Genomic DNA, 72089 nt, shown 5'->3' on the forward strand with positions numbered 1-72089 from the left:
TAATGGTACCTGATTGATACTGATGAAAAAATTCTCTTCTATTACATGGTATGGATGGTATTGTCTTAAAGTACAGAGAAAAAATATATTGTAGCTATTGAACTACTCCAACTTTAGCTCAAAATTATTTGAAGTACTTGAGTAGAACATATATGGTCAATTTGGTTCAGCTCAGTTTCACATGCTATTAATAAAAAATGAACACATAAAGCTATTTTGAGGACACAGTATTCACTACTTTCTTTCTGTTCAACCTGTGAATTTTGAATTCCACTTTGATTTGGATAGAATAATTGAGAATCATTCTTACAAGGTTGATTAAAATTAAAGTGTTTTATTATCTTACTATCTAATGTTACCTTAAAGCTTTATGTCCAGCAGCTTAGCATACTTCCTTCATAATGTTACCATAAAAGTAACTATTGTACCTAATTTTATATTCCATAATAAAAAAAATGACACAGAAGAATCAGTTATAGTCTAATCTCTTAATAAAAAAGGAAATGCTGAGAATTTTATCATGTTTTATTTTATGCATGGTAAGAGCAGGGCAGCTGATCGTAACATTTAGGATGAATAATAACTCCAGTTTGAATCCAGTACTCCTTTCATTTATATTATTTTTAGTAGCAATAAAATTAGAAATCAAAAACTAAAATTAAAAAAATTTCACACTTTCTACCATTTTCTTAAAGTTCAAATTTAATGTTCAGTAAATGTTGATATGTGTTTTATCATAGTATTGTGACATGATAAAGATGTATTTTGGATACATAAGAAAATAACATATGAAAATCTCCTAAAAAAGTCTATGTCCCTTTTTTTATATAAAGCTGTAATATCAAAGAGAATACAAATTTACACTATATCTTTGAGTAATTAACAGATACAAAGCATCTGTCTAAATTTGAAATCAGTTTTAAAATGTGGTCTTGATGACATTTTTAAAATATCAAACTAGAATGAATCATAGACTCTCAGTCAGAAGCTTGCTTATTCATAGAAAAGAAACAGTTTTTAAAAGATGTATATAACCACCGAGATTCTCCTAGGTGTTTATCTCTGTAGAGTATCGGGAGCTTAACACACATAAACTCTTCACTCTTACTTTGTAAGATTTTAAAAATGGATAAATGAAATAATATTAAGACAATCTAGATCAGGGCCCTTTTCACATTAAACTTTCAAAAATTTTGAGAATTTGTATTGGATGGTATTGGAAAAATGTCAGAGGAGTATTTCAGGGGCACACTAGAGCTGGCCTGCCTTGGCACCCGAGAGCTGACTGTTAGCTTCACTTCCCCATACCTGCAGTCAGTGACAATGGATGGGTAGCTTGAAATAACCATGGGATACTTACCCCAAGAATATCAGAAAACATTATAAATTGGGTCTTTTCCTTTTTCCCAAGAACCGGAGTATACAACTCTTTACCAAGAGACTACCAGTTTGCCCAAATACACATTAGCATTTAAAAAAATTTATTAATAAAAAAGCCCTAATTATTTGACTGCATAGCCGAACCAAACATGCATGCTAATCTTTTAAAGCGAGGTCCCAATTCATTAAGGTAATCATAGTTTTCATCCTGATCACAGACTGCTGACCCTAAAGAGCTCAGGGATCCAGCTAAGGACCCTGTCCCCTCAAAAGCATAGGTCTGGAGGGAGTCAAAAGGAGGGGCACAGGGATCAGTGTTAGCCTCTTCGAGCTTTTCTAGAATGAATTTCCTGAATACAGCACTATCTGGGCCAACCTGCAAAGACTGCCTGTACAGGCTCCGAATCTCTACCCTGCTGGCTCTCCGAGTCTTGCGTTCCCGCATGACTGTGCCACCCTGCAGCTCCACTATGTCAAATGCCTCTGTATCCTCCTCTCCGCCACCTTCATCATCATATCTGAATATATTCTCTCTGAAATCTTCACCTTTCTCAGGAAATAGAGTCTGTTTCCTTCGTTGTTTCAGACCTAGGTTCAAAAAAATAAACCCTGTCAAAGAGAGCATACAAGAACATTAATTAACACAAATATAATACAATATTATATATTATAAATACATATGCTTCATATTACCCATAATATTACTATTATATTATAAATATATAATATATAATAAATATCATATATTAGTATGTTATCATATATTTATACTAAACACATTATTAAATATTGTATGTTACAATATTTTATATTATATATTATACATAAAAATATAATGTACTATTTAATAAATATTATGTCATAATATATAATATGTCATAATATATTATATAAGATATTGTTAAATATTGTTATTTATAATAAACTATATAATTCTTGCTTCTGTTACAAGCTCAAGACAAGCTTCGATTTTCTGATTATAAGACAAAAAGATATATTTGCTATTGAAAATTTACTGAAGGGACTTGCAGAATGACAAGGAAGTATAACAATCTTTCTGGCTGATGGTTTAAAGTAGAAAAACATCATAAAAATATAGTGAATTGGGCTTCCCTGGTGGCGCAGTGGTTGAGAGTCCACCTGCCGGTGCAGGGGGCGCGGGTTCGTGCCCCGGTCCGGGAGGATCCCGCGTGCCGCGGAGCGGCTGGGCCCATGAGCCGTGGCCGCTAGGCCTGCGCGTCCGGAGCCTGTGCTCCGCGACGGGAGAGGTCGCGGCGGTGAGAGGCCCGTGTACCGCAAAGAAAAAAAAAAAAAAATATATATATATATATATATATATATATATATAGTGAATTGTTTATGATGATCAATTTAAGATTAAAAATTTTATATTTTTCTTATATATTGAAAACGGAACAAAGCAGAATCTATATACATCTGCCAATCTCAGTAACCAATGATCCATGTTAGTGGAAGTTAAGCACACAGAACTGATTTGTTTTTCGCCATTGAGACAAATTCTGTGGTATAATTATTTTCTAAGCTAATATTTATTGACTACAAAGTATGTACCAGTCATTTTTCTGAAAGCTTTACATTTATTCATTGATTAGTTATGATACCCGTATTTTATTATAATTCTCTATTAAAGATAAGGAAACTGAAGTGCAGAGAGATTAAGTCACATACCCAGAGTCACACAGCTAAGAAACAAAAAGCTGGCATTCAAAACCAGAAAGTTGGTTCAGAATCCGTGCTTTGTTATACCATATTAATTTCAGAAATTCCAAACCTATCAGGTTTCTGAATCATAACACTGGTATGTCCACATCGATCAATTATATAAGATAATTTTAGCATTGTGTAGAAATAGAACAATTTCAGAATGCTTTTTTAAATTTTAAAGAAAAGTGCGTGTGTATATGTGTGTGTTTGTGTGTGTTTCATGGATAGCCAATCCTTACACAATCTTGGATCTTATGTAGCTGTTCAGCATTTCATCTATAAGAATTGAAACAGGAAGTAATGTTATTAATATTATCACAAAGAGAAATACATTAGGCCATATTTTATATAAATTTTACATTTAAAGAAATTGAAATAGTGTTCTTGAAATAAGGCCATCGTGTTTGAATCCTGGCACTGTACTTTAATACAGCAGAGGTATATGGTTGAAATAGAAAGGGATCTAATAAATAATTTTTCAATCTATGAAAATTGAAGAGCGTATTCTTGAAACTTTCACAGGAAACTGCTGACTACTGGTTTACCCTGATTTCCCACCTTCTCAGTATTACTCGGGCCCTTGACTGTGAGGCTGCCCTTGGTATTTACTTGCAGGGTTTCGGAACTAGGTTTAGTTCTGTACCAGTGAGTAACTTAGTACTTGCATCCTGCAAACATTATACTGTTTTTACTACTTCTTGCTTCTGATATCTAGCTATGTAGCTCTAAATTCAGTTTTATGATCAAAGATCATTAAAAATAATTTTGAAAAACTGAAGCTAGGTAGAAATGAAGGGTAACTTTGAATGGTAAAAGAGGAAAGCTTTGAGACAGACGAGAAGAGTGAAGGCAAAGCAAATCCTGAAACATTTTGTATGTCCCTTTGAGCAGTGAGTTGGGGATTCCAGAACCCATGGCTGATACCATTGCTGTCAACACTCTGTAAAGTTGTGTTGGCTTTGATATGAAGCTATGAGGGAAAGCAAGAGAAGGGTTTAGATTATATATACTGGTATGTTAAAGAAAGGGAAAATGTTTTGCTAGATGCATGTAGTTTTGAAAGCCTGGCTAAAACATTTGGGGCCTCATTTGCCTCATCCGTAAAATGAGAATAACTTATCTCCTTGTGAAAACAACAGCAGCAACAAAAACAAACAAAAACAGGTGGAGCTATTTTACTATTTCTTTTGTGTTTAGCACTTTAAGTAAGACCCTCTCTTTTACATTTTTTCATCTTAACATTTACTTCCTCAATGCTCCTAGGCTTCAGTGAGCTGCAGTATCAGGTTGGATAGAGGTGTGTTACGGAATATTAGCACTTCATTTACTAGCTGCATGACCCTTTGTAAACCATATAACTCTTGGAATTTCACTTTCTTCATCTACACAATGAAGGTGATAATAGTCGCCACTTCTTAAGGTTATCTTCAGGATCAAACTGCAGAATTTCTGTAAAGCACTTAGGACAGTCTCCTGGAGTATAATAAGCACTCAATGGAATCTCACCACTATTATTACTAATTTTTATATTGCTACATATGTTACAATGTGTGTGTCCAAAACACTCTTAAAAGGATGGGCACAGGTATACTCATATACTCATAGAATTCAAGGATCAACTATTTTCAACCTGAAGTGCATATTCACTCTATTTTTCATTCACTCCACTTGATTTTAGAATTGTAACACATTAAGAAGGGCAATTAAATGCAGACACACACACAAGCCCACACATACCATTATAATGGAATTAACTCTTTTCTATATTTATCATGTTACTGTCAATAAATGAAGATATGCTCCGTTCACACAACTTACCACATATTATCATAATGCATATCAGAATAGCAATTATGACTTCTGTCCTGAATCCCATGGAAAGCATAAGATCCTTATTACTGCAGGTCTGTGTGCTACCAGTGTCATCACAGGCACAGACATGTATGGTAAGGGTGTTTGTGCTTGTAAGTGATGGGATTCCATTGTCAGCAATTAGAATGGATACGTAGAAGACAGGCTCTTCTTGAAGGCTGAAACCAGTTCTATTAGTCAAAATTACAGCTGTGTTATCTAAAACAAAAATCCATGTGCATGATTTTTTCAATAATACAAAAGAAATTCATACCAGTTAAATGTACTAGAGGCAGCAGTGTAGAGCTCAAATAAGTTCAAATAGGGAAGAGCAAATTTCTGATAAAAAAGACAAGAGATCAACTCAAAAAGTCATTATTGATTTCGACATTGCCTAAATCCCAATTTAAAAATTAGATAAAGTATATGAATCAGTTCCAAAATGTTTTTTGATAAATATATGAAATGTACATGTGGAACACAGAAAAGAAAACAGCATTTTAATTAGATATCAATAGTAAATAGGGGGTACTAGCATTAAATTTATAATGACAGTATCAGTTTCATTTGGGTTAAATACTCATGACAGTGCTTTTTCTACTAGAAACTCATTATTTTCACAAATACTATAAATACACAAGATTTTCAAGTCATCTCCCTATCACAGCAAGTGATCTCAAATAATGTATTTACTAATAAGACAAAAGAATTCATTTTACTTGGTGTAAAAGATTCTATTAGAATGTTTCATTTCACTTTGACATTATTAACCCATTTTCTACTTAAATTTCAGAGAATCGTTAAACCTTGGTAGTACTGATTAATTCACCTGACAGAAGATTCAAAAAATTAACAAAAATAAACAATATATACTTCAACACATTTGAAATTGCTTTTCCCTCAATCCCAAATTATTCTAAATAGTCTTTTCCAGGGCAGTTTATTGTGTCTCAGTACTAGTGTTTCCCCCCGACTTGACTTTGATTTTTTTTTTTTTTTTTTTTTTTCGGTACGTGGGCCTCTCACTGTTCTGGCCTCTCCCGTTGCAGAGCACAGGCTCCGGACGCGCAGGCTCAGTGGCCATGGCTCACGGGCCCAGCCGCTTCGCGGCACGTGGGATCTTCCCGGACCGGGGCACGAACCCGTGTCCCCTGCATCGGCAGGTGGACTCTCAACCACTGCGCCACCAGGGAAGCCCTTGACTTTGATTTTTGGTATTGGCATTCCCTGAAATATTTTCTGTGGCAATCAAACAAATTTTAGAAGACACAAACAAATAAATGGAAATATATAAATGGAAGAATTTGAAATAGGCAAATGCAAATAAATGGAAGTCTTTTGAAATGTATGCCTACTTATGACTTTTCCCAAATCACCTTTTAAAAACTAATTCTCCATCATGCTCTTGAAGTCTATAAAACACTTGTGATTTTATTCACTAGGCAGATTGAAGAGGTGAGAGAGCTTATATATTTTTGGTATGTATTTCATTAAATTCCTTGTAACTGCAAACATTAAACCAAATCAATTATTCTCTTTATGTTTCAATATATTTATTTTGTCCCACTAACTTATTTTATATTTACATAAACAAAACTAACCCACAGCTTATTTCTTATATTGATATTTGTATTTTTTTAAATCCTAAATCTATTTGAGTTTCCTTCACTGGGGAATTTGACAAAGGCAAAAGGAAAAGAACGTGTCTGCATTTATTCTCCCATAACAGATCTCCCCTTATATAGAGCTTAAACTCAGTTGCAAGGAAGGACAGCTGCAGGTGTTTGGTTATAGATGCTTGAGTAATGAATCCCACGGTGTTTCATATCTTTGAGATATGAAGCAAAATTAGAATAGAAATCCATGTAATGACAAAAAAATATTTTACTGAAGGGAAGGAAAAAAGAACAGAGTGGCTTTGTAAAAAGTTATTCCCCTTCTATATGGAAGGAAAAGGAATTCTGTCCCTCTGTACAAAATCCTTTAGAACATTTTGTTCTCAGGCTGATATAATCACTTTGTTTTGAAGGAAAAAGCATAGTCTTAAGCCAATTCCAAATACTTATAGCTCCTAATTAATGACTCCAAATATCTTTCAATCAATCAAGCTAACATGATTATATATCATTTTCTTCCCCAGACATGGGTTGAAGTTTGAGTTATGCGAAGACGTGAAAGGAACCACGGTGTCAGAACTGCAATTATATTTGCAAGGTCATTCAGACTTTACAGGGGCCTATAGCCAATGATGACTTGAAAAAGTGCTTCTAATTTAAAGAAATCCAGTGGGAAATGGGGAAATGATATTCCTAGGACACTACTTTGAGTTCTGTTTCCAATTTCCATTGCCACTCCTTGCTTTATTTCTCAACATTATCATATTTCAGGTATAGTATAAAAAGTAATGTTACAAATTTCCTTAAAATTAAACAAGATTCTCGAAGAAGAATGGATAGAAAGTTATTATGAGTGAATGGCATTACCTTGATTATCTATGATTGTAAAACTTGAGTTATTTTCTACCACAGATACATTAAAGTAAAAGTGGTGATCTTCTATGGATTCATCTCTATCCACTGCACTGATGGTCTGAATCACCTAGAAAAAGATAGGGATAAGTTTTTTATATTATTATTCAGAAAAATGATCATTATCATTATTATATTCTTATTATTATTAGCTTTTATTAAAATTGCTTTACCAAAATCTTTATGGATATTGCAGAGGATATCTCAAACTGGTGGAGAATATGAAAATATTTTTTCAGGTTAAAAATATGTTTACTTGGGGCTTCCCTGGTGGCGCAGTGATTGAGAGTCCGCCTGCCGATGCAGGGGACATGGGTTCGTGCCCCGGTCTGGGAAGACCCCACATGCCGTGGAGCGGCTAGGCCCGTGAGCCATGGCAGCTGAGCCTGCGCGTCAACGTGAGAGGCCACAGCAGTGAGAGGCCCGCATACAGAAAAAAAAAAAAAAAATATATATATATATATATATATGTTTACTTGCTCCTTTCAAAAGAACATTTTAATATTACATAATAAATGAACTCTTGTTAACAGAGGAGAAGATTTCCATAAGCTAAGTTCGTTAGAAAACATCCTCCCATCCTTCCTGCCTCGATTTCTCCCTTCCTTCCTTTTTTCCTTCTCCCTTTCTTATCTGAATACCAACCATCATGATTTGCTGAAGTTATATTTTTCCTGCTTATATTGACAGCATAGCTGTGGTAAGCTTATTGTCTTACTAGAGTATTTGCTAAAGTAATGAGCTTTTAAATTGATTTGAGGAAGTAACGCATTTAAAGCTTAGGGGCAATGTACATGATTTCCTTGACCCACAAAGATTATAGGAAAAGTGTTCCACGTCAAATAAATCCCTCTCTCTATCTCAGATCATAAAAAAGTGAAATAATGCAACTATGAACAAACGACAATTAGTTCTTTGCTTTCAAGACATGAAAGTGTCAGTCAAGTAGTTAATTATTGTCAAAAAAGAGATGTGCTGTCAAGATCAAATAATGAGATTGTGATTAATTCTGGAAATTAAAGTAAATTGACTATAGAAGTTATTGTTTTGAATTTTCTAGAATGAAAGTGCTTTTAACAATGTGTCAAACAAAAATATCCTTAGTTACAAGATGACAGACCCATAATTTATAATGTTACACTTCAAAGGGTATCTCCCCACATGCATAAAGAACCTTGTGAAACTAATGCAATTTGTACATTATTTCTCTACATTGATTTATCTTTTCCCTCATAACACGTTCTTAATTAAATCATAATCATGTAATGTTAATTAAATAATCTAATAAAAGAAAACATTTTTATTCAATTCATGCTTACAATAATAAATGTTCATCGTATGAGGATAATTATTTTATTCTGGGTTATTATAAGATTTTGTATAGCCAGGGCGAAGGGCAAGGACTTGGAAGTCTGATACTCTGAATTCTGCCTTTACCACTTAATTTTCTAAGCTTAAAAACTGGAGATACTTTTTTTTTTTAACTTTTTAATTTTTTTGTCCGCATTGCACGGCTTGCATGTGGGATCTTAGATCGCTAACCAGGGATCGAACCTGTGCCCCCTCCACTGGAAGCACAAATTCTTAACCACTGGACCGCCAGACAATTCACTTTGCTGTACACCTGAAACTAACACAACATTGTAAATCAACTATGCTCCAATAACATTTTTTTTTAAATGGAGATACTAATACTTAACTTTTAGGATTCATTTTTAGGGTTCAATGTCTTAGCTTGCCAAAGTGCTTGTCATATAAGCAGTACTCATTTTTACGTGTTTTCTTCGGGAAAACATCGTCTTGTTGGGATTTGCATAGGATGGTGTCCTGAATACTGTGAGTAATCTTGTTACATATATATTTGCTCAGTTAAGATGGATAGCAAATTGTAAAAAAATCACGTTTATCTTGTTGGCATATGCAGCCTTGATGTTTAGACAAGGAATAATTTATCTTACTACCTGACTTCCTGTTTTAGACACATGCCTCTGACTAAATGTTGAAAATGTTTTTCTTTCCTGTATGAAGGCTCAAGAACACTAGAGAGATTTTGACTTTGTATATATTTTAAAATACTTTAAAAACCAAACTACCAGGGTGAGCTGTGACAAAGCGAGAGAGAGGCATGGACATATATACACTACCAAACATAAGGTAGATAGCTAGTGGGAAGCAGCTGCATAGCACAGGGAGATCAGCTCGGTGCTTTGTGACCACCTGGAGGGGTAAGATAGGGAGGGTGGGAGGGAGGGAGACGCAAGAGGGAAGAGATATGGGAACATATGTATATGTATAACTGATTCACTTTCTTATAAAGCAGAATCTAACACACCATTGTAAAGCAATTATACTCCAATAAAGATGTCAAAAAAAAACCAAACTACCCTATATATATGTATAGGTAAATGGAATATGTACAGGTTTCTCCTGCCTTTTTCAATGAACATACCTCCACTTATAAATTGCTTTGTAAACTGGGTTTCCATATGTTTTATTGGGTTCCACCACTTTACAAAAATAGGAGCCCACTGACATAATAGAATCAGTCACATAGTGGGTATCATTAATTCTATTGAACCAACCTCGAACACGTATATTTTTCTTGAAAACGCAAATCTCTAAAAAGGGGTCAACATTAATATACCTTCAAGTCTTTTTTTTTTTTTTTTTGCGGTACACGGGCCTCTCACTGCTGTGGCCTCTCCCGTTGTGGAGCACAGGCTCCGGACACACAGGCTTAGCAGCCATGGCTCACGGGCCCAGCCACTCCGCGGCATGTGGGATCTTCCCGGACCAGGGCATGAACCCGTGTCCCCTGCATCGGCAGGCGGACTCTCAACCACTGCGCCATCAGGGAAGCCCTACCTTCAAGCCTTGAGTGAGGATATTGATTTTTTATTTTAATATAACAATGGAAAGTTTTTCATTTTAATTTTAAAATAAAATTCTAAGAAGAATCCCTATTTGTTGCATTGGTTAGATTTCTAAACTATATACTTATATCTACTTACCTGGAGCCTATCTCTGGCCTTATACATTTATGAGAGAAGCAAAGAAATCAAAATGCAAAGCTCATACAAAGAACAGCTGTGTTTGACAAATTCTGAAACTGTAGCTTTTTCATTTCTCTTTGCTCTCTGGGCAGAATTTTGTCCAATTTCCCTCTGACACAGTACATGTGATTTCCTGTCTATACTACTTTGAAGTCTACAATGGAAATATATTTTGTAAGCATACAGAACCTAACAATAACCACCTTTCACTGAGAACTTACCTATTGGCCGGGGTTTGTTCTATATATTACCATAGCTGACCTTTGCAACAATCTTGTGGAATAAACCTTATCATTGTCCCAACTTTATATTTTCTTATATTAAGCTTCAAGTCAGTTATATATCTTAGGTAGGTAAAATTGCAGGGTCAGAATTTGAATGTAAGCTGATGCAACAGCTGGTGTGAAATATGAGTAGTATATGTGCCCCCCAGAGCCCTTTTTTCAACTTTATTTAGATATAATTGACAAATAAAATTGTAAGATATTTAAAGATAATCAAGGAAGACATATAACTATTTTCCTTCTATTAATTACCTTTCATTACGGCTTTTTTTTTTAAAGAGGCACCCATGGACCAGCTTACTAAAATGTCATTCCCAGATTAAATAGCCTGATTTTAAATCAGTCCAATACTCATTTCTCCACAAACTATAGGTATGGCCTTTGTTAAACATGCAATTTTTTGAAAGCTAGTCAATAAGCAAGTGTTATATACTGTGATTTGGAGCAAACAACGCAATTGACTCTGTTTCCTTACCTCTAATGGCAGATATCAGTGAAATCTACTTCCAAGGTTAGTTGAGGAACACAGTTTTGAATTATTATGAACTATAAATTGAATTATAAACTATAAATCAATACACAGGTACTGAGTATCAATTGATGTAAATTATTAATTCCCTGAAATGTGCTTAATAAATAATTTCTCTCAATGCAAGCTATATTAATTAACCAAAAAGTGGGAGTTGCAGTAAATGAATATGTGGAAGGATTTTTAAAAATCTTGTCAAAATTGCTTATCTAGTTAAGACCGTCACTTCTTATAGTACTTCCAAATCAGATTCCAAATCAGATCTGTTTGGCAAAATAAATCTATGGAATTCAAAAAGGTTGTTGAACACCTGTTCAAAAGGTCAAAGTGCTAATTAATAAAATAATAGAGCCACAAGATAACTGAGTCTGTAGTCTGTTTTCTTTCTTTGTTTAGAATGTTTTTAGGGGACAAATGTTGAGATGCTCATGATATTCTAATATTTTGGTCCTAGACAGAGGCAGAGCTACTCTGTTTTAAAAAAATAAGTTTTCACAAAATTTTATTAGATGTATTTAAAAGCCATAGATATTGCAATGTTTTGCCATTAACTTGTAGAAATCTACCCATATTCTGTTACAAATTATACATTATTAGATTTTTATCTCAATATATTTATTTTTTATTTTCCTTTGACAAATTAAATTTTAATCATTCTTTATAAGTTCACATAACATCATATATAAATTTAAAATTAAATTATGAAAATATCTAATTAATATCCCAAATGTATCCATTTAACAAATATTTCATTGACACTTGGAACATGCCATGTCATCTCAGGTCTGGGTGTCCCATGGTGGCTGGGGTCAAGAGTGTCTCTCTCACCACTGTTTACATTCTAGTGGAATAGAGGTAGAAGCAGGACTGCAAACTTAGAGTGTTGAGTAAGGACCTAATACCTAAAGTACAGAATAAAAGCATATAATAAAACACCTAAAGTACATAATACTTAAACTTTTGGGGTCAGAGGACCTGGCATCTAAACTGAAATTAGATTTTACTTCAGAGTTGATTGGTGGCCACACAAACATTTATTTAAGGAGGGCATTTTACAGAGTTTGGACTTCACACCAATGGCCACTCACAAGTTTTAAACTGGGAAAGACAAAAGTATTTTTATTTAGAATCCCAAATTATTGGGGGAAGTTTTGCATTTTAAAAGGCTCATTCTATGGACATCCTTAGTGTGGGTATGAAAATAGAAGACCTAGTTAGCAAGCTTGGGAGCAACCGGTTGGTAAACAAAACTCCTGGATGTGCTATACAAAAAGACAGCAACAATCAGTGATAGGATGTAAGTTATTTTAAATGAGAAAGTACATATAAATTACTGAAGTGTTTGCATAAACTGAAGATGGTACAACATGCTTCCAGATGGAGATACAGTTTCCCAGGTCCCCGATTTTCTCTAAGGGTAGGTCGATGTCACCAAAGTAAGGTCTTTTTATCATTTCTAAGAAGGCACACAATATATTCTTCTGAACATTGCCGCAAAACTTAAAACTGACTGTCATAGAAGCGGTTTACGTGCCTACAGGCTTACCTAACGATAACTAATGAACAACCGTAGTATATCTCTGCATGTCGGCTGTGAGATCGGGTAATTCAACATTTGATTTTACAGGAACGTCCCTCAGCAGAACTAAGGTTCACTGCGCAAGTGTTGCTGGCCCTTGTGAGCTTAGTAAGAGTGGGGATAGGGTACGATGACAGATGACAGAAAAATTTAGGAGATGGAATCAACTGAACTTAATGATTGATTGGATATAAAGAATAAAAGCCTAGAAAGAATTAACGATAATATCCATTTGTCTTTCTTGCACGACTTGGTGAACTGTAGTAATTTTGCTGGGGACACTGTAAAAAAAAGGCGGGCTTGGGAACAAATCTGGTGTGACCATAGGACACCCGAGTAAGTATTTTATCTAATTAGTTGGACCTATAGCTTAAAATACAAGAGAAAGAACTGGCATAAAGATCTAGAAGTCACTTGAATATGAACTGTATTTAAGACATATTTGTGGAGGATAGCAGGAAGAGTGAGTCTGAAAAAAATGAAAAGTATAGGACACAAGAGAGAAAGGAAGATGAAGAGAAACCAGGGATCACACTGTGAGATCACAGAAATTTAGTCAAAAGAATACTTTTACATGGAGACAATGTAAATGTCTTTACATTAGACAGTGTATTGGTATGAAAGAATCTAAAAATCACTGCTATTACACTTTACTTCTGGAAAAGAGATTTGGTATAAGTCAAGATAATGGGAATCATTAATTTGAAAAATAACTATTTACACTAAACAGAAAAGACAAATTGCCCTAACGTCAGCTCATTTATTATATTCACATTTTGCAAACCAATGAAAAGTTTTCTCCTTCCTCTCCTCTCCATTCTGGCCATTTACACACTAAGAAGAGAAATAAAACTTGTTTACCCACATAGGTCGTTAAGGAAATGTCTGATTTCCTCCAGAATACAGTGCAGCTATTCTGGTATTTTGATTTTCTATAATGAATGTTATTATCTACCCAAAGCAGATAGATATAGGAGACCTTTTAACTTGTCATCTTGTCCAGCTGTTTGAGCCCGTGGGAAATGGGATGGGAGTGATTTTCATAGGATGAGAAAACATATAAAATATATCCCTTTTGATTTTTAATTCATTACATGTGAAAATCACAATATTCTGTATATATTATGTCAAATAAACATTAAAATTAATTTCATCAGTTTCTCTTTGACATACTAAAAACTTTAATTGTGATAAGAGCACTTGACATGAGATCGACCCTCTTAACACATTTTTAAGTATCGCTAACTACAGAGACAATGTCGCATGCAGATTTCTAGAGCTCATTCACCCAGCTTAATGGAAACCTTATGCCTGTTGGATAGCAACCTCTCCTCTTTTAAAAATATTTTTAAATGTGCCTTTAAGAAAATTTAAAATTCTGTCATGTTTATTTGTCAGTATTTTACTAGATAATCTTATCTTCTCAAATAAATTTTCTTCTTTCCAGTAACTCTGTTTTGTATGTATTTTATATATTATTGTGTGGACCTAAGCTTCAGAACACTATGCATTGATAGTGTGGAAAGCAGGAATTCCTTTCTCATTACTGTTTTAAATTATGCTACCATGTGTGTTTCAGTATTAAGTGAGATTTTGACTATTGATTTGAGTACACTATTTCATTCTTACTATTTATATTATGTCTGCATTTTGACTCATTTTATTTGTAATCCAAAATTTAAGTTTTTCTCAAAGGACTTCTTAGCATCAAATGAAAAGTTTACACATATTTTTACATTACGTGTATACTATATCACTATATCTAAGGAAAATATTAATAGGTTTTAAAATATTGTTTTGTTATTCTCCTAAAAATACTGAATATGTTTTCTCTTATGGATTGGGCTTTTGGTGACATATTTAAGAACTCTTTGCCTAGCCATAGAAGAGAATTTCTTCTCCTCTGCTTCTAAAAGTTTTGTTGCTTTAGGTTGACATTTAAATATATGATACATTTTGAAATAATCTTTGTATAAGGTGTGAGGTTAAGGTAGAGTTTTCCATTTCCTCCCTATGAATACCCATTTGCAACAGTAAAATTTGTTGAAAAGACTTGAGAATTTAAATGTATTTGTGTATCTTCTCCCCAATACTGCTCATATCATCCAGATTTTCAAATTATTAGAACACACAAATATCATATTATAAAACAGGGATTTAATTTTTACTCCTATTTATCTAATTATTCTTTCTTTTTCTTGATTTGCATTCTCAAAGGTATCATTTCATTGTCTTTCAAACAATAGTTTTGAAATAAAATAATTTGGTAAACAAATATTAACTTAAAGAAAGAAAAATGATAAATGCAATTTATTGAATTATTACTCCAGAGATTTAAAAAAAGCTTAATGTTTCAAACCAATCAAAATAAATCAAGAATCTGACCAAAAAAACTCCAAAAAAAAAAAACCAACATCAATAATATGTTTATATTGGTTTTTGTAACTTTCAATTTTTATTTTATAAGTAATGGTTTCCTTTAAGCATTGAATGAGAGACATTGACCTGCTTCCACCCTCATCTGCATACACAGTGACAGTGTTGTTTCTATGCACTATCCAGTGTGCACAGACGACTCATAGCTCATCAGAATCTCTTTAGAAGGTATGGGCCCCATGTTAAGAACTTGTAATGGATGACACTACTCTTAAATGTTTGCTGCTGTTAGTATTTACAAAATTACTTTGAATAAAGTTCAATTCTACCAATTTTCTCATATAATAGTATTTTTAAAGTATTTTATCTTTACTAACCCTTTTGTAGAGCAAAAGTTGTATCATTCTTTTTCATATGAGGAGACCAGTATTCAGCATGGTTAGATTATCACTGAAATCAGTTAGTGTGGATGAGTTTAGTCAAGTTCTCTTGCTATCACGCCAGGCGATCTTTCTATTATTGCTGCTTAACTGTCGTTATTGATGTTTCATTCCCACAGGAGGGGAAACATATTTGAATTACATAACTGATTTTTAGACAATAAAAAATATCAATCAGTCCATACCATGCCCCAAATTAACACTAGAAAACAAACGTTCATTGCAATCCTCTCTAAAGGACCACTTTGTCTCTCAAAAACATGAAACAAAACAAGACACAACAAATAAAAAACAAAGGACAACAGGTAGAGAATAAAGGGAAGAAAAATTATTTTGCTATCCTTTTCATTTTTTCTCAAATGCTAAGAGAAGCAAATCCATCAAACTTACACAAATACACACAGTTATCATTGGAAAGCAGTGTACATGTATTGCTTAAGACTAAATTAAAAGTGTAGTAGAGGGCTTCCCTGGTGGTGCAGTGGTTGGGAGTCCGCCGGCCGGTGCGGGGAACGTGGGTTCGTGCCCCAGTCCGGGAGGATCCCACATGCCGCGGAGCGGCTGGGCCCGTGGGCCATGGCCTCTGGGCCTGCGTGTCCGGAGCCTGTGCTCCGCAACAGGAGAGGCCGCAGCGGTGGGAGGCCCGTGTACCGAAAAAAAAAAAAAAATGTAGTAGACAATGCCACTCAAAAAAGAGAAAAAAAACCTAGAGAAGCCTGAGTTAATAAATACTTCTTTTTTTGACTCTGTGGTCACTTTGATGCCAAGAATGATAATTAGCTGGAAAGAAAATGGCTTGTTGTTTCGTTTTCTGACGTTCTAGCACAGTTAAGCAATCTTCAGTATCTCAAAATAAATTCATTAACAAATTGCCAATGTTTGTAAAACAATCAAATCCCGATTTGAGATAATCAAGAAAATATTGTATATATAATAGAACATGGTTTTAAGAAATAGATATATTGGTTGAAATTTGTTTGGAAAATTTTTAATAATTTTAAAATGCGATACTTTTGCCCTTCCTACCTATTCATAGATCTGCACTACAAAAAACGAACCAGCAAAGCTCATGGAAAATCTCATGAATTCTTATACACATAGTCACATTATAAGCTTTAAAAAACAAGTTTCACAATTCAAAGCATTTTTCCCTAATTGTTTTTGAACCCAAGTTTTAAAAATTTGATAATCTTGATGTCAAAATAAAGATAAGGGAAAATGTTGCTTTTACAGGATGACACTGATTGTTCTGGAATGTAATTGTTTCAAATTGTGCTACTTCAAGACTCATTAGTCTGGTTGTTCTAATAATCTAAGAGCTAATTAGAAAGAATGCTTTTCTTTTATTGGTTTTAAGGTGATTTATTAGCTAATTGGTATTCCAAAACATCTTTCATTTTGTTTGTTTTTCCTAAATTAAGTAAAATTATCTATATGCTTAAATTATATTTTATACTCATTTTTATATACTCACTTGGTATTTCTATAGTCATAAGTAATTTACAAATATGTTTTCTATAAATCAATTTATTAAAAATGTTCACTTCCTATGAATATTAGTAGTAGATTCTATTATAAAAGACTCTACAGTAAAATGTGGTTTTGATAAAAATGAAAAATAGATTAATTTATAGTAATACATATTATAGAAAATGATTTGGATAAACTTCAATAGGACCACTATATTCTAGAGAAAACATTCACATTGACAAATCATTAACATGTCATCTGTTTTGGATACAAAGTACCTGGATATTTATTTATTGACAAATTTATTCATAGTATTTCCAAAAGACAGTTACTACAGCAGTATCAAGGAACCAGCTTTTAATAATAAGATTTCTTAACAATCAGCATGCCCTCTTATATGTTAATAACAGAAGCACTTTTTTTTTCAGTTTTTGCAAATAATTATTTTCCCTCTATCTTTTGCCTTTAGTTTTAATTAAAATTTATTGATATACCAAAAATGTATAGGATTTGTGAATATATTTACTTGTAATGGAAAACATTTACTAAATTTGACACTGTTTTCAATCATTTTATTTTTTAAATAGAATTTGCTTCTTCATCCTTTGTCTTTTAAGTTTCTGAGAGTGTGTGTTATGTAAAATTGATTTTTTATCTTTTGGGTATCATCACCTTATAATATTTTTCATATTAATTCTATTACATTTAAGAATAGAGAGTCTTGTACTAGTCCTAGGATTCAAGTCTCTATTAGACATTTAGATGAAGTATTTTGGTCAAAAAGCCCACGTTATTTGCCATAGCTGTATACATATATATTGTACACACATTTATGGCAGAACTATCCTAACTAGTGCTGAAATATAAGTGGGATTATCTTTTGCAATTTGAGAAAAAAATATTTACCTCTAAATATTTATAAATGTTCTAATTAAAGAGGACCTCTGAAAATTATCATACGTATCTTTCTCTAAAATATATTAATTGTACATAACTGAAGAAAATAAAGAAACTTGCAAAGAAATAACAAAATGAGATGGAGTTTTCCTTACAGTGGTCTTCAATACTATTAAAAATATGAGAGAGAGAGAAGAAGAGAGCTAAGATAGTAGGGTAAGAGAAAGAGAGAGCAGGGTTTTCCTTGGTTTACATGGACAGATATCCCAATTTTATTTAGATATTGCATCTACATTTTCTATAATTCTCCACTAAAAATATCACAGAATCTTGGAAAAATAACTGATTTGAGATCTTGAACAGGAAATATAAAATGATCCTATGTATCAGTCTATTTCCAATTGAGAGAGACAGTAATTTAAATGAAGGAAGTTTACTATAAAGAATTATTAAGCTATAATAGGGGAGTAACTATAAAGATGTAATGAGAACTCCAAAGGGTACTCTGGGGTTCAGTGAGATCACCTAAGGACAGAAAAATGTGGAAGGGAGACAAGCTTCAGATGTCCTTGGAGGAGGTGTGGTTGCGGCATCTTGCACGCAGGGCAAAGGAATTTACTGGGCTAGAACCAGTCCACATTCTCCAGGCAAACATGGATAATCCTCCAGGGTACAAGTGGGCTGGTGGTTGGAAATGTAGAGGGAATTGGGAGACCACTGCAGGTGCAAGGCCTGGAGCACACAGTGACGACACTGGCAGGGCTGTAAGACCTCCTCTGGCCTGGGCTGGAGTCCTACGGTTGCCAAGGGAATGTACATTTGGGACTTTGGGAACCATACTTGTGGCTAGGCAAAGCAATACATGTATTTCCACACATCCAGTTAGCTGGTCAACCGTTCAGCATGAGAAAGGGAAAAGCAAAAATGCTACACACATAGAACCAGGAAGAGGAGCCCTTTTCCTCCTGCAATGTGCATTCAGTGCCCTTTATTGACAAGACTCAACCTTGCACTCACAATAAAAGATGCTCTAATGGGCCAATCCATTATCATAGTTTAACAGTGCCAGTTCTTTTTAAGCAGGTAGTGAAGGATGAATGTGCAGCTAGGAAGCAATAAATTGGTAAGTGGCAGAGCCTAGAACATATTGCTGTACCAAAAACGATGAAAGCAATCAAAGACTAATAGGTTGTGTCTAAAGTACACAGAAACAGATACAAATTCTCAAGATAAATTTTTCTTAACATTGCCCATTTATAAATCTGTGATATAGATTGCTTACATTCTTTTCTTTTGTTTTTACTTGAGTGTATGTATGTGTACCCATGCAAACGCACATGTATTTATTTTTTAAACTAGCATGGCTCTGGGTTTTTTGAACATCAAAGAGGACTTTTCTTTGTGTGTGTGGTGTGGGGAAGGAGAGTGTGTGGGAGAAAAAAGAGTGAACTTCACTTTGGGATTCTTAGTATAAACAAATTCACACCAAGTCTATTGTCCTTGGCACAAAGTCTCCCGTCAGATTTTACTATTAAGAAGTTTTATGTTTCTTACTCCAATATTTTCTAAATTACATATTCTCTATATTTTATTCTTAGCAATTAACTTTGGGGAACCTCAGGCTGAGAGGTGTATTGCAAAAGGTTCCTCTTTCTCATTACATTCCCTTTCTCAACTGCAATCAAAAGGTGAGATTCTTTCCTCTCTGCTTTCACCACCCAAATTTCCTGTTTGCCATCTGGGGAAGTATATGCTGTTTCTTCATCTTCTCTCGGCTTAAGCCAGAATTTACACTATGTGACATGTATAGTTCTCATTTTATGTTTTGATGGTGCAGCCACTTCCTTATTTTATTGATTATTTATTCTTTATTTTTAATAAAAAAAATTCCCTCTGAAAAATTTTAAACAGAATGCTCTTAACAATATTTCACTTATCAGCACCATTTGGTTTTGTTGTCAAGATTATGATAAACAAGTAACTTTTACTACCCTTTGTAATGTTTTTATGAAACTTATTTATATAGATATAAAACTTAAACTAATTATGGTTTCTACATAAAAACCATTCAGTTACACAAGATATGCTTTACTATCTTTTAAAGCAAATATTTTCTGAGAGCTTAATCCATTAAGTTTTAACGTTCACACATTACTATCAAACTTTTAGGAATGAGTAAGAAATTAACAGCACTTTTGAAAGTTTGTGTTGGTACACTGGGAGGTATGTATTAATATTTGGTGCTTTGTTTTAGTTGTACTTGAAGGAAGCCTACCCAGTAAATTTCAGACCAGAAATATGAGTGTAAGTTAGTCTGATTCCACATGTAACATCTAAGAAAACATGGGGGAAACCGTGACAATCCAGGAGCCATGATAGCCCTAATGCCCATATTATTTTTTCTTTTTCCATGTTATTAAAATAAGGTCATTGCCATGTGCTAGGAAGAAAGTACGTATGGTAATGTTGCACATATTGGCAGAACTCAAATTGTCTGTCCATTGAACTGATTTCAATTCATAAATCATAGTGTATGTAGCAGTGCCAGTGGGAATTTTTGGAGTCCATTTGAATTTGAGTGGAAGAACATTATAGGTACCCATGCTATGTACCATTCTTTCAGGTACATATAGACCTGGGAAAAACTCCTAGGTTTGACAGTGACATCTATGAGCCCTCTAAGAACTATTTGATGATTTCTGGCCTTCCTCCTTAAAGGAAACTGATTGTAATATAGGGCTGATCAATGTGACTTATTCTGAATTTGAGCAGTACACATTCCGGGAAGGAGGTGAGGATCAGCTGTATTGACCTTATTTTAATTTTTGTCCTTAAACTTGTAAATGTAATTACTTATGAGTACAGAAAGAGAAAAACGTTTTTCCTATTTCTCTTTGGATTGAGCAAGTAATCTAAGGATAGCTAGTCTTTATGATTAGAAGGGCATAGTTAAAATGAGCATCATTCTTGGAGATTGACACAAATAATTCCTGCTTAACCACTTATAAGCTATATGATGCTGAAAGAGTTACCTAAATTTTTGAAGCATAATATACACATCTCTAAAATTATAAAAATATAGAATTTCATAGATCTTCAATGTTGGTTTACATGTAAACTCTTAGCAAGTCACAAGAGAACTCTATGCCACTCCATCCAATGGACATTTTTCTTCCACAGCAGAGTTTAACTCTCAGTATAGTTTTAGAGTTCATTGAACCAAAAATTAGTATTTGTGTTACTTTTTGAGCAGTTTTACTTATTTCTAAACATTGGTATTTCATTTTTTTAATTCTTAGAAGTGTCCAAATAATAAAGAAATATCAATTTATCTTTAAATAAATAAATTAACCCTATCTTCAATTACTGAATGGTCACACTGGATACTTTTATAGATCTAGGATACATTATAAGAACTTAGTGATATGATTCTTTTTATGCCTATTTCATCATCCTACAAATTTCACCATTACTCATAAAGTTTTCCCAATGTGCTTTTCAAAACTTATATAAAACTTGTATGATGAATGGTCTAGAAGGTTGATGCAACAATAAAATAAATTTTCCCATTGCACCCTTCTCTTCTTTGTAAATGTATTGCTCAAAGTATTGCATCATCTTTCAAAAAAGATATAAAAGCAATGATACACTAACTTTTTAGTCTGATATTGTTCTTCATTAAAAACAGTAGAAAATTCAAATTTAAAATTTTACATCCATAATGACAAAGAAAATAAAATTGCCAGAGGAAGATATTTCACAGTTCTTAGGTGAATTAGAAGATGAATACCAAAAGCAGAAGCCAGCACTATAGACTCAAGAAGATGGTGAAACTGATCATGTAAACAAAGCTTTAGACTGTGAGTCCTCAGATGAAGACAGAACACATGAATATTTTCAAAATCAAGAATCAATGAGTGAACAATATGATTCTAAGGATGAAGTAATCATCCTTTTAGTCATTCAATAGGAAGGACTTCCTTACAGAATATTTTTTAATGAGAATCTGGGCTGTTCTGTTTTGCTAAAATTAAATGTGACAGTGTTTTTTCATCTATATAAAAATTTTGCAGCAAAATCTATTTGATTTATCCTGAAAATTGGTGAAGACAGAATGTATCCAAATGCACCTGGAAGGAAAAGGATGCAATAGAATATTTCTTTTTAAGTAGATTGATTATGCTATTTGCTTTTTATAAATCTAAAGATTAAATGCTCTGCAATCATGGAACAAAGAAGATAGCCATTCTCCAGCAAAAATATGAGCTGTAAAAGATTTTTTAAAACTTCTCAAAGTATTATATATTGACAAATATGTATTTGCCATGTTTGCATTTTATTAACATTTGATCAGGAGGGTCATAACATTCCCCTCAGCTTGACTCAGTTTCAGACAAATTTCTTCCTGACTAGAGACTCCTAATGTACATTTTCTTAGAACAATTACACTAGAAAACTTCTAATCACAAAATCTTTCTCTGTCCCTTTGGAATAGAGATAAATCTTCTCCCAGCCTTTTCTCACTTTATAATGCCAGATGGTCTTTCTCAAGGACCTGGAAACCATTCCTCTGAAATGTAATCATCAAGAAAGACAGGGCCCCTATCTCCCGGTCTCTATGGGAGATCGGGAGCCTAACTTCTGCAAGAGTCAATCAGCAAACGTAGATGGTCTAATCACATTGACCAACCTCTCTGCTGACGTGCCCTCCAGGACGTTTTCACTAGCTCACACCAGTGTTTAAAAACTCTCCTGCTTTTGGTTTCAATAGATTTAAGTTCTCTCTCCCCTACTGCAATAGTCTCAACCTTTTGTAATAATCTTGAATAACATCTTCCTTGGCATCCTTAACAAGCGTCCGGTGCAATTTTGGTTTGCCACATTTTAATAAAGTTGTTTGGCACTGTCTCTTTATATAGCTGTGAATTGTTTATAAAATACATTTTTTTAAGTAAATGACCAAATGGTGAACTGTGAGAGCTGTTTTTTCCCCTGAAATAGTGGGAATGGAGGCTATTGATACTTCTTCCTTCAAAAACTATCACCTCTATGAATGTCCACATCAAAAATCTTTTTGTTTCCTTTTTACCTCACTGGTCACACCTACTTAGTATCTTTTGCAGGCTTCTCTTCCTTTAGCAAATCCTTAAATATTGCTGTTCCCAAAGGCTCTGCCCTATGTTCTTTCATATTCTCACTTTATATTTTCTTCCTGGGTGACATCATATACTTTCTTACCTACAAATATTCTAGTAAGTCCCAAATTGTTGAATTCGAATGGACCTTTTCTTTTCTGCTTTTACCTGACTGTAAGCAGTAAATAAAAAAGGTAATAACTCCCTCCCCCTTGGAACACTTTCTTTATTTGGTTTCTAGGCTCCCATACTCTCCTGGTTTGCTCCTTACAACTCCCAGTACTTACTACGGAGTATCTGGGTCTCAGTCTTTAGACTTAGTCTTTTCTCTGTCTACCCTCTCTCCTTAAGGGATCTTAACAAACTAAAAGTTTTAAATATCACATATAGGCTAATAAATTCAAATGTATATCTACAGAGAATTGTAGAGAAAAATACCGTATCATTGTTTCAAGAAACATAGTCTTCATGCTCTGTTCATATATTCAGCTAATTATTATTATCAAGAATATCAAAATAAACTTGCTCATTTATCACAAATATCTTATAATCTAGAAAACATGCAAAACTAGAGACAACTTGTTTGACAAATGTATAAGATCTATTCAAACTAGGTATAGATAGGGAGCAAAAACATGGTGGTGAAATGCGTGGATTCTGATGCCAGCACTTGTTATAAAATATCTGTTTTTTCTTAGGAAGTAACTTCTCTGGGCCTCAGTTTCTTCACCTGGAAAATGAGGCATGTAATATATTTTCCTCATATATTTCTTGAGAATTAAATGGGTTAATGCTATAGTGTTTGCTAGAATCATGTGTGGGACATTGTCAACATTATTTATTTGTTTAAAATTGGTTAGACTACTTATGGTAAATTTGAGTTCAGTTTGCAATATAGTTAAAATTTAAACAGAATTAGATAAAGACATTTCAGAAAGGAGACTTGATATGAACAAAACTACAAATTAGAAAGTGTTATCTATGCTTAAAAAAACAAGCAGTTCAGAGTATGAACAAGATTTTTTTTTTAAATCAAGGTAGATCAAATTGTGACCAAATCAAAGACAGTGATAAATATGAGGCCAGGGAGTTTTGCATTTTTATGTGCTAGTTTTGGAAAAACCACTGAAGTTTTTTTTAACACTGAAGTCAGAAAACTGTGCTGTAGGAAATTTCAACTGCTCTGCCTTCTGCTATTATTTCCTCTGTACCTAATGTCCAAAGATTCTTATGATCATGCTTTCACTGTCAGTGAGCAATGAGTAGAAAAAACAAACACTCATTTCTCAAAAAAGGTGATTATTCTGCTATATTATAAATGTACTGACTTCTGAGTTCTTGCCTAAGAGTCAGGGTCTGTGAAAAGAATGAAAGGTCCACTGAGTCAGTAAATACATGAATGGATTCTAATGCAATAGTGAAGGGAGCTAGCTCCTACTAGGAATGTATATCTCCATCTTGCCACATGATGCAAAAGTTGCAAAAGGTTTTTATAAACATTTTAAATTATGATTGTTATTATAAATGACAATTGAGGAGTTAGGATAAAAGTTCCAGTGTAGTCATTGGACATAGGTAGCATTATTCTAGAAGCATTTATCACCATGAGCTAGAGCTCTGGTCTAAGTCTTTTACTGTGTAAATCATGTTGCATTCCCAAATCTTCTGCCCAACTCAGCCTGGTCAAGACCGCTGAACATGCAATGTTGTTGGGTAAGTGGACTTACCACCAAGGACATTTACAGAAAGAAATGTATAGCGTATGAAGTAAATTAAGCCTATTTTTTTTTAAGTTTGAGTCTACATTGTCCCATCAATGGGGTACTCTGAATATATTCATATTTACGTAAAGTATGTAAAACAACAAACCACACTAGTTTTATACTTTAAATTTGACATATATAACTATAAAATATAGTACTACTTATAATAATTGTAAAAATATAATTTACCTGACATATGTAAATATGTATAGGTTAGAAAATTGTAAGATAAATTGATTATTCCCCAAATTATGTGACTTTTAAGGCAACTGAGTTACTACATTTAAAGTATCATTTATTAGATTTACATGAATTATTTACGTGATTTTTTAAAAAATTGCCTATTTGTTGATGTGTCCAGGTAACCAGGTATGTTTGAAATGCTTGAGAAATTTAGATATATCAAATTTTTAAGCATAGATCTATTTGTAACACCAAGTTTAAAGAGATGTCTAAGCACAGTGTCTATAGAAGCGATGGGTCCCAGTTCACTTGCATTCTGTTTTTGAATCTTTCTATCCTATGTTGTATGTTCACAGGTTTCTAAATCAGTTTGCTTTTGGATCTAGAGGACAGTGTGCTGCATTGTGGAGAGTCTCTGAAAGTTTTATGTTAACCTTTCACTTTATCAAAAACTTTATCAAAAACCCTGGGTACAAATCCATTTAAAATAGATATTTTAAGTTTAAATTCATTTGTATATTTATAATCATTTTTTATTATTTTTAAAAATATTTAGGAAATACTTATAGGCAAGATTTGAAAATTTGAATAAAACGTATTCTAGCATAAACTTAGCTGAATAAATTTCACAAGACATTTTAAGACCCATGTAAAATCCAAATTGTCTTCAGCTAGCTTTATTGATAAATTCAAGCCTACTTAGAATAATTGATTTTATAGTATATATACTTATTCGGTATTTTGAAAACTAGTTTATAAGTTTTTAAAATGTTTTATGACATTTAATAGGATACCTAAAAAAATGTAAAGTTATTGTGTACTGGAACTGAGACACTCAAAGAAGAATCTAATTTAAACTCTACATTTTACAAATGAAAAAAGGTAAGCTCCACATGAGAAAATGTGTGAAAAAAATTGTGAAGTAATGATAATTTATTTCAAAATGAGTATGCTTTCATAAGTCTTTACATACTTAGTAATTCATTTGAAATTGAGCTTCATTTGTGTTGATGTCTGATATATTTTATATATCATTTTATCTTTATCTTCATGATGAATGGAAAAATAAAAGTTAATTAAAATTATTTATTCTATGGAATCACAAAAAATAATTTTTCTTTATTGAACTGACAAAGTACAAAGGATTTACTCTTGAATCCTGACTGTTAGCAGATTTTTCAAACATTTGAGGAATTTGGAAGTAGAAAATGTGAAGTTTATATATTTTTTTAAAAGAAAGAAATTTAAATTATACAGAATTTACAGCATTAAAGCATGAAATTAATATAGCTAAATAACGCTTATTTTTATCATTTCAAAGTGGGAGGAATACATAGCAAAAGTTATTCTATATAATACAAGGCGATGTTTCGACGTCGGCAATTTATTATGGATTCTTACCTGACCAGAGACTGCATTTTCACAAACGTAAGTCTCATAGTATTCGGAGAACTCAGGAGCATGATCATTGATATCGAGAACTTGCACATACACAGGGACTGCAGAACTCTGTTCTATACTGTCTGCAAATTGAATAAACGGAATGAAAATAAAGAATGCTAATGCTGTCTTTAGGGGAAAAATGGTCATGAAAACTGCATTAGAGGCTATGTGGTATATTTTTATTTTACTTGAATAAAAGCTGAGGACAGGATAGGTATATAATTCATCTATTTATTAACAATACAGCCTAGAAAAATGTTCTCAACACATTCAGCTCAACCAGTGTTAATCCAGTGCCTTGTATCTGCCATGGACTGTAGGAGCTATTGAGGAAAAGTAGTAAAAGTAAAGGAGATAGTCAGGTACATGAGCACCGTCCACTCTAGTTGTGATGATCTAAATTGTCTTCAGACATGGTCAAATGTACTAGGAGGTAAAAGTGCCTGCAGTTGAGATGTGTTGCTCTATCATAACTTTCACAAAGGCGCTTGCTCACCAGAAATGAGGAGAATGATAATTTAGTCCTTGTGTTAAATATGAAACACAGAGCCAGTGATGGTGGAAGGATTAAAAATAGTGGGATGTTAGCCCTTTCTAGAACCTAATCTGGCAATGGATAGTAAAAGTTAAACTACACATATCTTTGACCCAGTCATTAGTTTGGGAAACCTATGCTACAGTCCAAGGCACCAATATATAAGCGTCTGTAATTCAATTTATTTATTCCAGAATTGTTTGCATCCCAACCAAACTACTGGAAGTAACCCAAAAGGGATTGGGGAAATAAATTACCACCAAACTATGAAATTGTGTATGCTTATTAAAAATGAATGCATCAATGTAACACATGTAGTAATATCATGAACTTTAAAAATGTATTTTAATCTTGGTTCTCAATTTGAGAAAAATGCTTACCACTGTTTGTCTCAGTTGGTTTTCTGTAAAATGGAAATGATACTAGTAACAAGCTTATAGAGCTGTTATAAAGATTAAATGAATTAATACATATGAAACATTTAGAAGATCACTTATATAAATAAGCAATAAACACTAAATACTATTATTTTATTTGTCTACTAACTAGAAGTAATATACATGATGTTTTGTGAAGTGCTAAAAAACAATTTGCAGCATAAGGTATTGTATATTTGTATATCATTATTTTAAATCTTTCTTTTTTATTTTAAAAAGCCATGGGAAGGTACATACATTGAAGAGTGGGGAGAGGGAGTTTCTTTTGTTGGTCTCAGTGTTTTTATTTATAATCTTACATGCTCTTTCTTTTAAAATCACAAGCATTATATTTGCAATTGTAATTCATAAGGGCAAATACAAACTTAAAAAAAAAAAGAGGCTTAACTCTACCTGTTGAAAATTAGGGAAAAGTCTTTCCTTCCTTCCTCTTAGAGAAGAGGACACAATATTTATGTCTAAAAATACGAATAACACATTTTAAAGACTCTGCTTTTTAATAACTTAAATTGTAGTACTTCTCATTTAACAGAAGTTAATGATATAGTCTTACAAAAAATTCCCCTTATATATAAAATAAGATTACAGTGGCTAATTATTTACATAAATTCATTAAAACATGCTCTTTCAATAGTTGAAGGCTACTTTACATAGAAACACATTTTTCAAAGATGTCCAGTCCTCCTTTGAACTGATTTGAATTCTTTTCTCAGCAGTCTTGTAAGTAATGATATAAATAATTTGTTCTCAGAAATATGCAATGAATAAAAGTTTCTTGCTTTTAGACAAACATCTTTGTGTTTTCTGACACCAAAAGCCTTGGCGTTTCTTCTGTGCAGCAGGCATTTACTCCCCTGCAACATTTGCTCCCCATCATTTATCGTTTAGTTAAACAGAAAATTCAAAACCCAGACCCAGTCTTTCTGCAGTTTCCAAAGAGCTATTCAATGTATGACAAAAAGTATGCAAGAGATGCTTTGTACTCCACCGTCTCATCAGCCTACTGCTCAATAAGGTGAGTAGTAAGATATATGTTCAAAGACTTTCAAAGAACAAGCCAAGAAAGGAAACACGATTACTAAAATTCTATGCAAAATCAGTTTTGAAAGGATGCAATCTAAAATATTGAAAACTCACAAATTGAATCCTTTACTGTACTATATTAAAACCATTGACTAAGTAATAGGGAAGATTTTGATAATCCTTTCCATTGTGTTCTATCTATTCTTTTGAGCCTGAATGAATATGGTTGATCTAATTCTGATTGAGAATTCTGAAGACACAATCTAAGTGTTAAACTGGGATGATTTTATCTATGTTTTGCAACCTGAAAATGGAATCATCTGCTTCTCTGTGGAAAAAAACTGGTCACTACTGATTATTAAAGATGTGACTATCAGCACTGCTGACACAATGAGTTTAATTTGAACACATTTTACTGGGCAATATTTTATATATCCAGTTTGAAAAAACTTACAAAATTTATATTCAATTTTTAAAAATTGATTTAAAAATGCATTCATGAAAAATATGGTAAGAACATATAATTATATAATTAAAAGTTCTTAGAATTTCAAGGGATTTTTTGTTTATTTCTCGCGTTTTTCTGAATTTTCCATGATTTATTTCTTGCATTAAACATTATTTATTGCCATAATAAAAATGAAGATATTTAGTGGTAAGTATATAAATAAGATGTAGTAAGAATGTGCAGACATTTTGAATTTAAAATAATAAATTAAATACACATGTATGAATTGACATATAAAATACCATTTAATTCTAATTTCAGCAACACTTTAGCTTTTGTCTCTATGTTTAGAGATTACTGAATGGTTTAAAAAATATGGGGAACCAATATATGGTTCCCAAATGAGTACTTACATTTTTCTGTGGCTGTAACACTTAGGTTATACCAAGCACTAATCTCTCGATCAAGAGGGTTAGTTGTGAAGACTGTACCATTGTCATCAATACTGAACACTTTGCTTCTGGTAATAGAATACCTGCACACACAAAAATAACTCCTTAATTTAATTATTTTCCCCATATAATACTCTTTAAAGAGTGTATAACACTCTTTTTAAGCAATAAAATATTATCAGGTCCACACTCTACACAGCTAATGCAATGCTGAACAATTTTCAGAAAGATGCATTCTACATTTAAGATTCAACTCAATGGAGACAGAAACAAAAAACACCAAAAACCTAAAACAGTTCTAGATTTCAATTGACACGTGTGAAATCTAGACACATGTCACTCATTCTTATTCCCAGAAGAGAATTTTCATAAGTGAATGACTTGGTTAAAAAGAAATGGCAAATGTCTTTTGCAAAATGAAGAGAAGTACAAATAAACGGGGGTAAAAATGAAAGCTTGTGAACCTATTTTTTCCTTTGAAGCAATGTAAAACAAATTCTCAGTTTAGGCTGCTGAGTCTCCTTGTTACACCACATAGTTACTTTCTAAATCTGTGCATCATATTATAGTTACTTGATTGCTGACATATGAGAAATGTTTGTTTTTATTTAAGGAAATAATTAGATAATATCTAATAAAAATAAAGTATGTATTTATTACATATATTTATATACATATATATGTGTGTGTATACACATATAAACATATCTATATATATACATATATAAACATATATACATATATAAACATATCTCCTGAAAGTGAGGAAGTAAGGATAGTAGGTGTAATGTGCTATTATTAGATCATGCATGGAAAGAAGCCAGATAATAGAATTCTCTCATGCAAAAGCCCGGAAAATAATCTCAAATTCCACAATGAAAGAAGACTTTGAAGTACTCAGCATGTCTTATCTGCTTGCAAATGATCAATAATTAAAATTAAAGAAGAGTAATAACTAGGGTTCAGTGATGCCTTCTCATTGCATATATATTCCTAAAGATTTTGATAAGACATCAATGAGATTTATCATAATTATGTGGCAAAAGATGAGAATATTTTAATCTTGAATTGACAGTTCTCTAAAAATATCACACTAATTTGTAGGTTGGTGTTGAGGGGAAAATTAAAACAGAAACTACAAAGAATTAAGCTTTAAAAGAATTCGGTTTTAGCTCTACTCATTTTTAAACCTTTATAAGCAATTTGCTTACATATCCACAAGTGGTCACATTTCCTACTTAGATTTGTTGACAAAATGAAACAGTAGTTTAATATTTTGTAGTAAGGGTACAGAGTATCCTGTTTCTATAATACACCATTCCAAATAAAACCAACCAAAAGTTTGAGATTATTTCCTTATAAAAGTTTTAAAAAATTATGACCCTGAGTCATCAGTAACATTTAAAATAATAGTGAATACACACCATTTAAGAAAGGAAAGAAGTGTGTAATACATATTAGAAAGAGCTTGAACTAAAAGCTTAAAAAATAAAGTTTTAATCTTTGGTTTGCTTCACAGTTCCTTTTTTAAAGACTCTTCAATCCTCTAAAAATGCTGAGTGAATAGAATGTGGCTATGTAATGTTTTCTCATTGCTAAGAGCTCTTGACAGAATGATAGAAACAAAAGATTCTTCCATACATATAAGGATGTCTTTATATCAGGTTCTTAATCTTTGTACGCCTCTACTATTCCCACTTCCCAGAAGAAAAACTGAGGCACATAATAGCCAAGCCCATATACAAAGCCTAGAGATTCCCAAGTAGGTGCAACTCCACCAGATCTTTCAAGAATTTTAAAGTACTTTTATAATGCACAGGTGAAAGATGTTTAAAGACAGCCTCTTCCACTTGTGAAAGATGCCATGATACTATACATAGAGAATCCTAAAGATGTCACCAGAAAACTACTAGAGCTAGTCAATGAATTTGGTAAAGTTGCAGGATACAAAATTATTTGGTAAAGTTGCAGGATACAAAATTGGCATTCCTATACACTAATGATGAAAAATCTGAGAGAGAAATTAAGGAAACACTCCCATTTACTATTGTAACAAAAAGAATCAAATACCTAGGAATAAACCTACCTAGGGAGACAAAAGACCTGTATGCAGAAAACTATAAGACACTGATGAAAGAAATTAAAGAGGATACCAACAGATGGAGAGCTATATCATGTTCTTGGATTGGAAGAATCAATATTGTGAAAATGACTATACTACCCAGAGCAATCTACAGATTCAATGCTATCCCTATCAAATTATCAATGGCATTTTTTACAGAACTAGAACAAAAAATCTTAAAATCTGTATGTAGACACAAAAGACCCTGAAAAGCCAAAGCTGTATTGAGGGAAGAAAACGGAGCTGGAGGAATCAGACTCCCTGACTTCAGACTATACTACAAATCTACAGTAATCAAGACAATATGGTACTGGCACAAAAACAGGAACATAGATCAATAGAACAAGATAGAAAGCCAAGAGGTAAACCCACGCACCTATGGTCAACTAATCTATGACAAAGGAGGCAAGGATATACAGTGGAGAAAAGACAGTCTGTTCAGTAAGTGGTGCTGGGAAAACTGGACAGCTGGGAAAACTTTTACAGCTAGTAAAAGAATGAAATTGGAACAGTCACTAACACCATATATAAAAATAAACTCAAAATGGATTAGAGACCTAAATGTGAGATCAGGCACTATAAAACTCTTAGAGGAAAACATAGGAAGAACACTCTGACATAAATCACAGCAAGATCTTTTTTGATCCACCTCCTAGAGTAATGGAAATAAAAACAAAAATAAACAAATGGGACCTAAAGAAACTTCAAAGCTTTTGCACAGCAAAGGAAACCATAAATAAAACAAAAAGACAACCCTCAGAATTGGAGAAGATATTTGCAAATGAATCAACAGACAAAGGATTAATCTCCAAAATATATAAATAACTCATGCTGTTCAATATTAAAAAAACAAACAACCCATTCCATAAATGGGCAGAAGACCTAAATAGAAATTTCTCCAAAGAAGACATACAGATGGCCAAGAAGCACATGAAAAGCTGCTCAACATCACTAATTATTAGAGAAATGCAAATCAAAACTACAATGAGGTATCACCTCACACCAGTTAGAATGGGCATCATCAGAAAATCTACAAACAACAAATGCTGGAGAGGGTGTGGAGAAAAGGGAACCCTCTTGCATTGTTGGTGGGAATGTAAATTGATACAGCCAGTATGGAGAACAGTAAGGAGGTTCCTTAAAAAACTGAAAATAGAATTACCGTATGACCCAGCAATCCCACTACTGGGCATGTACCCAGAGAAAACCATAATTTAAAAAGACACATGCACCCCAATGTTCATTGCAGCACTATTTACAATAGCCAGGTCATGGAAGCAACCTAAATGCCCATCAACAGACGAATGGATAAAGAATATGTGGTACATATATACAATGGAATATTACTCAGCCATAAAAAGGAATGAAACTGGGTCATTTGTAGAGACGCGGATGGACCTAGAGACTGTCATACAGAGTGAAGTAAGTCAGAAAGAGAAAAACAAATATCGTATATTAACGCATGTATGTGGAACCTAGAAAAATGGTACAGATGAACCAGTTTGTAGGGCAGAAATTGAGACACAGATGTAGAGAACAAACATATGGACACCAAGGAGGGAAAGTGGCGGGCAGGTGGGTGTGGTGGTGTGATGAATTGGGAGATTGGGATTGACATGTATACACTGATGTGTATAAAATTGATGATTAATAAGAACCTGCTGTATAAAAAATAAATTAAATTAAATTAAAAAACAAAACCAAAAAAACACAACCTCTGTTAATATTTGGGTGTGCTCACTTATTTTTCTCATTTATTTTACATAATATTTTACTTGTAGTAAACATACGACTCTAATGATTTTTTATTATTATTATTTTTGATTTTGTATTATTTTTAAAGAATCATGCCATGTCTTTATGTTCATAAGCATCATTAGAAAGCATTCATCATTCATTGCCTTATTTACACCACTGAGATTAGATATTTAAATTGTTTCTACAATTTTATTATTATAAAGAATAATATAATGAAAGATTCAATCATGAAAGCATTTTTTAAAATTATGTATTCTTTAGTATTGTCAGAAAAACAAACAGGTTAATATACTCTTTAAAATCTAAACAATTAATTTACTGACTTGTATATACACACACATATATACTTATATTCATTATTAAAGTTCCTGCTAATAAATAGGAACTGTATCTACATATTAGAAGGCAGCATTTTATGATTAGGAATTACAGTGGAAAAGTGGGAGCATCGTCTCTCTCAGAAATTTAAAGAAGCTCTTCTTTGTGTCAGTAGCTCTTCCAAAGAGCAAAGCAGTACCCAGCACCTTAATAAATATATGGAAGTTTGTGTAAGTCCCTGGACTGTAAAGTATGGAAAATGGATGAGCAAGGGAAGGTGGTGGAAGGAAACATGTAAAAGGTTTTGCTTTTATTTTTAACCAGAACTATGATGCAAATACAAAAAAAAAAACAGAAAGAAAATATACTACCTGAATATAACAGACTAATTTAATAGATGGTAAATATTGTTTAATTGCAACACAGAAATTTATTTCTAATTGATTGGACTTACTTCACTTTTACTCCTTTAGCAGTACCCTATAAAAGCTTAGTTTATTTTTGAATATCATTTTAATTAAACAGTGTTTAGATGAACCACATTGTGATCAGCTTTGTTTCTGCTCTAATTTGGCATAATCAAGGGTTTCTTTTCCCTCACCTTCTTACCCCAATTAATAGAGAGTTGACTGTATCTAATTTTAGTTGGTGATTGCCTCTTTCTTGCACGTTTTCAAGTTCTTATTTCACTGCATCTTAACCAATAGTGAGGCTTCCTGTTTCAACTTGTTTAAACTGTTGCAAATTTTATAAGTACCTTAGAGAGAAATACAGATCTAGATATATCCTTGTTACATTAATATGAAATTTTATTTTCAAGCTAATCTGTGTTCCCTCATTTACTAATGCAAAGCTGGCCTTCCAGACATACCTGATAGGAGATTTCCTCTGATCTGGATCTGTGGCAGAGACGGTGCCTACAAATGATCCGTACGGGCTTCCTTCAAAGATTTCAAATAAGTAATACGGGAGGAGGAAAACAGGAGGTTCATCAACATCTTCCACCTGGATCTTGATGAAAGTGGTGGAAGCTTCAGTATGGTATTTCCTGAGCTGCTCATCAACTCGGCGGTTTTTAACTTTTGCTCTAATACGATAGTGGTTCTGGTGCTCAAAGTCTACTCTCTGCAAAGAAATGCAGTGTACACAGAAAACTGGTATCAGTGACCCGAGGAATTACTTAAGAAAAAAAAGTTTCTGTTGTTAAATTAAGTCTCAGTTGCTTTCCAGTTAGGTTTTACTATTTATGTTCTTGGATCCCTCTGATATTTTCATTAAGTAGTTGTGTAGCAAATCCCTATGTGTATTTTGTTATTTATGTCTATTATAAAATGTTTTGGGTTAATAATTATATTTTTTATCTAGGATTAAAAGTATACTTTTCTGAGTATAAATATGGAGTTGAGAATTAATTTCCTGTTATTTAAGATAATTTCAAAAAGTTTCCCCTGTGTATTAAAATCTTTTAAAAAAAACTACTCTACAATATAATTCAAAAGATCTCGGTAACAATTAACTCTCTCATCAATTATATTTGAAATATATAGATATAAAATATAAATAACTGAGCTTTTTTCTTTATGTTTTCAGAAGTATCTTGCATAAAACTGATAATTAGCTATTTGTATATTATTATTTGTAATTAATACTAAGATGTAGGTAATAATCATATATGTTAATATTCTAAAAAATGAAATATCTTAGAATTTTTTATAAAAGCACATATAATATATCTTTTCTTTTGCTCCCTAAACTAAATCACAGGGTCTTATTTTAATTACGTAACAAAGCAAAAACTAACTGGTTACACAAAATATATATGCATTTCTGATTTGATTTTGCATTATTATGCAAAACAAATAATTTTAATGCATCTACCTTTTTTAATATAATTATTCCTTCTTGGGTCTCATTATTAGTAATGACATCGAACGTTTTTGAATCATCTTCTATGCTGTAATCCATTTCTGCATTCTCTCCTATGTCATTATCATATGCCATGATTTTTCCAATCGACATCCCAACAGATGCAGATTCAGAGACAGTCAAGCGAAATAAACCTTTAAAAACAAAATTCAGGATATTTTGCACAGATAATTAACATAAAAAACTCCTAAATATAACACCCTCCCTTTATTATGGGCTGTCGGGAAAATCATACCCACCCTTTTCACCAATTACTTGTTCTAAATACCTCTCTCTGTTGCTCTCTCTCTCCCTTTATTATTTTGCAATCTGAACATTTCCCTCATATCTTTTTGAGTATCTATTATTTTCTCTTAAATATATCTTAGGAAGTCCTTTCACCAGTACATATAATTTCCAAATTTCTATTCATATGTATACCTTCTCAATATTCTTAGGTTTATTTTTATTGTATCCTTCCACCATGCCAAATTAAATTTAATTAAAAGAGTTTTTCAATTTCACTCAAGAATTCTCTGATACCTAAAATAACCAATAAATATTGAGTTGGCCAAAAGGTTCGTTTGGGTTTTTCCATAAGATGTTACAAAAAAGCCTGAACGAACTTTTTGGCCAACCCAATATAAGTATGAATTAAAGACGGTAGAGTCCAAAAACAAATAGTTGAGTTCTAAGGGTAACAGTTTGACTTTGAGAATCTGAGCCTGGATTGCATTAATTCCATTCCATTAGTGGAAATGGAAAAGAAAGATATGGAATATTATGCAACCATAAAAAAGAATGAAATAATGCCATTTGCAGCAACATGGATGAACCTAGAGATTATCATACTAACTGAAGTAACTCAGAAAGAGAAAGACAAATACCATAAGATATCACTTATATGTGGAATTTAAAATGTGACACAAATGAACTTACCTATGAAACAGAAACAGATTCAGAGACATAGAGAACAGACTTGTGGTTGTCAGGAGGATGGGGGTGGGGGAGGGATGGATTGGGAGTTTGAGGCTAGCTGATGCAAACTATTGTATATAGAATGGATAAACAACAATGTCCTACTGAATAGTACAGGGAACTATATTCAATATCCTCTGATAAACCATAAAGGAAAAGAATATCAAAAAGAATTATATATATGTATAACTCAATCACTTTTCTGTACAGTAGAAATTAACACAACATTGTAAATCGACTATGTCTCAATAAAATAAATTTTAAAAAGAGAGAGAAAGATGAAGTCAGATGACCCCATTGTTTTGGTCACAAGAAAATACTGGCAGTTATATTTGAAATACATAGATATAAATATAAATAAGGTTTTTTCTCTTTACTTTTCAAAAGTAACTTGCATAAAACTTACAAAGAACTAGTCATTCATATATCATTTGTAATTTATGCTAAAATGTACAAAATAATCACAGGTGTTAATATCCTAAAGAATAAATCTTTTTAGAATTAAAAAAAGGAGCATGTTCAGTATAATTTTTCTTTAAAGGGATTCTTGACTTCCTTAGTAGCATATAGCAGGTCATTCCACAGACTGCTTTGTGAGATTTTCCTTTTTTAAGTGGGAGAAATGTTACTTTAAAGTTGGTAATATTTTGCTGTTTTCAGGAAGTAATAGTGTAACTGTGCTACTGTGTCTCTTTCATTGTGGGAAAATTAAAAGAACCGTTCATTTGATTGTACAAATTAAAAATTGCCAACAAGTTAATCTGGAGGAAAGAGTGACACTACCCTAAATCTGAAAGCAGATGCTTTAAGCACTTTGCTAAATCAAGACTTAGTTTGTGCTATTTTCCATACTTTCAAAAATTATTTATTAGAATCCTTTTTACTTACTGTCTTTAAATATAGGCTTATTGTCATTAACATCAGAAAGTTTGATTAATACACTTGTTGTTCCCGACAGTGCTCCAGGCAGACCAATCATGTCTTTGGCTTGAATAATCACCCAATACTCATCTTGCAGTTCTCTATCCATTTTAGAAGATATTCTTATGACTCCTTTAAAGACATAATAAACTATAATTATTATTTCATTATTAACCATGGCATCTTCCTAGTTAATTTCTTAAGAATTCAAACATAAAATCATTCTTTTGACACATTTTGAACGACTACAATGTGCTAGATGCTGCCCTGGAGAAAAAAATACAACAATAATAAGTCAATCACCACTTCTGCCTGAAGTTTAGAGTGGCCATCACAATACTAATAGTAGTGGAATCTTAATAAAATACTATGTTAGGATAAACCACAGGGAGAGAAGAAGAATGTCTTATCTTTACCTCAACTTATTTTCTGCTTTCTTCTCTAACATAATATTAGGGCTCTACAATTAACTTTTCCCCTAAACTTAGAAGAAGTTAGTTTATTATGGATACATGTAAAACTATAATACCAAATTTATGAAAAATATTGTGCACCTGTGATGTTAAGTTTATTTTGAGTCATAATATATGAAGAAGAGCTGATTTTTGACTCACAGTTATTCATAATCCACCAACAGAGATATTCATATACATATTGGACCATGGAAATGTTGTAATAAGTGTTCACTTTCTATAAAATTATTTAGTAAAAAGTTAATCATCACTGAAAACAACCTAGGAAAAATTTAAGGTGGTGAATAGAAGGGTTGTAATCCTAAAGATTTGGGGAACACATAATACAAATATAAGAAAGAGAATGGCTAATCTTCAAATATGTCTGGGGAAAAAGTGTTAATTAAAAAATTGTGATACCTGTAAAAAAATAAAAGAAGGACAAATTGGACCACATTATGATGAGATTTTAATTGTGGACTGAAGTGTTTCACAACTATATTATATGAATCAGTATGGAAACCATGGAATATATGAAACACATGCTCCTAATATCTCCCTGTGTGTGACTCAACAGAGGATTGTGTTTTCTATTAGCAAAGGAGAATAGTATTAGAGTATTAGGTGTAGAGATTAGTCAGCGAGTGAGACGAACACAGAGGCCTTCACTTCCCATGTATGGAGGCTTCAATTAACTTTGCTGACTTTATTTTCAATCTGTCTTCTTACCTTCAGAATGGATAAAGGACATATATTCCTAGATCCTCTTACACACTCGAAAACTTACCACTTCTGTGCTTTGGCTTCCAATTGTCTTGCTGTCTTGCTGTCGGCTCTACTGCTCCTCCATTAATACAATTAATTGCTTTAGCTAATTTGCTCAATATGTTTAGCTAATTTGCTCAGCCCTCCAGTGAGGGCTGGAGGAACAGACAGTGATCAAAATGGTTGTGAAGATCCAGTGTCACCCAGCACACATCTACTACACAGCCCATTTTCTAGTCTCCTCCTCGGTGCTTTTTCACATTGGTGTCTAGTTAGTCTAAGAGCTTAAACACTCTCCTTTCTCAGGAATTTCCTATACATTCTTCCCATAACCTAGAATGCCTTCCATGCTCTCCTCACGTTGGTCACGTCACAGCTCAGCATTCTGGTTTCAGTGTATTCTGCCTTGGCCACACGATATGAAGGAGTTCTTTCTTCTATTGAACCTTGTTTATTTCACTTCATAATATTCACAAACTTAGTGCATGTATTTATTAATACACAAATGTTTAATATTTATTTGTAAGTTCCAAGAGAAAAGAGTCCCTGTTGCTTTCCTTTTTTTATTATTATTATTTGTTTCTGTTTTTTGCGGTACGCGGGCCTCTCACTGTTGTGGCCTCTCCCATTGCGGAGCACAGGCTCTGGACGCGCAGGCTCAGCGGCCATGGCCCACGGGCCCAGCCGCTCCGTGGCATGTGGGATCTTCTCGGACCGGAGCACGAACCCGTCTCCCCTGCATCGGCAGGCGGACTCTCAACCACTGCGCCACCAGGGAAGCCCTATTATTATTTTTTTAATGTTGCAATGGTGTCCTGCTGTAAACCTAGTATACTGTACAATGCTTGTTGCATATTCAACCCTTCTCAACCAAAATTGTGTAAGGGAATGTCTTAAGGCATCCATTGCATGTATTAAAATAACTTTAATCTGTACTTTCAGAATAATAGAAGCTAGGTATTATCCTGGGGAGACTTAAGAATATAGTCACTCAAATCATATTTTTCAGAATCTGATTCTCAAAAGAAACTTGACTGATAAAGGCTGACCTATTTAATACTTGCTAAATGAATGAATCAATAACAAATGCTTAAAGACCCAACACATGCTTTAATTTTTTAAAGCTTTTCATGTCATCAAGATGGAAATAATATTTGTCTCATTAACAATCACAGAATTTTATTGCTTTTGGAACTTGCCACATTCTTTGTTGGTTAGTCAGGTATTTTTTTTTTCTCATCTTTAGAGACTATAAATAAGCTCATTTATATGGGTTTAATCTTTGTAGTGACCAAAGCAATCAATATTTGTCCATCAATCAATGGCACATAATTCTTAACTGTTTAATAGATGTAAATAAATAAGAGGAATTTTTAAATTTATTTTATAAAGTATTCAATTGATTAACAGAAATTGGAGAAGGACAGAAAAAGCAAATGTTGTATTCATGTGAATCAAAAAGACATACAATACAGAACTTTTTTTTTAAGTTCCTACACCCAGCCATAAACTCAGCTTAATCTCATTCTGGCTGGGTGTACAGGTGGAACTCTGTGATTTTAATTTGCATTTCCATGATGACTAATGAGGTTGAGCAATTTTAATATGCTTGCAGGCTTTTTGTTTGTCGATTTTTTGCCAATTGTTTGTAAATGTCTTTTCCCCATATATTTAAATTGGGTTGTCTGTAGTTCTGTAATTAATTTGTAATAATCCTTAAGTATGTTTTATATCCCATACACAAATCATTTGTGGTATGGGTGAGAAAAATCCAATCTCCCAACCTTAGAAAAACCAGCTAAAAGATTAAAAATAATTAAATGCTTAACATTACAACCCATTTATTTATTGAAACATCACGTCTACTTTACAACATGTTTGTAGGCAGAGAACTTTTGCTCTGACTTTGCCTTAGAATCATGTTGAATTGCACTTCGTTTCTTCCAGGAATACCTGTTGTTGGTTCAATGGAGAAATATGGTTGGCCTTGTCGTAAGCTGTACAGGAGACGAGCATTATTGCCACTTGAAGGATCATCAGCATCACTTGCTGTCACCTGGATGACAAATGTTCCTGAAGAGAAAATATATAGTTACAAGAAATTAAGTCTATGGTCTTCTTGAAAAATGGATTCCAGTTCTGTAAGGTATTCTTTCTTTAGCAAGGAGGATGATGATATGCAATAAAAGACTAGTCCTCCCTGTTCTGAATTATAAAACAAGTATCTTTCTGTATAGACAAGAAAATAAAACCTTATACAAAATAACCCTAATTTCCATACACCATATAGAGTTTTAAATATGTGAATCCATGATCTAATGAAATATAACTATTAACCCGTTACAATACGTAATTAAGGATCATTTAAAGATGTGTTATTAGCAGAGGAATCAAAGGGAAATTAGAAACAGTTTTCTTCAAAAAACAATGTTGTGACCTGTACCTCAAAAAATTACAGAATATTAGTAAAATATTAATAAAGATTATTGAAATGATCTCGACATAGTGTGAAGATAAGCATAATTATTTGGCTTGCTTCATCCCCTTCTGTAAAATGCCTACTTTCTTTAAAGATTTTTTTTTAAGTGCAAAACAAAATCTACCAGATTGATAAGGTAAGTATTCTCATTAAAATTCAGTAACAATCAATAAAACTCATGGGAAATAAGTATTTGTATGTTTAAAATTAATGGTCAAATTAAAAATATTTCTTTAATGAGCTTTTAAATTATTTTTATGTAAACATGGAATCTAGCATTATGGGTCTTGCTGGAAATCCACATCTTTTGAAACACTATGTTCTATGTCAATAAGAATGGCAACACAAATGGCACTAAATCAAATAGGCTTGTGATTTTATATGAAATTAGCATTATGAAGTTTTTCATTACAATCTAATTTTATAAACTGACACATTCTAACATGAAGCCATTCTATGTTTCAGTAATAAAAATGTTGAAACTTTTACTGTGGTCCTCAATTGCATGTATTGATAGTATTTGCTGTTTTGTTTTAGAATTGTTATGTTAGTTATTTAACGCTTGTTTTATACTGTCCTCCACTCAACATGTAGACACTCATTAGTTTCAGGTGTTTTAAATACATTCCTGCCATTTGAGACAACATGGTTGGACCTTGAGGGCATTATGCTAAGTCAAAGGCAGAGTATGCAATGAATTATATGAGGAATCTTAAAAAAAAAAAAAAAAAAAAAAAGCAGAACTTACAGAGACAGTGGATTACTGGTTACCAGGGTCTTGGTTGTAGGGGAATTGGGATGTTTGTCAAAGGGTACAAACTTACAGTTAGAATATGAATAAGCTCTGGGGAGATTATGTACCTTATAGTGATTATAGTCAGCAATACTGTATTATATACTTCAAAGTTGCTAAGAGACTAGATCTGAAATGTTTTCACCACGGAAATGATAATCATGTGACATGATGGAAATGATAGCTAAGGCTATAGTGGTAACCACATTGCAATATATAAATGTATGAAATCAGCACATTGTATGCCTTAAACTTACACAATATTATCAATTATATCACAATAATACAAATACTAAATAAATGAATAGATAGATATATCCCTGTAGGAATCGTAAAGAATTATTCCAACAAAAGGCTTCTTAGAGACCATTTCTATCAGTTTGTAATAGGGAAGTCTTGTTCTTTTAACTATGCTTCTATGCACTCATCCATTTCCTTCCCCTACATTTCCTCATGATGTCTCCATTTCATTTATTTCTATCAGGGTTTCCTGTCTCTAGTTTGCAGAACTAGACCACCTGTATTTGGCTTCAGTAACAATAGTCAAAATCATTGTACTGTTAGTTGTTGACCAAGAGAAATTCTTAATTAAGACTTTAGATTTCTTAGTACCGTACAAATAAGAATCAGGAAGACCAAGAAAATGCACTGACTCATAGACCACCCATACTTCATTTCTAGAGACAAGAGCTATGGAGTTAGGTTGTTCTTCCCAGTTCAGTTTATTTTAAAGCCCATTTTAATCAACGCTTCATTTACTTCTAACCAAAACATACCTCTTCAATGTCCTAATATGTCATGACCTTTTTCTCTACTAAATGGAAAACTTAATGTAATATATTAATGTCACAAAAAATAATTTCTTTGCGTGTGGGGTAAGTCCAAAAAAGTCAAACTCAGAAAATTTAGTGGATAAAAATATGATATTATAAATATTCAGAATAACTCTCTCATGTGAATTTGTTAGGGAGTTCAGTTTCTAGGAAAATAATTATTGTTCTCCCATATAAGACTCACTGCACTTTTAAATTAAAAGTAGCAATCCTACAGAACTGGCATAATTCTACAATGTTTCAATGTTTCAAACAGTGCTTGATAATGAACCATTGATGACTAACCAGTGATTCACTTTTTATGTTTGTGAGTGAGTGAGTGTGTGTGTGCGTGCGTGTGTGTGTGAAATCATGTGTCTGTGAATCTTACTATAAACTTACCATGGAAAAAAGAAATGTAAAATAAATTAAGATGATACAAATATGCAGCAGAATTTCCAAAAGTTCATTGCATAAAGTCTTGCTTTATTTTTACGCATAATTTGTAAATGTCGCCTATTAAGTTCAGAAGGACTTTAGCAATGTTCAACTCTTACATCACTCTGATGATCTGATTTTATTTTCTTCAGTTGTTTCAGTCTTTCCTTTTTTCCTGTTTCAGTTTTATTGACATTACAATTCATTAAATACAGATTAAGCAACTTTAAACCCTCTAAATATTTTCTAAATGTTTTTTCTAAAAAAGTCAATAGAGAGAAGTAAGCCTGTATACTTTCCTAATCAGTAATTTAAATACTGTAGAAATCTTCAAAAAATAGTCAAACGTAAATAAATAGTAATAATAAATAAACATCAAAGCAATTAAGAAATACAAAAATATTTGATAATATTTTGTATATTTATGTTTTCCATGAGGACTTGTCATGTGTAAGAGGAATTGTGCATTCATTCGCAGTTAGGTATGCTATACTATAGTGCATACAAAGTTGAAAAAATCACTATGAGGCCAATAATGTGTCTTTCATGGAAATAATCAATAATTGTTTCACAGTACCCCCTTCCTTGTGTCACCAGTTAAATATAGGCAACAGACACTTAGTTGTTGCGTATCATCTTTAATGTGCATTACTGACTCGATCAATGTATGAAGCATGGTACATGTCACATATATAATCTAACCTGTTTAGTCTCTCTTTATTCATTTTACTGTGCTCTCACTAAAAGTGACAAAGTTGGGTTTATTACATTAATGGATCAAAAATTAAATTCTCTCTAAATTATATTAGAAATAAATGTATTTCTAAAGGATAAATGGTCTATATGTACATTAATGAAAGATATCTTATGCAGACTATTTTAACCTGAAATATATCATCAGAAGGATATTCTTCATACATATTTACATTATTTAATAGGTTTCTTAGCTTAATTTTGTTTTATCATATAGTGTACTGGGTTATAACTAGCCCTCTTTCAGATTTAACCATGTCTTAAAACAACTTTATTCACTGCCCACATGTCTCACACACTTTTTCTCACACACCATGAAAGAAACTGCAAGTAAAAAAAGTAGATGTCTACCAAATTAACTCTGGCTTGTTGTAATGCAGATACTAATAAAATTTTTAAAAAATTAAAAATCAGGGACAAATGCTTCTAGGACAAGATGCCAGAAAAAAGAAAAATAGGGTTTAGTAGGGCTGTCATAGGTAGAACTGGAAATCTGATCGCCCCACTTTAGAACACCGGTGACAATGCAAAATGATCACAATGATTATGTGTAAAGGGAAGGGCCAATAACCCAGAACGAATATGTGTATACTGAATCCTCTCACGCTTAACTCCTATTATTCCACCTTAAGACACCATCCTGTAATTAGAATTGAATAACTGATGGCAACTCCTAAAAATTTAAATTGACTAGATTCATGAAATTGAATTAGCACGGAATGTAGACCAGAGAGTGGGAAAAGCCTTCTCTTGGTGACTGAAGGATCCAAAGGTCATTGTGAGCCTCTGAGTTGAGTCAGCATAGCTTGATCACAGATGGCCTAACTATTTGGAAATGCAAAGAGCCAATGATGGACTCTTGCAGCCTGAAGATCTCTTAAATCAGTTGGTATGTACCCTGTTAAGTGAACAAAAGTTTAATTCTAAAAAATTATTGTCTCAGAATCAGATTTTAATAAAAGTAGTTTCTCAGTTTACTTGTTCCTATAATAAACTTCAACATAATATGTTGTAATATATCAATTCTGCATTCTATCCATTACATTGATAGTTGATATTGTTTGCCTATATTACCCTTGAGAGATTTTCTTCAAACATGCAAAATTTAAATCAGTTGTGTCTTTCTAGACAGCTTTCTAGAATCTTAAATCTAGTTTTTGCAAAGGACTTTATAAAAATAAATTTAAGACGATATTTGACTATGCCCACTTTATCAGACATATCATATTGCAAAAACTTATTTTACATAGGTGATGCAGCATGTAAACTTGTACCAAATGCTTGAGAAATAATAACGTTGATTTTATTCAACCTCAAAGCAGCTTCCACAGAGTTGGAGGATCTCTTCTTGTGCAACGTCTCTCCTCGTGTCTTTCTTTGCTTACATGACTGACCGATCTCATTGATTCTAATTCAGCAGTCAACTAAGTTCTAACACTTTGGTCACCCTGTATGTTTGCCTTTTCTCTACCTAAATTCTCTACTAAGGGGATCTCATCCTTTGTCATGCTCTCCATGCCAGCAATATGCCAATAACTCCAATACTGATATATGCAATTCTCCTCACCCTGCAATGGAATTTTTTTTTTCCCAGAACATGGCATGGCTGGCCCCTTTGTATCATTTCCTTCAAATGTCACCTCCTAAATGTCCCCATTTCCTCCAGTCAATTAATCATCATCATACTTTACCCATACTTAACACTTTAATAACATACAATGTCAAATATTACCTGGCTTATTTAAAAGAGTTATTTACTGTTCGTGTGCTATAACTATAAGTTCCATACTAGCTGTTACTTCATATATTTCCTTTACAACTGAATCCCCAGTCTTACAAAAAGTTCCTAGAACATGTGAGGCCCATAACATATGCTAGTTGAAGAAGAAGGAGGAAGAGGAGGAGAGAAAGGAGGAGGAGGAGAAGAATGGAAAGGGGAAAAAGAAATATCACTGCAGGACTTCCCTGTGGCTCAGTGGTTAAGAACCCGCCTGCCAATGCATGGGACACGGGTTCAAGCCCTGGTCCGGGAAGATCCCACATGCCGCGGAGCAACTAAGCACGTGTGCCACAACTACTGAGCCTGTGCTCTAGAACCCGCGAGCCACAACTACTGAGGCTGCGTGCCACAACTACTGAAGCCCATGCACCTAGAGCCTGTGCTCCGCAACAAGAGAAGCCACCGCAATGAGAAACCTGCACACCCCAATGAAGAACGGTCCCCGCTTGCCACAGCTAGAGAAAGCCTGCGCACAGCAAAGAAGACCCAGTGCAGCCAAAAATAAATAAATAAACAAATTTATTTTAAAAAAGAAGAAATATATCACTGCCTAGCTATCAAATAGGACAATATTAATGTGTCAATTATATCTAAGGACAGTTTGTCTTGATACATGCTACACAGCTAAATTTGTTTAGGCTGTTGTTAAAAACCTATGTTCTGAATACATGTAGAAATAGGTCTTTAAATTGTTACCTGGAATGTTAAAAAAAATGAAGAATCAGGAAAATATATAATGGAATATACATTTTTAGACTTCCTGGCTAATGAATCAAATGTTTAGGTGAGGCAGTTTTAAAGCACATTAGCATAATTTAAAAATGGCAATTATTAAATCACATTGAAGTTTATCATACTTAAGTAAATTTTGTGAATTAAATTTTACTATCTGTTGTATTATTAAACTTTTCTGACAAAGAATGAGTGGACAAATTTTGTATAACCATACCATGATTTTCCCCCTATTGGAAAGACATGTCTGATTTACATCTCATGGAAAGCATTCTCTTCTACAAGTATTATATTTAAAATATTTATTAAAGTGACATTGGGTTTGAAAAAGAACTTAAAAATGGATATGGCTAAACAGAGGTCTGCAACCATTTTGTTCTGTTTTTAGTTTTCATGTTCCGTTGTTTAGATGCATCTAGGATTCTAGTCTTATAAATTGGTTTCTCCTGTTTTTATGTGTGACTCTTTCAGGATGATCTTATGTATTTTTTGAGATACAAAAGGATAGTTTGTTTTGGAAACTAAATTATTTTATTGAAGAAACCAATAAGTGAACAAGCTAAAGAATTTTATGTATACTCAAATAAACGTTTCTTTCTATTGAAGACTGAAATTATATTTTAACAAGACAAATTACTTATTAATATATAGTATGATTATTTACAAGATTTTAATCATTAGTCTAATTTTTCAAATATTTTACTTAACACATTTGCAGAAGGAAGTACCCGTGTAGAACGGTAAATAATTCACTTCCAAAACATATGTTCGAAATTTTAAATCTGCTTTCATTGTTAATAGGTACATCTTTGACGTAAATTAATATGCAATACCTTCTGGAGACATCTCTGGTACAATGGCCTCATAAGGTTCATCTAGGAATTTTGGTTCATTGTCATTGATATCCGACACTCTGATGACAAACTCAGACTCAGGTTCCATAGCCCTTCCAGTAGTGGTGTCTATTACCTGGGCTCTTAGAGTGTAGAGGGACCGTTCCTCTCTATCAAGCTTCTGTACAGCATATATGTCACCTGTTCTTTCATCAATGACAAAAATACTTCCAGCTCCAGCTCCCAAAAGCTTGTACTGGAAAGAGTTGTTTCCATTGTCTAAATCAGATCTTAGCTGCAAGTGCAAAGAGAGATAATTTACTTTCCAAACATGTTAAGACAAATTTTAATCATTGCATCTTCATGTCTGTTAATTATTCCCTAAGTTAAAAATTCCATATAATTCCCATATTATATTAAGTGAGGTAAAATGTTAAGTTTAAGATTAAAATCTATCACCAGGCAGAGAAGTCTTTGAATTTTCAACGTAAAGCGCTATACAAATTTCATTACTCTAAACAGATGATTCTAATTAGAAACTATAATGATTGAAAAACAAAGCCCCTTTTATACATTATGCACAAAAAAGTTGGTTTGTGTTTACTCTATATGATTACATTTTTAGTCACTAAAACCATACTTTCAAATATTTATATTAGATGGGGGCCTAGAGACAGAGAGATAATGATCTAAAATAAATTTAAACAGTGATGTTCTATCTCTAGGCTAAAAACACATAGAAAACATGGAAATATTAGTGAGAAAATTAGGGAGCATGTTGAGAAGATGATAATAATCTCAATCATCCATAAAATCTACAAATTGCTTTATATTAGTTTTCTCAATTAATCCTCATGCATTCATTGTAAAATGCACATAATTGATATAATAAATTCTTTCAATAGAGAAGGAAAATGAGACTGAAAATTTTAAAAACTTTCACAGCGTCACATGGTTTTGGGGTAGAATTATGATTTACACCAAAAGGCCTGTTTGATCTCAGATCCTCCCCTGCAAACCAGTACCTAACATGGTCTTTTAGTCCTTGAGTTTTAGCCAAATTAACCCTAACTCTTCCTTTCCAACATAGGTCACTCAGTTATCAAATGTACTTCTTTTGTCCTCACTATTTTATTTATTTAAGAGCAAAGTAAATTTGTTCATTATTCATAGTGTGAATGGAATTTTGAATTTTATATATAAAAAAGATGTCATGATATAGGTAACACTGTATGATTTTTCATATCCAACTTATTTTTACATAAAGAAAGGAAGCATTAGAGAATAATCTCTTAATTATTGTGAATCCATGGTTTTCTTGATTCACCATTTATGAATATACCCTTCTGCAAAGTAAGAGCTTCTCTGAAAATTTACAAAGTTAGCCAAAAAATACAACCTTAATTTCATAATTTTTCTGATAGCTTGAAGTACAATATATTATTCTGGACTAATTAATAATTTTTTCTATGTGATTGTGGAGAATATCTAAAGATATCTAAAACAACTAATTTTAATAATGTGTTGAACATCACTGCTCTACAATGAAAGAACCAAATTGGAGATAATAAAAAGATAATAAAAAAGAGTTACAGCTTTTAAAATTTGAAAGTCCTTCATTACTCATAAAAGTGAAATCCCCATGCCCCAGTGATAAGAAATTGTGGAAAACAAATGTATTCTCCAATAAGTATACCAAATGAAAGCAATGCATAGCCCCTGGTTTCCAAATATTATTTCAATGTAGTTTGAAAATTTGAATGTTAGAATGAAGACAAGTCAAATTCAGTCATGAATAAATGTATTTCAAGTACATTCATGTTAATTTTCATAGATCAGTGACCTTGATCTTTTTAAGGACCCATATTTAATTAAAAAAAAATTGAACATCTTCCTCTTGTCACTAAATGCGTTAAGTTAAACACATTTCAATTTTGTGGATTCTAGTGTTATAAAATTTTCTGTATTTCCATTCAAAAATATTTTTTCAATTACATAGTTACTATCAATTTGGCAAATCAATATGACTAAATTTTTACCTAATTGTGCTTTCCAAATTTAATCTCTTTTAACAAACAGATCAAAAAGAAAGTTATTTTGGACACATCAACTACATTTTATTTTTACCAGCTCTATTATTATAAGCATGTACGTATTCATTATTACTCTATTTTAAACCAGTTACCTGCATGTGGTTTAAGCTTAATGAGGCTGTTTAGAGGAAACGAATCTGTTAGAATATTTTCATAAATATTTTTACAGAATGAAAAAGAAGCAAAATAAACCGCTATATGAAAGGAGGTAATGGGAGATATGTGCAGGGAGCAGAAAAACAAAACCCAGAAAATGTGAGTTATTCAGTGACTAGTCCCTGTTCTGACTGCATTGATGCACTTCCCTGTAGAGCCTTACCACTAACATTCGCCTGCCAATAGCAGCATGTCTCCTTATTCAGTGGTGGGAGAGCCTATGGGGGTCTGTGGAGTCCACTGTAAATATGGCTAGAGACTCAGGTAACTAGCAGACACTTAACAACGGACCTCACACTGTTCTGCCTGTGCTTTACCTGGAGTTATCTTAGAAAATAAAAAGGGATGAGAAATATTACTTATAGCAGGCAGGCACACGCGCGTGCGGGTGCATACGCGCGCGCGCAATTGAAATCTGTTTGCCTAAAACCCTAATCTAGGCCTTTGGATGAATGTACTCATATATTTGGCTGATGGGACAGATGAACCCATATGGAATCCAGACAACACACTAACACTGCAGCTCTCCTAAAAGGGCTAGAAAAAGAGAGTTAATACATTTTGAGTATTTCACACTTTGGGCCCAATTAAATTTTAGTGTCAGTTAATTAGTGGTTAAACTTATTTCAGTACATTCATCCAGAGAAAGAGCCTTACAGAGAAGGACATGATATTATAACTACCTCTGTTTGAAGAAAATCAAATAATAGCAAAACCCAAAAACATAAATAGGAAATGTTTTGTCTCATTAAGGAAATTTTCTTAAAATGTATTCTTATAAGAAAATGAAATAATTATTTGTTTTACGTCAACTTCACTAATCAAATGAAGTGTGTAGGCTCTTGAAGCTACATAACTGTAAAAGGACTTGGTATTAATCTGCTTCATTAAAAATTAATGAGGGGTAAATCAACACCTACTTAGCATAATGGAAAATCAAGCTAAATACCGTTGGTAAACATTACTGTTCTCCGTGTGGTGGCTTTGATCCATTACCAAAAATAACATCATCACATTTCCAGATGTTGATAAATGCTGCAATTTTGTATGAGGTTAAAGTGAAATTTAAAAACCAGAGCTTTCTCTCTTCTTCAAGTTTTTGCGACTATTTTAGGTGCTTGCAAATATAACAATCAATTATGCTGGTGTTTGAAGCTTTCTAATGGTTCCACTAAGAAAAACGGAGAATTCATCAAATACCAAAGCCTCCTCCACTCTTTCGATCAGATTTACAAGGTTATTTCCTGTAGCACTTTCAGAAAATCAGTACCTGGCCAATGTGATGTCTAGTCTTATTCATTTCTTCTGGTACAAAAAACTGGTTCCACATCCAGCCCCGCCTCACTCTCAAATGAGATCCCGCTGGGTGCTTAACTTCCTCTGTTTTAGAGTTTTCTGTTGCTATAAGGCAAGGCAATAGGAGAGGAATTCCCAACATAAAAGGCAGCAATAAGCAGCAATTCATTCTGATCTTGATTCCAACTGGTACTCTTCAGAGAAACAGTATGTTGCAAACAAAAATCTTATGTTCCCTTGTAAGATTTTTAACTCTTAGGTATCTTTCATATTCCTAGAGAACAAAAAACAAAACAAAATTCTCGACATTTAAAAAATAACATTTTCTCGCATAATTGTTAAAGACATGATACAACTTTTGCATCTGTAAAAATGGAACAGAAATACACACTCATCTTCCAGTTAAGCTACTTAATTATGTTTTGTAACTCAGCAATAATTTGAATGGCACAGTTACAAATTTCTGCTCATTGTAGTCATATATTTGCCTGACGGTTGAAAAGTTGCTCTAGCAATCTCCTTGATTGATAACTGACACTGAGATATTTTTAAAAATTTAACCTGCTTACTTCTTCCTTTCTATCTCAGTAAAATTCAAACTATCCAATTAAATCAACCATCAAGCCAGGGAAAAATGTGACATTTTTCCTCTTTTTCAATAGATACGCTTTGGCATCCAGTTTCCCATGTTATGGTATTTTACATAGCTAATTAAATAGACAAAATGGCAATTCAACTTAAAACCTGGGGGATTTAAACATTTACACCGATTTATACTGATGTTATAAAACATCATGTGAATAGAAATCCTGTTAAGATATTTTTATATTGCAAAAGATATGAAAGAAATGTTTTTCATCTTAACAAAGAAATAAAGCGATTTTAAAAAAAATAAATGAAAAATTACAGTGCTTGGGTAAAATGGCTGAATGTTTATAATACGTAAAATGGAGATGAAAGGTATCTTTTAGTATGTAAATATTAAGACAAAAAACTCAAGCTACTGACTTTTCCATTTAAAATTTTCCATTAACCTGATACTGATCATACCAGCTCTCCATGATATGATTGGTAATTCTCACTCTTATGTGAAACTGAATAACTTTGCAATTTCCACATCTATATAGAGCCTCCTTATAACCAAATTGGATTTGTTTGTTTGGGATTAATAAAGAAAAATAATTTTGTCCAATCTACAATGCCATAATCAGCAGAAAAGTCATAGAATCTCTTTCTGCTAGGAGTTTTTCATATGACCTTGTTTTGAATTTTCTCCACATATTTTTGATTGTCCCTGACAGGTTTTTTAGGTCTTTGGCTCGTTAGGAAGAGTTGTTAAAAACACCTAATTAAGAAGAACACATTGTCATAAACGGGGATCCTGTGGTCCCGCTGTAATTCTTTCAAGCAGATGTATTCTTTGTTATAAGTTTACTTAATGAAAGTCATGAAGAAATTCAGCTGAGGTGAAAATTAAAGATGAATTTCACCCTATGTTAAATATTTGAAATTCTTATGTCTGTTGCTTAGAAATAGCTAAAATATATATTTTGATAGCTAGTGAATAATGAAGACATTTGGAACAAGTACAGTTTTCTTTATGAGAAGATATTTTATATACATTTGTAAAACTATCACTAACAGTGATATGAATTATGCTTAAAATGTTGGGTAAATAACATCTATGTTAACTTTATATTATGGTATCTTCATACATCTAAACAGAGTATAATGAACACCTATATACCATTACTTAGGTTCAAAATTATCAAAACACGGTCAGTCTTGTTTAATCTGTATACATATCCACTTCCTGATATTAAAACAAATTTTAAATGTCATTATCATTTTAACCATTCATTACACACACACACACACACAAACACACTTGGGCACAAATGCTATATGACCTTTTTAAAGATCAAAATTGAATACTAAAAATTAAGAGTAAGTCTTCAATATAATCAAATATCCAACCAATACTCAAATTAAAATTCTTTAGACATCTTTGAGTCAGGATTCAGCTATGTCCACACAATGCAGTTTGTTGAGACATTCGTTAGGTCTCAGTTAATCCACAAGATTCATGACTCTAAATTTAATTTTTCTTTCCATTTATGTCTTGAACAAACAAGGTCATTGATCCTATAGAGTTTCCCACATTATGGACTTTTCTGACTGCATGCCCATAGTGTGGTTTAATATAGTTCTTTATTCCCTTTAAGTTAGTAGAGTCTTGATTAGATGCAATTTTAAATATTTGTCAACAATACTCATAGCTGATGCTGTATATTTCATATTCCATGATATCTGGAGGCACAAAATACTTAGTTTTGTCACATTTTGTTTCCTGTCCTGAAGTTGTTGTTCTTGTTCCTAAGATTCATTAAGAATTCATTCATTCATCACTGTCATTTGAATCATTTATTATGAATTTCCTAGTCACTCTTTCTTTTAAAGTTTTACCAGTTATTGATGACAATTGTCTAAATCAAATATTTCAGTGACCATGTGATGAAACACAGCAAAAAAAGAAAAACTCAAAAAATGAAACTCCTAGAACTGAATGATATAATATCTGAAATCCAAAATTGTTTTATCAAAAGATTGAACATTACAGAAGAAAATGTCATTGGCTTAAAGATTGCTTTATGGAAATGATTCAAATTAAAGTAGAAAGATAACATTGACAGTAGAAAAAATAATTTTTTAAAATAGAGAGAATTTCAATAATTATGGGACAATCTCAAATAGTATAACATATATATATAACTGGAACCCCAAAAAGAAAGAAGAGAAAATAATAGTGGCCAATGGTTTTTCAAACATGCAGAACAATATCCCACCCAAAAAGACACTCAACAAACACTAAGCAAGAATAAAACAAAACAAACAAAAATCATGTTATTGTAAAATTACTAAAAATAAAATATAAAGAGAAAATATTAAACACTAACCAGAGGAAAAAGGGAAATAATAAGAATATCCATTAAATGTTCATCAGAAATAATGTAAGACTGATGGCAATAGAATGACATGCATAAAGTTCTGAGACAAAAACTTTTAACATGTAATTACATATCCTTCAAAACAAGAGTAATATAAAGCAAATTAGAAGAATTAATCAATAGCACAATTGCACTATAAAAATATTAAGTAGAAACTCTTCAGAATGAAGGACATATGAACCAACATAAAGTAATGAAATTAGAAGGCAATATTAAATATATAGATAAATATAAAAGGCTTTTTTATTAATATTTTTAAAAAACTTTACTATTTATAAATTAATAACAATATTATGGGATATATAACATGCAGAATATAATGGCACAAATAATGGGATGTGGGAAATTAAACTATCTGGTGGTCAGCTTCTTACATTATAGATAAAGTGATATAGCAATTATTCAAGTAGACTGCTGTGAGAAGTGAAGGATGCACATCGAAATCACTAGAGCACTCACTGAAAACAAACAAAAGGCCATATTAAGTGACTAAGAAAGGGAAAAAAGATTCCAAAAATTACCTTCTATTAGTACAATAATAAACAGGAGAATAAGGGGAAAGAAGTAAACTCAAGAGTGTATAGCAAATTTAACCAAATGAATCACTGCATTAAAAAGAGACTAATAAAACACAACAACTAATATGCACTGTTTGTCAGTTTTGGATTTAAAAACTTAACCCAACTATGTACTAAAGAAATCATTTAATTATAAATACACAGATAGGTTGTAAGGACAAGGATGAGAAAAGATATACCATAAAATAATAATCATAAGTTAGCTGAAATGCTGTATTAATATCTCAGAAACAAGACCTCAAGACAAGAAGTATTACCTGCCATAATAAGTACATTTATAAAGATAAAAAAGTAAATTGATCAAAAAGGCCTAACAGTCCTATGTGACTGAAGTTAATATCAGAGCTTTAGAATACATGAAATAAATATCAACAGCGCTAAGGAGAAGTAGACAGTTATAATCGTGGAGTAGGTAACACTGGTCTCCTCTATTGAAATGCCAATAGGACAAAAAAAATCACTGACGTATAAAAAATGTTAAAAGTACCATCAATCAACATAAAATAATTAAGACTATAGATTGCTGCACCAAATGGAATATAGTTTCTTTTCATGCACTGCTGGTGGGAATGGAACCCGGCACAACCATTGTAGAAAACAGATGCGGAGTTTGTTAAAAACTTAAACATAGGCTGACAGTATGATCCAGCCATTCTGTTATCAGATATTTGCTCCAGAGAAATAAAATTATTTGCCCATACAAAGACGTTTACAAGAATGTTTAAAGCAACTTTATTTATAATAGCCCAAACTGGATACAAATCAAATACCCACCAACAAGTTAATGTATTAACAAAGTGTGGTATGTCCATGTGGTGTAATAATGCTCAGTAGTAAAAAGAAATGAACTATTGATGCACAAAGTGACATCTCCAATAGTTATGTTGAGTGAAAGAAGCTTGACAAAAAGTAGTTCAGATTGCATGTTTCCATTTATATGTAATTCTAGAAAATTCAAAGCTATTACAGTGACAGAAAACAGATAAGTTCTTGAGAGAGAATAGAGATGGAGAGGAGTAGGAAGAAGGTATTACCAAGGGTCACAAGAGAAAATTTGGGGGTGATGGCTATGTTCATTATCTTGATTGTGATGATGGTCTTACAGAAGTATAAGTATGTCCAAAAAATGAAACCAAAATAACCAAAGAAGTCCAAATTGTTAATCCTTCTATGGATTTTCTACCCACCTTGTGATCTGTGGAACAGCAGCATCTTATTAAAAATGCTGAATCTTGAGCTACTCCAGATATACTGACACTGAATTTGCATTTATCACACTATGTGTGAGATCGTATACACAATGAATTTTAAATAGCATTTGTCTATCAAAAAACTGATATAGTTTCTTCATGTCAGTAGTTTGAGAAAAAAAGTGAGGGGTTTTAAAGAAGATAATATACTAGATTAAAAGATGTTTAAGACACAAAACAAGTGTAAAATGGAGATATTATCTAGATCTTGATATGTATAAGCCTATTTTTATCTTTACATTTTTATGAATCTGTAATATTTAATATAAGTTGGTTATTAGATGATAAAGAGAAAATATTGTTAATTTTGTTAGTTATAAAAGTTTCTTTGTGGTCATACTGGTAATTAATATCCTTGAAATTGGTTAATAAGTATTTGCACAGCTATTTTTTTATTCTTCACTTGTGTTTAAAACATATATATTCAACAACAACAAAAATTAAAATGATTTATTTTTCATTTTTAAAATCACTATGATGGACCGAAATTATTAAATATTTTAGTACCAGCCATTGATGAAAATATACAGAAAATAGAACTCCTATACAATGTTAATGAAGCTGAAAATCTGGACAATCATTGTGGAGATAATTTGTCCAAATTTAGTATATTTAAAAGTGAGCTTAATCTATAAACTAAGAGCTTCTTTTTTACTGCTTTACACCTAGAAAAATTTATCCACTTAGAGGCAAATGTCAATTGGATTAACTAGAAAAAATGTATATAAAAAAAGTTCAAATTAGGGCACCACGTGATACCAGATAAAAATGTTTCAGAGTTGTAAGATGATGCCATATGAGACTATTCTCATAAGTTGATTTTGTAAAAAAAGCTTAGGAAAAGAAAAACAACACACAAAATTTATTATGGTAATTAACATGATAGGAGAAAGAGAAACTGGTTTGAAGTTTAGAAGTATCTGTCACATTTTCCTCCCTCTAAAATAATCTAAAGGTGTCAAATCATAATATTCATTAAACCTGGGTAATTTTTCTACCATATGTTATTTTTTTTCAGTTTAAGTGTATGATTGAAATATTTAAAAATTAAACTATCACTATTTCATATTCTTATATCATAACAAAACAGATATGAATACCCTTTCATTTGAACCTCAATATAAAAATAGAGGAATGAAACGGTGGCAGTAAGCATGCCCAAATGATGATCTATTGTGACTTCGTTTACACTCTTGCATATTCCAAATATTCTATAATGGTCATACATTTCAGGGGAAGGGAAAAACGTTTCAAATAATAGTCCACTTCTGATTGAAGAGTGTTGACAGCTGTCAGCAGTGCCAGACTGAGAAATATTCAGGGCTGAGTTCAGGCTAATAAGGAAAACTGTTATCAGTTAGTATGTCTGAAATGGGCCCTAGAGAATCTATTCAGAAATTTTAAGTGACCTGCATAGTACCAAATAGAGGTAGGACTGGAAATCTAATTTTAAGGGCATGGAGTGTACAATATATATTGTGCTTTACTGAATGGAAGAAAGAAAATGCATATATATCTAACACTGTGTATGACATCTTTTGCTGATAGTTCATGTTATTGAAGTTGAATAAAGATCTATAAATTGCATTTTAACATTTGGACCAGTCTTGAACTAGATATAATAAAATATTTTCTATTATCTCCTTTTGGACCGTCATTTTCTCTCTTACTCTAAAGATTCTTGGGGTCACAAAAAAAAACAAAGGGAAAGAATAAGTCAGAATGATGGATTTGGTGGCTGTGTGTGGGGAGGTAAAAGTTGGAGCTGGGGAAATGTGGATGGGATAAATATAGAAACTTAATCCTATTTGTGATCTCAAAAATCAAGGGAAACTTGGCAGTCTCTTAGAGTGACATTATAAATAAAGGCTTTTACATGGCTTTCTTAGAACTGCTAATAAGAATACAACAAGAAATGAGTGGATATAGCTTGCAGATATAAGTGAGAAGGAAGAAAGACAATTTTTGAACCAAAAATTATAATTAACCATGTGCTAGTTCTTTATTAATAAATCTAGAATGTTAAAGACCTTTTCTTTGTCCCATTTATAAACTCTCGTTAGACTTACATTTTGAGTATTTACTGTGGAATTAAAAGAGTATGCCACACATGAAGCAATATAGTGTCAGACACCTGTATGAGAATCTCCTAAGCCCTCTTTGAACTTACAGCCTTCCCCATTCACTATGTGTGTAGTGTCCTAAAATATGGAGTCGTTCCATTCCTGGTCTGGCTGTTGTGAACTCTGTTCTGGAGTAGTGGGGAGGGCTGTGGATTAATGAGCCCCATATTTGGAGTGCTATGTGTTGACAAGATTGAACCTGACCATGCAAAATATTCTAGAATGAGAAGAGACAGATTCCAGTTGATGAAATACACATTGGCAAAATCTCATTTTTAAAAGTCTCATATTCTACCTTTTATATCCCTTCCACAAGCTACCAAAATATGATTTATTCTTATATTTTCAAGGCTAAATCTTGGTATGCTTCTGAGCTGAAGATTGGCCTAAACTACTTTTGGACTATATTCCTCACTACATGTTGCCAATGCAATTAATATGTAAAGAACTTAATTATGTCTTTATTATTTTTGTAATCTAATTTTAATTTAGCCATTGCATGTCCATAGGCTATTTCTCACACTTATTTTCTTGTGTGACTGCTGTGAAAATACTTTCTTTTTTTGAAATCTTTTAATGTTCTTGTGAAAGTATATAACATGGACAAATAAAACAGTGCTTTATTTCTAACACCTAAAAAGGTATTCTAATATATTATTTCTGGAGGTAAAACCCATATGTATTTGTCTATATTTTTCTATCATTGTATAATTTTAAAACACTGGAAAATCACTGAATACCCTATATATCATTTGGAGAAGATATACAAAATTGCTCTCAGAGTTGACAAAGAAACAACTGAATAAAAACAAATTTCAAAATTCATGTTAACATAATGTTATTCAGTTATTATGTTGCTGTAAATGTTGTGCTGTAAAGTCATTTAATGAAACAAATATGCTGCTACACTTTTTTAGGTGAAAGAAATAAATTAAATACACAGAAAATGATTCCATTAATTTGAAAATAAATGTAGACAAATTCAGAGAAGAAAGCCTGGAAGACTATACCCTCAAATGCAGATAGAAATTATCTGTGAATTGAGGAATTATAAATGGAGTAAAATTAATATGTATTTTTATTTTTTAGTTTTAATATTTATTTCATTAATACATATATACACAGAGCTTTATAATGAATTATATAACTATTTTACATAGATTAAGGTTATGTAGCACCATAATGAAGATCAAGAGTTTACTATTTACTGACTGAAGTTATTCTGTTCTAAAGGCTGCTTGATGGAGTGAAGAGCGCCACCTGTGGGGCCCTACCAACCAACAGCTGTGTGACTTTGGGCAACTGGCTTAACCTCTGGGTGCCTCAGTTTTGTCACATGAAAAATGAGGATGATAATAGGGCCTATCCCTTTAGGTTGTTATCTTGATTATATGAGTTGATGTACCCAGAATATTATCTGACACATTGTATGTGCTATGTATTTTATTTATTTTAAAAAAATTTTTCCATGACATTAAAATTTTATTTTTTTAACTTTTTATTTTATATTGGAGTATAGTTGATTAATAATGTGATAATTTCAGGTGTACAGCAAAGTGATTCAGTTATACATATATATATATATATTTCAAATTATTTTCCCATGTAGGTTGTTACATAATATTGAGCAGAGTTTCCTGTGCTATATGTGTTATGTAAGTATTTTAAACTAGCTCTATAAGAATAGCTACCTATACATGGGTAATAAAGATCTAATGATTTCTTTATTTCTAAACTTTGAAGTAGTCAGCTATTGTGATTTCTGCAAACTTCATGCACATATAAAAATTTTATATATGACTATTGCAAACATAGTGTAGGATACATTGTCCCTAATGTATATGTTCTGCATGTATTTTCAAAGGATTTGAATGTCATTATATTTTTTCCAAGCATGCTAAGTGACTATGACAAATAAACATTGTCATGCTTGAAGAAATATGTGATATAGCATGGACATATATAGGCTGAAAATGATCCCAGTGTGACTCAAAACAATTATGTTTTCAAAGAAGACTAATTATGACTTAAGGGATGAAAAATATTATAATCTATGCACTTACACAGTTTGTAACTGAATCTAATTAGAAATTGTCTTTTCTCTGACCTCTTCTTGGTTACATAAAGATAATTATTCCATCTGTGAAAACTTATAAAAATACAATGTATTCTGAAAGGCTTGTGGAAGGCTGAAACTAAGCTCAACTAAGCCAGCTTCTCATAGAGAAAAGCAGATGGCAATTAATATAATGTCTCTGTCTTCAGAAAACCATTGAGTAGGCTTGGCAAAATAATATATCAAAAGACACATTTTGCAATGATCAGGAAGTTCCAAAGCTCAAAAAATTCTGAAAATCATGGTTTCTAAAATACTACTTCAAAAATAAGATAAAATGTTTCTCTTTATCAGTTTAAGGAAGCATGTCTAACTTCTTATACTGGGATCTAAATGTTTGAAGAAAGTAAATTTTATAAAACCTCAGTGTGAAACTAATAGTAAAATGAGGCTCTTGGGGCTGTGAGTGGTAATATTACCAGAGAAGAAGTAGAGATTATTTTCCTTTTTCTATTTTAATTTGACTGATTATTTGTGAAAGAAAAGAAAATGAATGCCTCTTAACAGTCCCCCTTATTCCATAAGCATCTTTATAATTCTTTATAGAGTAGTAACATAGGTGGTTGGGGGAAGGTTATGGACTGCACCTTGAAGTTTACTTTTTTTATGTTGTATACACTGCCTCAACATTCATTTCAAAAAAGATACTCTATATTTGTGTGAATCTATTTAAAACCTTATCTACTTACTTAAATGCAGAAGCAAGGATATTAATAATAGAAAAATGTTAAGTTCTTGAACAGTTCTAGCTGAAATATCTTGGGAACTCTGTATCGCTTACATTTCCCATCTCAATGTCTACCTTCATATTTCATTTATATTTATTTTTATTTTAAACATTAGTTAATATGATGTTAGTTTTCAATGAAATAATTTGAATTTTCTAATCAGTGCTAAAAAAGCATCTGCAATTCCAGGACTTTGAAATGGTTGTTCTGTTTCTCCCATCTATTGTAACAGTTTATTGCCCACTTGAAGGTTCCAGTGCATCCCAGCACTCAGATTAATCACGGTGCCCAGAAAGGGATAATATGAGTAACAGCAGCAATGTATAATATGAAAACAGAATTGACAAAACTTGATGGCTAATTGGATTTCAAGAGAGATTTCCTGTGTAGGGGATGTCAAAGGTAGGTTTGGAAATACTGAGGTTGAGATACCTGCAAAAATTACAGGCGAAGATTCCAAGTGGGCACTTGGTGATTCCAGATGCAGCAAAACCTGTAATTGTTATCATGGTATCTTCCCTTCCACCCAACTGCTCTAAGAAAAGCCCAGCTTTAATTCTGTAGGATTTCATTAACTATCTCTAACTTCTGGATAATTAGTAAGCTGAAATGACTGTGACTGGGATATGACATAAGAGAGTAAAAAAGGAACTAAAATCTTTTGACCACTGTGGTAGACATATCATGGTTTACCAATAACCCTACTACAACTGGGAAGGGTTATGAGATTAATTTTTTTTAATGAAATATAAGTAAAAGTTATATGCCTATTTTTTCAGACCAGAAGCAGTAAAAGACCTGTGAATAATTCTTTTATCTTTCTTTTTTTAGGCAACCAGATGCTGTAGTTATGAGATGGTGGAGTCTCAATCAAGCTTGAGTCACTGAGGGACTGCATCCCCACTGACTCTTAAGTATTTGTGGTATGAGATTGCTGAGAACTTGGTTCATAGATTAGCACCCTGATAAAATCACCAAATTTATTCTTGACACTATAGTAGGTCGTCCATGTATTTTCCTGTGAATCTTCCTTGTAATTCAAGGAGATACTAATTATTAACTTCCATTTAAAAAAAGAAGAAAGATCAAAGTGAGCTTATATAAACTAATGAGAGAAAGGGGATCACAAAGCCCAGCTATAGATAATAGCTGAAATAAAGACTTGTCAGAGTAATAGAAGAGATAAAAATGCCTAACCTGAAAGAATACAAGAAGTCGAATAGGGTCAGAGTTGGGGAGAAATATGATGTGCCCAAGGACAAGTACATTTGCATATTAATTTCAAAAACATTATTTCAAACAGCTGCCCAAGTTAAGTATTTTCAAGTTAAGATATGAAGCATGGTTTAATAGGCTACAAATCTCTGTAGCTTGTATAATTCAGTTAACTTTTTCTTGTGTATATGTCAAGTCTTGGTTTCTCTAGTTCAATTCAGTCCTGATTTTTCTGGGATATTTTCTCCACAATATTAGGTACTGAATTATTTCTTCTGCCATTTCTGCAGTATTTTTAAAGCAAATGGTTAAAATCTTTTATCTTGAGTTTTATTTTTCTTTGTGATTTCCCCATTTGTTGGGTACATTCAATTTTGGGTACATTTCTCAAGCATTTAATACCAGGATATTTTACATGCATGTCAACGATCTATGAAATACTAAAATCAGTTTTGGATACGACACTAAAAATAAAAACTTGAAAGAAATCTTCATTTCATCAGAGTTATAATGAACAACTTTTATTTATTTATTTTTAAAATTATAATAGAGATTTATTTAAAGTAATACATTTACAGCCCAGATAGTTCTACATTGTACATTTCAGGTTTAACCAACTTCATAAAAATACTTTACAATAGCTGCATCCAGATTTAGACTACATGATTTTTTTTTTGCCCATTCTTCTCTCTCTTTTCTTTCCCGAATAACCTCTTTCAGATGTGGTTCAAGGTAGAATTTATCCTCCTCATATTTTGTCCACTGCTCTTTAGGCAAGATCTGCTGCCTCACGGTCAGGTCCAGGGCTCTCTTAATGCGAAACACCCTGTCATTATAAAGGTTCTCAGGAAGCCTTCTTATGGCTTCTTTTACATCGTCATTCTCATATATTGTATCATCTCGCATTAAGCCCAGTTTATTGAACCCGGCAGCATTGTAATACCATTTTCGAATACCCTGCAGCCATTTGCTTGATGCTGCAACGGAAGGCCTACCCGCCATTTTAACCCGAGACAGAAGCGTTGCCTGCTGGGTAAGTCCTAGAGGTCACACAAGGCACAATGCGCAGGCGTGTTAAGTCAACGTCGCGAGGAGGGGCGGGGGTTGGAGAGAGAGAGAGAGAGAGAGAGAGAGAGAGAGAGAACGAGAGAACGTGCAGGTGCAATTCTGGCGGCCGGCATGAACAACTTTTAAAATTAAGGTTAGCTGGGATAATGAATTTCCTGGAAAATAACCGATTTTAATCCTTCCCCCCCACCAAGGTGCATAACCTATTTCTTTTCTTTCTCAGGTAATTAGTTAAGGTATTAATTTTTTTGTTTGGAGTTATGCTTGAACATAGATAGATAGACCTTCAATTTGGTAGCATTCCCATGACTTGAGGTGGCAAGCATAAAATATTTTTATGTTAGCTGTTTTTAGTCTGTGGTGTTATTTAAAATTTAAAACAATAGCACTTAATAGTTCGAAAAAAGAAAAGTAGATGTTAAATTTTTACTGTAAATAAAGAAATGCTTTACTATTTTTTTGTCCAAATTATTTAATTTATTTTTTTAACATCTTTATTGGAGTATAATAGCTTTACAATGGTGTGTTGGTTTCTGCTTTATAACAAAGTGAATCAGTTATACATATGTTACCATATCTCTTCCCTCTTGCGTCTCCCTCCCTCCCACCCTCCCTATACCACCCCTCTAGGTGGTCACAAACCACAGAGCTGATCTCTGTGTGCTATGCGGCTGCTTCCCACTAGCTACCTATTTTACGTTTGGTAGTGTATATATGTCCAAGTCACTCTCTCACTTTGTCACAGCTTACCCTTTCCCCTCCCCATATCCTCAAGTCCATTCTCTAGTAGGTCTGTGTCTTTATTCCTGTCTTACCCCTAGGTTATTCATTTTATTTTGCTTAGATTCCATATATATGTGTTAGCATACGGTATTTGTCTTTCTCATTCTGACTTACTTCACTCTGTATGACAGACTCTAGATCCATCCACCTCACTACAAATAACTCAATTTCGTTTCTTTATATGGCTGAGTAATATTCCATTGTATATACATGCCACATCTTCTTTATCCATTCTTCCGATGATGGACACTTAGGTTGTTGCCATCTTCGGGCTATTATAAATAGAGCTGCAATGAACATTTTGGTACATGGCTCTTTTTGAATTATGGTTTTCTCAGGGTATATGCCCAGTAGTGGGATTGCTGGGTCATATGGTAGTTCTATTTGTAGTTTTTTAAGGAACCTCCATACTGTTCTCCACAGTGGCTGTATCAATTTACATTCCCACCAACAGTGCAAGAGGGTTCCCTTTTCTGCACACCCTCTCCAGCATTTATTATTTCTAGATTTTTTGATGATGGCAATTCTGACTGGTGTGAGATGATATCTCATTGTAGTTTTGATTTGCATTTCTCTAACGATTAATGATGTTGAGCATTCTTTCATGTGTTTGTTGGCAATCTGTATATCTTCTTTGGAGAAATGTCTATTTAGGTCTTCTGCCCATTTTTGGATTGGGTTGTTTGATTTTTTGTTATTGAGCTGCATGAGCAGCACGTAAATTTTGGAGATTAATCTTTGTCAGTTGCTTCATTTACAAATATTTTCTTCCATTCTGAGGGTTGTCTTTTGGTCTTGTTTATGGTTTCCTTTGCTGTGCAAAAGCTTTGAAGCTTCATTAAGTCCCATTTGTTTATTTTTGTTTTTATTTCCATTTCTCTAGGAGTAGGTCAAAAAGGATCTTGCTGTGATTTATGTCATAGTGTTCTGCCTATGTTTTCCTCTAAGAGTTTGATAGTTTCTGGCCTTACATTTAGGTTTTAATACATTTTGAGCTTATTTTTGTGTATGGTGTTAGGGAATGTTCTAATCTCATAATTTTACATGTACTTGTCCAGTTTTCCCAGTACCACTTATTGAAGAGGCTGTCTTTTCTCCACTGTGTATTCTTGCCTCCTTTATCAAAGATAAGGTGACCATATGTGCGTGAGTTTACCTCTGGGTTTTCTATCCTGTTCCATTGATCTATATTTCTGTTTTTGTGCCAGTACCATACTGTCTTGATTTCTGTAGCTTTGTAGTATAGTCTGAAGTCAGGGAGCCTGATTCCTCCAGCTCCGTTTTTCGTTCTCAAGATTGCTTTGGCTATTCGGGGTCTTTTGTGTTTCCATACAAATTGTGAAATTTTTTGTTCTAGTTCTGTGAAAAATGCCAGTGGTAGTTTGATAGGGATTGCATTGAATATGTAGATTGCTTTGGGTAGTAGAGTCATTTTCACAATGTTGATTCTTCCAATCCAAGAACATGGTATATCTCTCCATCTATTTGTATCATCTTGAATTTCTTTCATCAGTGTCTTATAATTTTCTGCATACAGGTCTTTTGTCTCCTTAGGAAGATTTATTCCTAGATATTTTATTCTTTTTGTTGCAATGGTAAATGGGAGTGTTTTCTTGATTTCACTTTCAGATTTTTTGTCATTAGTGTATAGGAATGCCAGAGATTTCTGTGCATTGATTTTGTATCCTGCTACTTTACCAACTTCATTGATTAGCTCTAGTAGTTTTCTGGTAGCATCCTTAGGATTCTCTATGTATAGTATCATGTCATCTGCAAACAGTGACAGCTTTACTTCTCCTTTTCTGATTTGGATTCCTTTTATTTCCTTTTCTTCTCTGATTGCTGTGGCTAAAATTTCCAAAACTATGTTGAATAAGAGTGGTGAGAGTGGGCAACCTTGTCTTGTTGCTATAAACTTCCCCCTTAGAACTGCTTTTTGCTGCATCCCATAGGTTTTGGGTCATCGTGTCTCCATTGTCATTTGTTTCTAGGTATTTTTTGATTTCCTCTTTGATTTCTTCAGTGATCACTTCATTATTAAGTAGTGTATTGTTTAGCCTCCATGTGTTTGTATTTTTACAGATCTTTTCCTCTAATTGATATCTAGTCTCATGGTGTTGTGGTCAGAAAAGATACTTGATAAAATTTCAATTTTCTTAAATTTACCAAGGGTTGATTTGTGACCCAAGATATGATCTATCCTGGAGAATGTTCCATGAGCACTTGAGAAAAATGTGTGTTCTGTTGTTTTTGGATGGAATGTCTTATAAATATCAATTAAGTCCATCTTGTTTAGTGTATCATTTAAAGCTTGTGTTTCCTTATTTATTTTCATTTCGGATGATCTGTCCATTGGTGAAAGTGGGGTGTTAAAGTCCCCTACTATGAATGCGTTACACTTTTTTTTTGTTTTTTTGCTTTACACGGGCCACTCACACTTGTGGCCTCTCCCGTTGTGGAGCACAGGCTCTGGACGCGCAGGATCAGGGGCCATGGCTCATGGGCCCAGCCACTCCACGGCATGTGGGATCTTCCCAGACTGGGGCAAGAACCCATGTCCCCTGCATCAGCAGGCCGACTCTCAAGCACTGCGCCACCAGGAAAGCCCTATGTTACACTTTTTTGGTCTATTTCCCCTTTTATGGCTGTTATTTCCCTTTTTATGGCTGTTAGTATTTGCCATATACATTTTTTTTTTTTTTTTTTTTTTTTTTTGCGGTGCGCAGGCCTCTCACTGTTGAGGCCTCTCCCATTGCAGAGCACAGGCTCTGGATGCGCAGGCTCAGTGGCCATGGCTCACAGACCCAATTGCTCCATGGCATGTGGGATCCTCCTGGACCGGAGCACAAACCCGTGTCCCCGGCATCGGCAGGCATACTCTCAACCACTGCACCACCAGGGAAGCCCCTGCCTTATATATTGAGGTGCTCCTATGTTGGGTGCATAAATGTTTACAATTGTTATATCTTCTTCTTGGATCGATCCCTTGATCATTATGTAGTGTCCTTCTTTGTCTCTTGTAATAGTCTATTTTAAAGTCTATTTCATCTGATATAAGAATTACTATTCCAGCTTCCTTTTGATTTCCATTTGCATGGAATATCTTTTTCCACCCCGTCACTTCAGTCTGTATGTGTCCCTAGGTCTGAAGTGGGTGTCTTGTGCACAGCATATATATGGGTCTTGTTTTTGTATCCATTCAGACAGTCTGTGTCTTTTATGGGAGCATTTAATCCATTTACATTTAAGGTAGTTTTCGATATGTATGTTCCTATTCCCATTTTCTTAATGTTTTGGGTTCGTTATTGTAGGTCTTTTCCTTCTCTTGTGTTTCTTGCCTCGAGAAGTTCCTTTAGCAGTTGTTGTAAAGCTGGTTTGGTGGTGCTGAACTCTCTCAACTTTTGCTTGTCTGTAAAGGTTTTAATTTATCCATCAAATCTGAATGAGATCCTGCTGGGTAGAATAATCTTGGTTGTAGGTTTTCTCCTTCATCACTTTAAATATGTCCTGTCAGTCCCTTCTGGCTTGCAGAGTTTCTGCTGAAAGATCAGCTGTTAACCTTATGGGGATTCCCTTGTGTGTTATTTGTTGTTTTTCCCTTGCTGCTTTTAATATGTTTTCTTTGTATTTATCTTTTGATAGTTGGATTAATATGTGTCTTGGCGTATTTCTCCTTGGATTTATCCTGTATGGGACTCTCTGTACTTCCTGGACTTGATTAACTATTTCCTTTCCCATATTAGGAAAGTTTTCAACTATAATCTCTTCAAATATTTTCTCAGTCCCTTTCTTTTTCTCTTCTTCTTCTTCTTCTGGGACCCCTATAATTCTAATGTTGGTGTGTTTAATGTTGTCTCAGAGGTCTCTGAGACTGTCCTCAGTTCTTTTCATTCTTTTTTCTTTATTCTGCCCTACAGTAGTTATTTCCACTATTTTATCTTCTAGGTAACTTATCTGTTCTTCTGCCTTAGTTATTCTGCTATTGATCCCTTCTAGAGTGTTTTTAATTTCATTTATTGTGTTGCTCATAGTTGCTTGTTTCCTCTTTAGTTCTTCTAGGTCCTTGTTAAATGTTTCTTGCATTTTGTCTATTCTATTTCCAAGATTTTGGATCATCTTTACTATCATTATTCTGAATTCTTTGCGGCTCGCAGGCTGTAGAGCGCAGGCTCAGAGTGGCGCAAGGGCTTAGTTGCTCTGCAGCATGTGGGATCTTCCCAGACCAGGCCTTGAGCCTGTGTCCTCTGCTTTGGCAGGTGGATTCTTAACCACTGCACAAGCAGGGAAGTCCCGACCTCATTTATTTTTGCTAAATTTTAATTGCTTGTCTTTTTCTACTGATTTTTAAGCATTATTTACAGAAGCTAAAAAAAATTTAAAAATTGCTGGTTAGGCACATACATTTAAAATTTCTTCCAATTTAGGGATGTTTTTCACTTTCTTTATGGTGCTTTTTCTCATGCAGAAAATTTTTGAATTTTTACAAGAGTCTAAATTGTCAGGTTTTTCCTTATCAGTTGCCATTTCTATGCTATTTTAAAGAAATCCTTTCCTACTCAAACATTTTAAACATTTTCTACTCTATGTTTCTGAAAAAAATTCCTGTTTTGTGTCTCACACTTAGTACTTTTCATTAATTCACATGGAAATTTTTATTTTTGTTTTATTTGAGTTAAGGAATCAACTTTACCTTTGATCATATAAATGGTAATTCTCAGAACATTATTTTTGTTAACCCATAATTGCCTAATAAATTTATAATGTCACATTTGTTATGGACTAAGTTAAAGGCTCTCTTTTCTTTGTAGACTAATGACACTTTTAAATATTATATTTATATGTATTACTATATTATATCTATCTAGATCTACTGGTACTAATATTTTTTTTTCTTCAAATGGTTCTTTAGCATTTTGTATACACTTTAAAATTAGCTTCTAAAGTTATATGAAAAAATCTGAATATGTGGTTGAAATTTTCTTGATTTTATAGATTCATTAAGGAAAAGTTTGTCTCTATCTTTTACATGTTGAATATTTTCTCCATTTTTAAGCATCTCATCATTTATTCAGGTTTTTAAAAAATATTTCAATACAGTTTTTCTTTTATATTTTTCCATTAAGACTTTGACCATTTATATGATAGTCATTCCTTAATACTTTAGAGTTTCTTTTGCCATTTAGGTTACACCAATTTAACAATTAACCTTTTTGGCCTGATGATAATATTTTTCTTCTTTTGAATCTAGCATATTTTTTGAACTCTCCTATTAGTTTTAATTGTTCTTTTATTCTGTATGAGTAATAGTAATTCTATTTCTTCCTTTCTAACCACACTTCCTCTGAGCACTAACCCAACTCCTAAATCATAACCTCCTAATGATTACCTTACTGATGGATTCAATTCAGCTTATTTGGTTCAAAAAGAATGAGTAGAATTATTATGAATGGACACTTGTATGTTCAGTCCTATAGATTTCCACTTTCAATTTCAATCCCAGAGCCTGTAACCACATGCTTAAGTTGAGTGCAGGAGAGGAAAATTTAAAAAATTAGGGCCACACAGGATGCAATGGGCAGCAAAGGCTCACCTATTTCAACAATGCCAAATAAGAAATAATTTAAAAGTATGTAACATGCACACATACACACAGACACAAAATTCTCACTTTTTTCCCTGTCTTCACATGGGAAAGCTGTTAGTGTTTAAACATTAAGTGGTTATATATTGTCGAATTTGTTGTATATATCTTAGAAGGCTAAATAAGTTACTTTCCATTTCTACTTTTCAAAGAAATTTTGTTATGAATATGCATCTTTTTAAAATTGAGATTATGAATTGAGATTAACACATGGTTTCTTTCTTTTAGTCTGATCTGATAATTCACAGAATAAATAGATTCAGTAATATTGAGGCACTCTTGTATCGCTAATATATACAAACAACTTTGTATATATATGTGTATATTTATAATATATATAGAAAGCAATATGTAATGTAAATTTGTATTATATAAAATATACATGACAATATGATGTAGTGTAGGTAGTATAAATATTTTATATAGAATATACATTAAAAGATATATAGGATATATAGCATATGATATTTTCCAGGTAATATCATATGCAAAATTATTCTATTTCTTCTCTAGACAGTCCTGGTTTGGTATTGGAATATCTTATCTGTATAAATTGAGGAACTCTTATGATTTGGATGACTATGTTAGGTTGTTTGAGAGTGGACTTGTTAATTGGTCCCAAGTAGACACTCTCTTTACAATTCTTTGGATTTAACTGATTTTTCATTTTTATGACTAGAACTAGTCAAAGTTGCATTACGCACACACACACACAAATTGTATCTAAACAAATAGAACGTTGTGTTTATTGCCAGGCTCCAGCTGTGTGTGTGTGTGTGTGTGTGTGTGTGTGTGTCTGCATGTGTGTATGGAATTTATACAGCGTGAAAACTAAAGTGTAATGCATGCAGATAAACCACTGAAATATTGATTAGAAAATATAACATATATTCCAGGTTTCCTTTATTATCTAATCCTAATGAATTCACAGCTTTCAGATAGTATATAACTAACAAAGAGTGATTTTCAATGCTAAGAAAAACTAAAAGACAAATTTAGAAAAGTAAAAATTTTAAACAACCATTGATGAAAAAGGTACACTTTTAAAGATTTCATGAACCATGAAATAAATCATAGCAGTTTTACAAAACCATCAGTTAACATATATTTTGAGTCAAAAATTCCACAATCTTAGAATGACACAAAGTTATTGTTTTAGGCATTTTTCACCTAAAACATTGTTTTGCATGATTATAAAACATTATCAGTTAATTATTTTCATCACATAAATGATATCTGTTAAATTGAACATATATGTCACTATAAAGAAAAGACAAAGGAAAAAAAATATTTTTCTTCTTACGAACAATATATTCTACTCTCCGAAGAATTTGTTACAGTTATTTATTTTGTCCTCAATTTCCATTATAAAGATACTATTTTGGTTTTCACTTGTTGAAAATCTTTTTAGCCACTTCTTATTATAGTATTGTAAATAAAGACACAGTTGTACTCTATTTGACAATTTTTGCTGATGTTGTATTAGTAGCTCAATAAAGCCTAGTCAAATATATCCAAAAAATGTTTCTTTCTCCAATTATCAATTGTTTTCAGTACATCTTTACAACTACAATATCTATAAATTTATTGTACCATCAAAAGCAATACTTCGTAAGCACCACTTCTAAATGGTGTGGAAAATATGATTCTGTTATTGAAAAAGGCATAATATAAACATGATTTTTTTAAAGGCCCAAATCATAGTGAATGAAAAAAAGAGTTTAAAGTCATATACCCTGTATTTTGCTTGTGTGAGTGTGTCTGTGTGTGTCTGTGTGTGTATAGGATCAATGCAAAATTTTAAAATTCATAAAATAGTATCATAGAATCATATAGTGTCAGATTCTCAGGAACTGGGTGAAATATTAAAAGCATTTCAGCAAAAACACTTTTTTGACAATAGTAGTAATAATGATTAGTTTAAACTCTGAACACGTGACAATACTGTTATTATTTTATGTTGGAGCTGATTACATTTTTTTCTACTTTAAAATTTTTACTATGCATGAAGAGAATCCCTTGATCCTTAAATGTATAAAGTAAACAGTAACTTGGTTAGTTCCATCCCTCTATTTGTGGGAAATGATTTACACATCTTATTCTACTCTGGATAAAATGTAGATTTTCCACTCCATAGCTTCTGATTCACCAGTTAGGTATTTTTAACAAGCACTATAGGTGATTCTAAGGCAAATAGTCTGAGGACACTACCATCATCATTATCATTATCATCATCATCATCATCTTGTCTAACAAGTATTGAGGACTTACTCCATGATTATAACTATACAAAGAGTATGCCATTCTTTAATTAATTTGTCTTACAACAATTCTATGGTATATTTTCTTTTAATGTTGCTATTTTATAAATGCAGACAATGAACATATGTAGGTTAACTAGCTTTGCTTAGCCATGTAATAATTGGTGGGATTGGAGTTAAATCCAGAGAGCTTGTTTCTTTCTGAGTGGGTACATTTAACCAATGTGGTTGCAGGATTCTGGAATATGGATGCTATTTTGGAAATGAAATATGTGTGCAGATATTGGCCAAGGTTTATTTTTAGAGCAGTGGTTTCTGAACTTTCATATTTTATACTCCTATCAGAAAAAAATTGCTGAAGGTGGACTCCAATATTTGTTGTATATTTATATACTAATCATTT

The 72089-nt window shown here is 32.8% G+C and overlaps 2 protein-coding genes across 2 annotated transcripts; both read right to left on the reverse strand.

Annotated features, from left to right (window-relative positions):
* Nucleotides 1-1498: 1498 nt before the first annotated feature.
* CDH19 (cadherin 19) lies at nt 1499-51084 on the reverse strand (the record flags this gene model as incomplete). Its single annotated transcript, XM_082668248.1, has 11 exons — nt 1499-1989; nt 4924-5175; nt 7440-7554; nt 26595-26716; nt 29493-29614; nt 34601-34854; nt 35608-35789; nt 37501-37665; nt 40704-40823; nt 47371-47665; nt 50890-51084. 11 exons carry the CDS (start codon nt 51082-51084, stop codon nt 1499-1501), a joined length of 2313 nt encoding a protein of 770 aa, XP_082524374.1.
* Nucleotides 51085-62518: 11434 nt separating this feature from the next.
* On the reverse strand, nt 62519-62968 carry LOC309831279 (cytochrome b-c1 complex subunit 7). Its single transcript, XM_082668336.1, has one exon. It carries the CDS (start codon nt 62933-62935, stop codon nt 62543-62545), a length of 393 nt encoding a protein of 130 aa, XP_082524462.1. The 5' UTR covers nt 62936-62968; the 3' UTR covers nt 62519-62542.
* Between the last annotated feature and the right edge of the window lie 9121 nt (nt 62969-72089).

This window comes from Grampus griseus (assembly GCF_964374135.1).
Source record: "Grampus griseus genome assembly, chromosome: 12".
Taxonomy (NCBI): domain Eukaryota; kingdom Metazoa; phylum Chordata; class Mammalia; order Artiodactyla; family Delphinidae; genus Grampus; species Grampus griseus.

Bases quoted from the DNA above. Each gene is read 5' to 3' on its own strand.
- LOC309831279 (XM_082668336.1), bottom strand. From the start codon at position 62,935: ATGGCGGGTAGGCCTTCCGTTGCAGCATCAAGCAAATGGCTGCAGGGT.